The sequence below is a fragment of the Bacillus rossius genome, chromosome 3 (genome assembly GCF_032445375.1).
Source record: "Bacillus rossius redtenbacheri isolate Brsri chromosome 3, Brsri_v3, whole genome shotgun sequence".
Lineage (NCBI taxonomy): Eukaryota > Metazoa > Arthropoda > Insecta > Phasmatodea > Bacillidae > Bacillus > Bacillus rossius.
Genome location: NC_086332.1, coordinates 20,706,221 through 20,770,240, shown reverse-complemented (window position 1 = coordinate 20,770,240; position 64,020 = coordinate 20,706,221). Strand labels below are relative to the sequence as shown.

The 64,020-nt window shown below is 36.4% G+C and overlaps 3 protein-coding genes across 6 annotated transcripts in view; all 3 read right to left on the bottom strand.

The window, feature by feature from the left end:
• The window catches only part of LOC134530323 (UDP-glycosyltransferase UGT5-like), a 12,886-nt gene extending 629 nt beyond the window's left edge, over positions 1-12,257 (bottom strand). Inside the window, exons 1-5 of the mRNA XM_063365052.1 lie at positions 12,139-12,257; positions 9,741-10,014; positions 4,051-4,649; positions 3,169-3,391; positions 1,461-1,680 (exon numbers count right to left, since the gene is read on the bottom strand). Coding sequence (XP_063221122.1) covers positions 1,461-1,680; positions 3,169-3,391; positions 4,051-4,649; positions 9,741-10,002 — 1,304 coding nt within the window. The 5' untranslated portion in view covers positions 10,003-10,014; positions 12,139-12,257. The remainder of the gene's footprint in view (positions 1-1,460; positions 1,681-3,168; positions 3,392-4,050; positions 4,650-9,740; positions 10,015-12,138) is intronic.
• An 11,691-nt stretch (positions 12,258-23,948) lies between these two features.
• LOC134530030 (UDP-glycosyltransferase UGT5-like) lies at positions 23,949-40,791 on the bottom strand. The gene is made up of 7 exons (XM_063364557.1): positions 39,113-40,791; positions 36,174-36,450; positions 31,576-31,973; positions 31,376-31,543; positions 30,498-30,720; positions 26,845-27,064; positions 23,949-25,239 (listed from the first exon to the last, which is right to left on the bottom strand). The coding sequence occupies exons 2-7, from the start codon at positions 36,436-36,438 to the stop codon at positions 24,954-24,956; spliced, it is 1,560 nt and encodes a 519-aa protein (XP_063220627.1). The 5' UTR covers positions 36,439-36,450; positions 39,113-40,791; the 3' UTR covers positions 23,949-24,953.
• A 153-nt stretch (positions 40,792-40,944) lies between these two features.
• LOC134530322 (UDP-glycosyltransferase UGT5-like) lies at positions 40,945-62,936 on the bottom strand. Of its 4 annotated transcripts, none has more exons than XM_063365051.1 (6): positions 62,810-62,936; positions 47,239-47,523; positions 45,489-46,087; positions 44,603-44,825; positions 43,116-43,335; positions 40,945-41,539 (listed from the first exon to the last, which is right to left on the bottom strand). In XM_063365051.1, the coding sequence occupies exons 2-6, from the start codon at positions 47,498-47,500 to the stop codon at positions 41,248-41,250; spliced, it is 1,596 nt and encodes a 531-aa protein (XP_063221121.1). In that variant the 5' UTR covers positions 47,501-47,523; positions 62,810-62,936; the 3' UTR covers positions 40,945-41,247. The 4 variants fall into 4 exon arrangements, with proteins under 4 accessions (XP_063221121.1, XP_063221119.1, XP_063221118.1 ...); XM_063365049.1 differs by having other exon boundaries at positions 47,239-47,512; XM_063365048.1 differs by lacking the exon at positions 62,810-62,936 and adding an exon at positions 60,561-60,858.
• Between the last annotated feature and the right edge of the window lie 1,084 nt (positions 62,937-64,020).

The following is a 64,020-nucleotide window of genomic DNA, read 5'->3' as shown; positions in this document are numbered from 1 at the left end:
GGGGAAGATTTATTTAAATCAATATTTTTGACATGTGCCGTCGCTAGTTTGCACCGTGCGTCACAGAGAAACCCCGCAGAACAGACAAAGAAAGATGAATACACAAACGTGCAGAAAACCAGCCAAAAATCATATGATTTCAAATGTTAAATCCATAGACATCGCAGAGAATTCTGTGGAAGAAATTAGAACAATATCACAGCACAGACGAAAACAGTGGGCAGACAACGACAAGACAGTTATAACAATAACACTAAATGAGAACAACAACTTTGCAGATCACAGCGACAGACAGAGGAAAATAAGTATGGAACTAAATATATTAATTTAACATTTGACATTAACTATGTTAATTTAAAATTTGACACATTAACTATGTTAATTTAACATTTTACATCACCTGATTTTGGTTTGTTTTCTGTATGTTGTGTATGTATCTTTCTTTGTCTGCTCTTCAGGTTTTCTCTATGACATTGTTGCCAACTAGCTGGTGTTTGACTTATAAAATGTTACAGTCAAAGGACATGGAATTAATTCTGCTTCCATTACAAGTAGTATGGCAACAGACATCCTTTTCTATCGTTTTTTTCTCGCTCATTAATAATAATAATAAAATGGTGTATGCTATAATAATAATTTAAACAACGTATCTGCGAAAGGGGCTGGTTTGCGAAAGCAGGTGGAATATCAGGTGTGCAAGGATTGTGTCCTGTTGCTACATTTCTTTCTGTGCTCTCTCTCTCTCTCTTATCATTTCATAACACAGCACGTACCGCCCTCTACAACTTCACAGGTTGAGCTCCGTATATATATTGCAAGCACTATCAATTTTCTTTTTATAAATGGAACAGAAAGATTCATTGACAATTACAGATATTTGTGAATTTGTATATTTACATGAAACAGATGTAGGCTATCACTACTGTAAAGGTTTTCGTTTTAATACTGGGTTCGTATTATAACCCGGGAATTTTTGCTTTGTGTTGTCCCAGTACCTCCAATAGTTAAAGTTATTTGTAAACGTTTCCCTGAATAACTTTTAAATGTGAACTGCGAATATTAATAAGTATAATAAATCAAAATAAAGTCAAAATATTAAATTTTAGATTATCTTTTCCATTGCTTAAAATTATGATTGCATGAAATATTAACTAAAATATATAATTATGCGCCATATTTCTTACGAAATAATCTATATATATAAAGGTATTTTTTTTATTTAAAAATAACCATGACCGTTAATAACCATGACCATAACCATAACCGTGTTGTATAAAGTTACATTATATTTCGTATTGTATTACAAATTATTTCTTTGCAAATGGTTTCCAAAATATACTTTTGTAAAAGTACAAAAAAAAATTTATCTGCGTTAAAATACCCACTTATGTATTAACCACGAATTTTGACAAATATGTTACTTGTAGTGTAGTTTAAGAAGGAAAACTAAAGTTACTTACTTGGGATTGGTTATCGCCTCCTTCACTACACTTTCAAACGATGCGTCGTTTATGTCAGAATATTTCAGCTGTAAGCCACAATCAAGATTCTCAAGAGTTTTCATATTCTGTGCTTGGTCTCCATATATAGGTATTCCAATAACTGGCACGCCGTGATATAAAGCTTCCTGGGTGCTTAATATTCCACCGTGAGTGATGAAAAGTATCACATTTGGGTGGGCTAAAACATATAATTGTTATTTGGTATAGTTGACACAATTAATATCCGTGGGTTAATATCTCCCATCATAATGCAGGAACGCTTCATACAATTTACATCAGTCTCTATCAAAATTTCACAACGCATTTCAACTTTGAATCATGTTTTTTAAATTTAGGGTTTTAAATCTAGGTTTCGTGTAATACACAGGTGTGGAATTTGAAATATCTAAATTCGTCATATAAACTATTTACGAATCATTTAAACTGTCTAAGTGAACAAATTTCGGTCAAAAAAACTTTTTAAATTACTGATGGTTGTCTCGTTGGTTATGAAAATTAACAAAAAAAAAAAGATGTATTTTTATATATGCAAATAAATTTAATCTAACTTGACACTAGTTTGAGCACCACATAGGGTGTGTTTAATATTGTTTTTAAAAATAATATTAATTTTATTATAATAAAGTTCGCAGACTTTCAGAGCCATTGTCTGAATTTTGTTGGCTTCAGGTAGACTAAGTCTTGATGATAGCAGCTGCCATGACTGCCGAGACGTCGCAAGACAATCACCTGACAAGGCCTACACCCAGAAGCCAAGAAAATCCTCTATTATAAATCTCCGCATTATGTGGGATATAAATATAATATACAATAAAAAACGAACGGGAAATCGGTCCAGGGAGGTGGGGTGTAAGAGAGGTTTAAGACAACGGAATCTACAAAAAAATACATGTATACGAGGCTTCGAACTTTTTATATACAGACTCGACGCTCAAGAACAAAGCGAGTGAAATGCTCTGTCAAAAATTATATGACAAATTTTAATTTAATAGTGAACAAGGCTCGCAGAGTACTAATTTGAAATTTAATATAATATTCTTTTCTATTGCGGCATTGCATTCCAAAGGAACATGGTGTATAACAATAATTCATCACATTTAATAATTAATGTAACTATTAAAAAATTAATGGTTAGCAATAAGTAATATTTATTATTAATTCATGCTTCACAAAGGTCATTTTTTTTTCATTCATCCACCTATTGTCTTTGAGTTGACTTTGTCACCGTCCTACCTCCCCTGAGTCTAGACAAGAATAAATCCTGTCTACCACCTATCATTAATCTCATTCATTCCATAGATAAAAAACATACCATTCCATATAATTAAAGTTTAAGAGCGACATAATAAAGGTTAAATTACCATTTCATGTGTCTATTTTTATAAATTAACTTTTCTCAATAAACTACTCTTAAACATCTAACCAACGATAAAAAATAATTGAAATGTGATCATAGAAATATCATTAGTGAATTTAAGGTTTCAAACAATAATGCACTATTATTTTAAGTATAATATACTTTTGTGTACACTTTAAAAAATGTTTAGTCACCACGTCTTTGAATGTTTAGCCCGTACCTCAGTATATATAGCGTTTTTCTTTACTTTTGAGTTGTGACGAAGATGAGACAAAAAAATAAATTTGAAGGCAAGAAACAGAACGTTACCTAGAATATCGTTTTGTGGAAACCACTTGCTTATTTTGAGATTTTTTGGTTGTCCCGTTAGTTGGTCTTCTTCAAATTTCCACAAAATCTTTTGTTTCAATTTTGAGAACGTTTTGAAGAAAGCATCTCGCTGCTCTTCTGAGAAATCAGCACTGCGAAGATTTGAACCCATGCTGAAGTAAATCACACCTTCACTGGCGTCGTCCAAATATTTCTTTAAGTCCTGAAATTATAAACACATGACTTTGAGTACTTTTAATGCTACCAATATTCTTACTCACCCATCATTTATTTTATTGTATTTAAAATTCAGGGCTGATTTTCGCCTTTCGTATTCAACCACATGAAAAAAAAAAAAGCAAACGGGGCAAGTACCTAACACAACTAAGGGCTTGTTAACAAGTTGTTATGTACAGCGAGGCGATCTACGTGAAGTTACTGAACTGTCGCTCTCACGTTATCTCTTAGCTGTGCTAGTATTCAGTTACGTAAATGAAGACTGATAAAATTTTAAGAGAATATTATGTTAATATTTAACAAAATACATATTTTTTTGTTTTCTAGTGAAGATTTATTATTTATAAAACTAATTTTAAAGCTTTATTACCTATTACTAAATGTTAAAGTAAAGGTCTATAATAGATTTAACTGAAAGTTTACCTTAGTGAAAAAAAACGTTAAGTTTTTTAACAGCAATAAAAATCCTTTTCTAATAAAAATGCTAATAATTAAGATTTTTTCTTATATCCATATTAGCATAATATTCGCATGGATATTGCAATGTTAATGCGGATGTCGAGGAATATGCGAATATTCGCGAACGATAATTCCTATGCGAATATTCGTTTTATCAATATTCGGAATCCATCTAATGAAACTTACTTTTGGCAGTGGTTTCACCGGTTTCAGATGCATCCCTCCTATCTGGATCAAGTTGGGCAGTAGTGGTTGTGGATAGCTGACCCCTGGCATAGCATACGTGAAAACCAAAGCCGTTCTTTGGGTAATTATCTCAGATATGTGTGGTAGATTAGGAACGCCTTTGAAATACTGTCTCATCATGCTATTCTGCCGAGGTATGTAGTAGAGCTGACGAAACAGCCTGCCGAAGGTGTTTATAACGGTGTTGAACAGTCTTTCTCGGAAAGTCATGTGATCAGAGTATTGGGAGAAGATGCTCGGGACATACGAGTCAGGGGAAGGGTTGCCGATGAGGTCATTCGTCCACGGGTAGCCCGTAATGGGGCTCATGTAAATCAGCGGAGCGTCAAACTTGTGAGCGAATCCAGCGAATGCGTCGGCGTACAAATCTTCGATGATAACCAGGTCGAACTTCTCGTTCGCGGTAGCGATCAGGTCTTGAATGCTTGACTGCTGGAATGTTTGCTCTGTGAAAGTCGGTGCTAAGACGTGGGATATAACTATGGTGAAGAAGGGATTCTGTTCGCCAAACGAGAACAGGCCTTTGTTTTTCCGTATGTCTGTAGAGAAAAGAAGAAGAAAAAAAACAGTTAATCCAAAATAAAAATACAAACAGAGTGAGCAATACAATAAAATACAGAAGAAACATTAATTCCTTGTTCATTCGATACATTTGTGCATTGCAATCCCTACTAATATTATAAATGTGAATCTAAGATTGTTTGTTACGCTTTTACGCGGAAACTACTTAACCGATCATCATGAAACTATGTGCACATTTTCTTGGATGTATTGGAAGTAACATAGGATACTTTTTATTGAAAAAATATATATTTTTTCCAAAGACCAAAAAAGTTGATATTTGAATGTATGATCGTCTGACTGAGAGTTTGAGTAATTTGAATGACATTTAACGCCATCTGGTGTTTCAATAAGTAAATTAAATATTTCGCTAATTTAATAATATAATACCAGTGGTAAATTTACTATTCAATTTTATTTTTCTGTCACCGCCAAGCATTACTTAAACTTTTTAAATTTTTGAGGTTAGGTGTCTATTTTCTTCGGTGATTGTTGTTTGGACATTGAAGCTGAAGGTTATATTTTACTTTCAAGAGAATTTTGTAATTTAGTGAAAATGATGTGGATCTAATTACTCAAGTTTTCCCGGACTTGCAGCAAAATTTGAATAGTGATCGGTGGTTGTACGCAAGAGCAATATTGGCGCCAAAAAATTTAAATCGTTAATAAAATCTACACTTATATTTTAAAAGAGGTGCAAGGGGAAATTGAGTATTTGTCAATAGATAAAATCATGAATACATAACAAAGCAAATCATATCCTTCAGAGTTTTTAAATTCACTTAAACTTTCGGGTGTACCCTCACATAAACTTCAAATGAAACTAAATGTAGGCCTACAAGTTACGCTTATACGAAATCTAGATGCTCCTCGACTATGTAATGGAACGAGGCTTCGGATCACATAATTGGAGCAAAATATAAATTAATTAATTTTTAATTCTACGTTGATACTTTGAACTTTTTAAAATTTGCTAGGATTATTTTTTTTTGTAATAGTGAAACATATTTCAATAAAGCTAGTTTTCAGTTGTTTAAGCAATTTTGGACGTTAGAATTTTTAAATACTGATGATTACAATCACGCAATAAAAAAACAATTACCACATTATTTTATTTTCTTTGCAATGATCTTTGATACTTAAGGACCTAACGCGAGCGAAGCCGTGGTTAAAAGCTAGTAACAAATAACTTCTGTTTCCTCTCTGTTTTTGAACGTCAAACATTATTTCAAATTCCTGACCATTTTTGCAGTCTTTAGATCAATAAGTTTAATCTAACTGCTAGTAATTAACTAATTTAAAAATTTTTAAACAAGATGATATTAACAAAAGTAAAAATTTTTTTGGATGTAACGTTATCGTGAACAGATTTTAAGCATAAATCCTTACTAATTTTATAAATGCGAATGTGAGTTTGTTTGTCTTTTGGCTATGCTTTCACGCGGAAACTACTCAAACGATCATCATGACATTTTATGCGCATATTTTCAATGGTATATTAAAGAACATAGGACACTTTTAATAAAAAAATTTGTTTCGAAGGGAAAAATATTAATATTGGTTATGTATGATCGTACGACTGAGAGTTTGAGTAATTTGAATGAAATTTAACGCTATCTGGCGTTTCAATAAGTAAATTAAATAATTCACCAAACTAAATTGGCGGTCATTTACCTATTCAATTTATTACAGCATCTGCTTCCACATTAATATTAATTTTTGTCACCGTCAATCTATATTTAATTTTTTTTTGTAATTTTTGATGTTTGGTGGCTGTTTATTTTCTTCTCACTCTATTTTAATTATTTACTCTATTTTCTTTTTCGAAATAACTCGCAAATTGAAATCCAACCTGTCTAAGGATTCATCTCATGCCTAGGTGGCAAAAATTGCTCTAACTAAAAATCTTCCGTTCATTCAGAATTAAGAAGACAAGAATAAGTGAGGCAGCAATCTGCTTTAAGAGCTGGTGAAACAACTTCTCAGAGACAAGAAACGTTAGAGGATCAAGCTGACAATCAAGATTTTTGAGAGAATCTGAGACGCCTCTTTATACGGGGAGTCAATATTGGCGCCAAAAATTTATTATATTGTTAATAAAATTAACAATTAAATTTAAAAAAAATATGTAAGGGGAAATAGTGTATTTTTCATTAGATACAATCATGGATACAGAACAAAGCACTTCATATCCTGCAAGAGTTTTAAAATTAACTTGAACTTTCGGGTGTACCCTCACATAAACTGCAAATTAAACTAAATGTACAAGTTATTCTTAGGCGAAATCTAGATGCTCCTCGACTATGTAATGGAACGAGGCTTCGGATCACACAATTGAGGCAGAATATACTTGGTGCCACTATTTTAACCGGTGTCGGTTAAATTATCCCCACTCATATACCGTTCCAATTCAAAAGAGTTCAATTTCCCGTAAGGCTTAGTTTTTCTGTTACCATCAACAAAGTGCAAGGGCAAAAATTTCAGGTAGCAGGGGTGCATTTGGAAAAAGCCATGCTTTTCCCATGGCCAACTATATGTAGCCTGTTCGCGTGTGTCCAGTACCCAAAATCTACTCATATTTGCACCGGAGTATGCTAGAATAATACTCTGATTTAACCTTTTTTTAAAGAAAAATTAATTTTTTATACGTTAATACTTTGAACTTTTTAAAATTTCAGTATTTAAAATTATATTTTGTAATAGTGAAACATATTTTAATAAAATTTTTTCAGTATTTTAAGCAAAATTGTGTGTAAGAATTTTTAAATACTGATGATCCCAGTCACGCAATAAAGAAAACCAATGCAACTTATATTAAAAATGAGAAAGTTTGGATAGTAATATTATAAGTGTGAAAGTTTATATGGCTGGAAGTTTGTTACTCAATCACGCCAAAACGGCTGAACGGATCAGGATGTAATTTGGCCTACAGCGAGCTCATAACCTGGATTAACACATAGACCACATATTAATATGAAATTCCATCTATAAAGGAATGAAAAAGGGATAATTTCATTTTATACCAGAAAAAATCATAGGCCATAGACATACAAATAGTGTGTGAGTGTCATTTCTCTATGTCTGCCACACGATCATACACATAGTAATGTCTGGCAAATTCATATTTTTATCCTTGGTGAGACCATCCCGCTTAGTGGAGCTCGCAGTGGCTAGCTAAATAAAGGCGCTAATAACAGTTTTGTTCTTAACTTCGTCAATAGATAGAGTTGCCTTGAATTTTAAACGCACCATCGTTTGATGCGTTTGTAATGTCTTTAATTTTCGTTTGTTTGTGCCATATGCGTTCCTATACCATTCATCCGATTACGATGAAATCTTGGTGGGTTGTTATGCGCATGCCCGTGAAGATTTCTGAAAGAGTATATCTATTTTGCAATAGTCGGAGCACGAATCGTTTCAAAGTATGTGTTTATTTCATATTATATAGCTGCACTTCATCTGTTTTGTTGTATAAGTGCGCACGCATAACCCGATTTATTTAAATATAAAAGAGAGACAGAGATATAGTAATATATATATGTAGTGAGATAGAGAGAGACAGAGAGATAAGTTGAGATAGAGCGAGGTATAGAGAATGAAATGGGTTAGATAAAGAGATATATAGATGTATAGAGCTATATAGAGATTTATATATAGAAGAGATTGAGATAGTGGTTGGTATATGTGTATATATGTAATTATAGAGTGATAAATAGAGATAGTGAGATACATATTTATATATTTATTGATGTAGATAGAGATAAATATATATTTAGAGAGATGGATAGATGATTTGTATATGTGTAACTATTTTAAAAATATTACAAAACAAAACTTAATGAGGCATTGCAAGTAATACCGAGCATTAGCTAGATAACGGAATCTTTTCAAAATTAGTAATCTTTTATTGTTCAACTTTTCTATAGTGTTTTATAGAGTCTATATTACATACAGACCACCAATGTATACATGTATACAGGTAAATAACTATACACTGGCAGAAAAATGTCTGTCGGGATCTGAAAGTGATACAAAATATTTTGCACACTTGTAATTCAAATTAAGAAGACAATTACTAACTACATCTGATTTCGAAAACGTTCCCCTACTCCCTGTGTTTTGCCCGGGCAACATCGGGTAATGCAGCTAGTTACTTTATAATATTACTTTCTTTGTAGTGATCTTTGATACTTAATTAAGGACATAAACGTGAGCGAAGCCGCTGGTAAAAGTTAGTATAATGTATAAATAAATATAAACTTTTTTTTGTTAAAGCTGTGATTGTGTACAATTTAGATACAAGAGTGGAGAAGAACCCTGCTATAAGTCTGCTTACACTATTTTTTGGGCCAATAAGTTATCTATGTTGTTTCAAAAATAGTTTATAGGAAGGAGTGTGAATAGCTTGCTTCGTTATCGAGAAATTTCATCGCTGCGCTATGTTGAATCAAACGAAATTAATGACTGCCTGACTGGACGATTAGCGAGCAGGCTACATCTGGAGATTGTCAGTCATCTTGGCGGGAAGATGACTGCCGGTGACCAGTAGTGACTGTGCGGTTGGTTCGCAATACAGAGGTTCCAGGATAAAACACCCAATCCTGAGCAACGATATATAATATAAAAATATAAATGTTTGTGTGTGTGTGTGTGTTTGAATGTGTGTATTAAAAATGAGAACCAAATTTTTTCGAATCCGATTCTCGTATTCGAATCCTGGAGAGTATTTCTAGTAGACCCCTTATATTTTCTCATGAATCCTTATCATATTTGAGTATTATGTTACTGCATTGCTATATGTAATAGGACGTTTGTGAAATACAAATAAAATGTACCTAATATTTCAATCCTAAATGTACTAAAATTGTATTTGATAATTTAATCGGGCGATCCCCTGACCATTATCGTGTATCCGGCCTTGATGAGGGCTGTAATATGAAGGATATACACTAATGATGCTCACGAAGGATTAGAATAATATTTCCAAAATGATATCTTTGTAACCTTATGTAGGAAAATTGCTGTTATTTATAAATCTGTTTTCATTACACTCCCTGCGGCCTGCTCACCGGCCTGCGCGCTCAGGTCCAAGGCGAGCTTGACGGCGGTGTAGTTGGCGACGGGCTGGTCCAGCGAGTAGGCGCTGAAGACAGTCACGTTGTGGCCCCTGGCGGCCAGCCCGCGCAGCAGCGAAGAGTAAATGACCACGTGGCTGCGGCCGGGGAAGGGGAACACGCCCAGGATCCTGGCGGTGGACGCGACTCCGGCGAGGCCGCCAGCCAGCACCACCAGCAGCAGCAGCGGCAGCACGGCCGTCACGCGCGGCGCCATCAGGGTCCGCAGCTGCGCAACGACTAGCGCGAGTCAAGATGCAGATGTCCTCGGGGCAGTTGCATTAGTAAAATTGCTGTTGATAAATTGCCAACATAAAAAAAAAATAAATACAAAGAAAATAGAATTTTCTTAAATGTAATAAATAAAAAAAAAATAATTTTGTAATCATTTTTTAGTTCAGAATTTATGAAATGCTGAATTAATGGAGTGGCTTATTGAGTATAAATATTATACTTTGGAATTTTTTTTAACTATGTCTGTCGCAAAATAATAAGCACCTTTTTTTAAAAAAAATAGAATTGTATTTATATTTTTCAACACTATAAAGTATTTATTTTTTTGAAACAAGATAAAAGTATTTCAACATTGTGTTTTGGTTTTTGCTTATTACAGAATAATTAATCTAAAAGATATATTCCCAGCATCGAACTACCACAAAATACATAAAATCATGGTTTCCAACATTTACTTAGGAAAATTTAACGATTTTTAGGTTCGCTTATTACTAAAAAACTTAAGAGTGTTAGTTTTGCATTGAGTTGCGGATCTTTATCTTTCTTGCTGTGTGGTCCTGCAAGGTTCCATAATTTTTCTTCTTTGTAATGTTTTCTAATAAAAAATATGGACATTAATGGTAAAATGAATAAATACAATTTATTGGAATGTAAATTAAGATGTTTTCGATTTCATGTTAAGAAAACTTAAAATATTTCACTGACTCGAGTGATGACACAATTTCATCGTTCGTTTTCATAAAACTAGCCTGAGTACAGTTCGTCAGGAAAATATCGATATTTTTCAAAATAAATCTACAATACATTCATCGAAATTAAAGTTCCGGTTTCTCATAAAAACTTTTTCAATTTTTTTTTCCTGGTGGTTATTAAATATCCCAAGGCCCACCGATATAGCCCTTCTCCAAAATATGACCCAGGGTCCCGCAAATTCTAGTACCACCTCAAATTACCTTTCTTTGTTTATGGTGTAGTTATAGGTAAATTATTCAATGTTTTTAGACTGAAATTTTTATTTAAGTAACAATTAAGTTTTTTCTTTTGCAGGATAGTTCTAACTAAATAAATTATTGATGCCTCTGATGTTTAATCTGAAACAATTAAAATAGCTATACCACAATGAAACAAAAGAGTATTATAATCAGTGGCTTTGTTTAGGCTTCAAAATAAGCGCGCAGCGCAAAAGAAGAAGAAGTACTGTAAATATAATTGAGATCACGTGGTCTTAGATCAGATAGCACTTATCGTTCAACGTTACACAAACATACAGCTCCACCCAAAACGCTATCAACCTTGGGGGGGGGGGGGGAGGGGATATAAAAAAAACTTCCGTAATAGGTAGAGAAAGTAGCTAAGTTATTTTTGGTGATGCCAGTGGCGGATACAGAAAAAAACTCAGGGAGGTCGGAAGACGCCAAAAGACATCTTGAGCTATGGGTGTAGTAACAAATCATCAAGTCAATTTGAGCAAAATTTTTCGTTTTTATGTATAACAATGAAGTCGTTCTGGGTAAGCGTGTGAACGTATTGGAATGTACATTGTAGACCATGGGCGGTGTGGGCGCACCCCCAAACCCTTTTTTAGCCGATAAAGGCACTTGATGCTGGGCCGCCCGTGTCATGGTTGGGCGGTGGGGTGAAGGCGCCCAAAGCGTCAGCTCATATTTATCCGCCACTAGGCGATGTCAGATGAATTGTTGTAACACCAGGAATCACAAAACACTTTGGCAGTGATGCATGCTGAGAATGATAATGTGACTAAATAACTTGTTGGTGAAGTTAATCTCTTCGATTAAAAATTATTTATGTTTTCTTTCAAACCATTAAACCACGCAAAATTTCTTATAAAAACATTATATACGGCTTTCGGGGATATAAGACAAACAATAATTGAAGTGAAATGTCAACTAAATTAATAATAAGTATTTAATACATAAATAAATGTTATACACATTAGTCAATCTAAACTTTCACCTTACTTATTATGTCTTTATTTTACAGAAGCCTCAATTGTGCAGGAACGCCGTATTTTTGTACGCATTACATTACAGAATTAATGTGACTTAATTATCATATTGACCTTTGTCAGGTATTGTACCATTTTATCGTGACAACGTACCTTTTTCCTGAAAGTCCCGTAAAACGACAGGAAACGCCGAACTGCTGCGCGAGTATTCACGGTTGTAAGTTGCGCGAGGAGTGGTCCTACGTCCACCGGCGATCGAGGTCATCTGCCAGCGAGAATAACGACGCACTCTTTTATTCCTGCCACCTCATTCGTTATCACTCTCTTCGGCTCGCACCCGTGACTTGCGTAAGTTGCCTTCGACGAAGACGATGACGTTGATGACGATGTAGTTTTAGATGCTTGAGGACATGATTAGGACGGTTCTCATTTCTCTTGGTGAATGGACAATGCTAGTTCTATACCTATGCTATAACTGCATGAAATATTAAAACTTATATAATACATGCATTAGGAAAATTACGCTTTTACATAGCCGTTTCGTGGCCTGGCGGTAGAGGAAGAGTATTATAATTATGTCGGTCCTGATGCAAGGTTCCAGAGGTGGACCCTGTGAAACCGGCCGCCACTTGAAATTTTTGACAACTTGGTTACCATTTTGGATGATATCGCTATTTGACGTTGGCCTGCAAAATTTCCCTTTCAACCTTAAATTTCCCTATGTTAAACAATTTTTATTTTGAGGAAAATTTATCTTTGTTTTCTTAAAAAAAACTGGAGGGTCACTTACCATAGAGAGACCAATTTTTCACAATTTGAGTGTATTGTCCACAAAGGTCCCCATCTGAAGTCGTTTCTTGTAAGAAAGTACATACATAGTCGAGTTAGAAAAAATTGGTTCAAACTCACAGAGGGGAAGTTTAATAAAATATTTATAATTATATTATTATAAATTTATTTTTTTTCTGACAAAAATTGTTGACATCATAGAATTTAAAGACCTAGGTTCAATCCTGTCGAATGCAAAAACAATTTTTAATTTTAAAAATTTAATAAATATATTAAATAATAATATAGCACTTATGTCTCAGACTTAAGTACAGGGTTCGATCCTTGGTATATGATTTTGTTTAAAAAAATGGCGACACATATTTCATACCTCCACCATGTCCATAAGCATACCGACATAAATACACAAAGATATGTATAACTTATCTCACCCTTGTGAAGTTATGGCATCTGATTCGGCCGTCATATAGGATTCTCGTTTAGTATGCTAATGTATTCTAATGTCGATAGTCATTTTGATCCACTTGTTATCTGGAGCTCACTTAATCAAATCATCAGATCGTACGACACCTTTCCGGCCGCCAGATTATCGGCCATCTGGGCCATCATATTAAAAATCATAAAGAATCGTAAATTTTTTAGAAATAAATTTTTTTTAAAATATTAACAGTTTATATATTATTTTGATGTGATTGTTTATTTAATTGGTCCATTCTCTGTTCAGTATATAAAGTAATTTTTTCTAAAAAAAATTCATATTTTAAGAAATTTAATTAGTTATCACCACACATATACCATTTAAGTCAGAGTCCCAGGGTAAACTCTAAGCGAAATAAAGTAATTCGCTATGTTTGATCAAAAATTTGACATTTTACAACCATTATTCATTATCAAAATCCTACTTTCTTACAAGTAAACTTACTCATTACAAGTACTGATTTGCATTATAAATATGTCAAATAGTTTATAGTATATTCCTTATTTGAGCAGTACATTTATGTTCTCACTTGTAATTGATGCACATACACTACATTTTCCTTGGTATTCTTCCTTTTGTCAGAAAATTACTTTAATGCTATAGTCAACAGTCACTTCCACGTCGTGCGAAAGGTAAAGAGCAGCGATATTCATTGTCTTTAATATTGTTTTGCTAGTAATTATATGAAGTGTTTTAAGTTTATCATTAAAACATTCTAGCCCCAAGTAGTACTTAAAAGAAAAAAACAATTGTAAAATTTTTTTAAACTGATTGTTTACAAATTTCTCAGGACCATCCAGAAAAGTGCAAACTTTATTTTTGGCCATATATAGCCATTTAGGCAAGGAAAGGTTTATAATTTTTTATTTTCAGTTTGCTTAGGAAGTGTGATGTCACGTGGAAAGATGAATTATATATCGTTTAATTTTGTCCCAAATGGCAGACGTTACGACGATACTCTATATCACTGTTTTTTTCTCGCACTGGTGAAAATATTGTGGGATGACCAATGGCCTTTCTTTTCTTAGGTAATTGTGCATGGACAGGATCATTAATCAAATCTCTTTGAAGAATAGCTTCACTGCTACTTCTCTGCAGAATAGTGTAGGGAACATCGAGGTGCGATGCTGCACTGATGTGCGCAAAAGGCCATTAAGAACTCCAATTTTTGCTTTATTCATTTTTTCTTTAAACCATTGAAAATACGAATTTCATCTTATAATACCTCCATACTTAAAACAAAGAAGAAATAATATAAAACTAGCTCCATAAAATATCAAAATTTATTTCATCTGTATACCTACATTAGTAGTAATTATTGAAGATTTGATTTCCAAAATTTGAAAAACTGTAATTAACATTAACTAAAAACAATATTGCAATAAATCAAATCACCATATACAAGAAATCAAATCATTTTGTTTTATGTTTATTTTGTTAAAATTATATGATTTTTATTTTTAAATGTTTAAAAAAATGTTGATAGACGTTGTATTATTTTTTTAAAATTAATTTGATTTTTAACATACCTTAAAACAATAGTGATGTAACAAAAGCAAAGTAATAATTCAGTGTGATTCAAATAGCCCCACGTGAAACTAAGTTCTAAACTTATAACACTTCCGTGACCAAGCAACATTGCCTGATTATGGGGGGGGGGGGGGGGAGGAACCATATTTTCAGCTAAGTGTCCGAGTGGTCGCTGGGACTTACTCAGGTGCTTCCTGCTTCCCGTCACCGCCATCAAAGTCCGAGTTGAGTGATGAAGTAGTTTGGGAGAGTGCTACTCTGCAGAAGCAAGGAGGACGGTGGGAAGTCTCACCTTGGGGCTCTGGACTGGACGTTGTAACACGGCCCCACAGTTGTGGTAGCCAATTTTTCTTTGATGCGTACGTGTGCCTGTCTATGACTATTACAACTGCGTCTGACACAGCTAACACATCACAGTTACTTATATTTGAGTAATTACAGAGGTTATTACGGAGTAGTGTGTGTTAGGGAAATGTATGTTAACTGGCTGTCAAAGTATGGTGGTTAGCTGTACTCGTGTATGATTAGTACCAAAACTAATAACATTTAATAATTAAAACAATATCAAATTATTAATGTAATTGATATTAAAATTCAACACATAGATATGTACAACACTTGAACTGAAAATTATTGATCTGAATAAGTTGACTAGCAAGATTAGGTTAAGATTATCCTAACGTTGTACCAGCTTATAAATAACCTATGAAATACTGATAGCCAGACATGAATGGATTCGGGTCCAGTTTCGATACTACACCGTCATTACTGAATTCTCAAGGTTTGCAACTACCGGTACTAGCTCAATTTGTGGTAGGGCAGGTTCTTCGGCCATTCAGGACTTCTGGGTAGATCGGTGGATGGTCGCAGGAACTTGTAGAAAGGGACGCTGCAATAGAGTTCTAATCCACTACGACTGCCGTAGGCTACGACTCGTTGGCTGGATCGGCGACACCAAAATGGTACTGAAAAACGTGGTACAAGGAAAGTTCTCACCGCGAGATGACAGGAATCAGTTGTAGGAGTCGCGATGCTGGAAGCACTCGCGAAACGCCTCGTATGTCGTGTTAAGGCGTATACCCTGTATTCTGAGGTAGATGAACTCAGAATTCTCCTATCTGAATACTATGTTAGCACCGTAGTATCTAACTATCGTAGCTGACACGATCTTCTTGTTGCCTTTGCGGGCACCAAGTTTCTGGCAACACATCGCAAGGGAAACGTCTTCTCTCGAACATGGCGTCTTAGAATCCTCCCCATTCCTTCCTTTTCCACCTCAACTTCCCAGGATTTTTGTAGCAACCAGCGAGCTCGCAACTAGCAGGAAGAAATACTCAGCAGTTGTAGTAAAATCTAATGTACGGTAATTAAACCTGTGTTTAACTCATGTAAAGCTTGCAGAAAAAGGAATAGGCGGCCAAAGAATAATAAAATGAAGACAATAAATTATTAAACTGCTGCAATTTCCAAAGACTAAACATACTGGCTGGCCTTAGCTATCCCTATTAGTGTGATTGCTGGTACAACTTATAATACAAATACATATTTAAATATAATAATAAAATTAACAATAAACATGAGATAATGAAATCAACCTGTAAACGGGTGACTGTTTACAACGTCATATGCAAGAGTACGAGGCGAGTGTGTTCCTCGATAAGGCCCTGCTTTGCAAGCGGATTATAGTTGTCTTTAATACAAAAGAGTGAATGGACATTGCCCATACAGCACACAATGTTTCAGTAACATGTCTGTGATATTGCAGTAACATTACTATGTTTCGAATAGATTACATTTCATCTGTCATGTTTCTGGAATATTTCATAAACATTTCATTGGAAACATAGTACTCATGTCTATAAATGAAGTTTCAGATACATTTCAGCAAGATTCGTTTGGCAATATTACATTGTGGTTGATTCTGAAATGTATCTGAGACATTATATTGAAACTTCCCATCATGCTTGTTGGCACTGAAGTTTAGAAATCTTTGTCTTTGTGTATTATTTCTTGTTTTGGCGCAGTATTTTGGTACTTGGATTTTTATATGTGGTGAATAAATTGTAAGTTTTAACATTATTTATTTCATGTTAGTTTACTTTTTTTTTTGTTTTTACTTTCGCACTTAAGCAAGTACCGGTATAGAAACATTCTTTTATGCGTCTTCGAAATGTGTAAAGCTGTAGGTTAAGGAATGTCTTTTTTTGTCGGTATGCTTAACATTCCCGTGCCATATTTATATGTGCGCTGTTTTCAGTCTGATTTTTTAATTTATGTGATGCATTAACAGGATATTCGCGATTTAATAAAATTGCGAAAGCATCTAACAAGTTTTCTACTTACTGTAGCTATATATGGTCGTTGACTGTAGAACACGAATGCTAATGTATGGGTTATTTATTATCTTTAGTTAAAAATCACACAAATATAGGCTTATAGGTTCCTAAATATTTTGGTTTTAATAGCATTTGATTAAACCAATTTATTTTATTCAGTTATCACCTTCGGGCTTTTATAATATACTTAAGTAAATATATTTCATAACCTATAATATGTAGTTAAGGGTAATTAATGTTTATTTACTGTGCACAACACATAAATTAATTATGTTGTGTTTATTTTAATATAAATATTGAAGTGTTTCATTTTAAATAATTTACAATTCTGCTGGTTAAGTAATTATTTTTATTATTTTCTGCACTATGTAGTAGTACTTATTGTATGTTGTAGGCGTACGTATTACTATTAATGGAAATTTAATAAAGCCTTCTATTATATCTGGCTTGTCATAAATGTAATTTATTGTAAGTGAATGCACTAGGCCTACACATATAATTAGACAGCGGTTTCATTAATTGCCATTTCGTTTTAACAAAGTTATTTCTGCAATCTGGCCTGCATGTTATTGGTGGGCTGGGATTACAGCGCAAAATAATTGAAATAAATTTTATCCTTTCCCGCAGAGAAGGTACAAGTCTTCGAGTTGTGTTGTACTAAGCATAAGCATCATTGGTATTTCTATTTAAATTAGTTTTTCTTATGCTAAATTATAGTAGTAACAAATTATGTTTGATTTGGAGAATTTGACAAAACCTAATTCCATCCATTATATGACAATAAAGGAAACACATTAAATGATGATTTATTAGATTACATGTGTATAGTTATGTAGTGGTAGCAATTTAAATAATGAAAATAAACATTAAATGTGCACTACAAAGGATAATATTGAGAATCTGCTCAAAAAATTACTAGAAATTTTAGAGTATTATTGCACAAAAACATGGGCTGAATTGTAATGATGTAACATCACAGGCACTGTTCACACAGACACTTATTAGGAAATCATTAGGATTTAAATTTAAGTTTTCTTTTAAAACTTTGCTTAAAATGTGTTATTATACAATGTCATGGGCCTCTTTGCATTAACCAGACACCATTAAATTGATTATTAGGAATGTAAATAGCATGTTAAGAAATTCCCAGTGAAGAAGTATTCCTGCTTAATAAGTTTGAAAAAAAAAAAATGCATAGGTTGCAATACCAATTTGTCAATTTTAAGATGCTTTCAGTTTTGAAATTTATCATTGACATCAGAAACTTTTTTTTTTCTGTTTGCATGGTAATTTAAAAATAAATAATGTAACAACTTAGTGTCTACATGTTTAAAAATCTCACATACATGTCATAATTGACCTGAAACAAGTTAAAAATAATTGTTTTTTCTTCTTTTTTTTTCCAGCAAAAATCTCCAAGAACATCTGCATAGAGAGTCAGTTAAAAGTTTCATGTATTGTATATATTATTTATTTATATATATATATAGTTTTTTTTATTAAAGTCTACTTCTCAGACTACGTTGTTATTTGTTATTGAAAATACCCCTTTGCATCTTTGCCTCTATTGTTAAGTATTCAAATGGAAAGAACCTGGTTTGACCTGGTGTGGCTTTCTGATTATGGTTATACATGGTTCTTAACTTACTTCAGGTGCATTCTTGGCTGGTTTCATAACATAGATCATAGAAGTTACAATCCAAAACCCCATTGTCTGTTTGAATAAGTTTCTCTATCTCTAATGACTTCATTGTTGACGAGTTAGGCCAAACTAGCTACCTTCTATTTTGTACAAAGTATAACTCGCCATTCAGATTTTAAAATTTTGTACTGCATATTATAAAATTATTTATATTATTTGTTTACAATAAATTTGTGATCTCATTTGAATATAGTTTGTGTGGAAGTACTGTTGTGTTAATATTATTTTGTGTATTTACTTTGAAAATTTGGATTTTAGAGACCCTCCTATACTATTGCCATATTGTATTTGTTGTTTTATCCTTAGGCTATTTAGTCAATTTGGTAGTATTAAAATACAAATATAAAACCTAGCTTAATCCACGAACTTTAGGTAGATTAACATGCTATCTATAGAAAAAATTAAGGAAACCAGATTTTTTATGGACTGCCACTATTTATCTTCAGCAAGTCACTGGCCACTCAATGTTAGGGAAGCTGGATCAATTTGAGCTCTTGTCTGATACAATAAGTCTTTCAATTAGGGAAAGTGACATTGCAATGTTAAAGAGTATTTCTCATTGCACATTTGTTTCATTCCCATTTATATTCCACTACTACACCACCATCTCACTTCATTTAGGCTGGTCAGACAAATTTTTTGTTTAGTGAGGACAGCCGATTATAGTCCAGTCTCATTTATGTTGAGCTTGTGTGAAATGGAAAACAATATGTCGATTATAAAGCTATATGATGAAATTGTATTAAGACTGCATTGTTTCATATTTAGACCCTCTGTAAATTAGTATATGTGTGTTTAAGAAGAAAAAGACATTAATTATAACATAAAATTGTTACATGTCTTTTGAGGGTTTTCAAGCGCACATTTTTTTCTTGCAAATATCCAAAAAACAAGCACCAGCCATATATACTTACTATAGCATTAAATAAGGAGAAAAGTACATCACAATACGAGCACAGGTCAAGTCTCATGGCTGTTCATTATGTTAATACCGGTTTCCTGTGCAACATACAAGTAGGAATTTTCTATTATAATATGTTAGTGTATTGTATATAGGTATATTATTTTTTTATTTCTATAACATTTGTTTGAGGTTGAATGCGATTTTTTTTCTTGTGTGTATCAAGTATTTTAAGTTGATGTAATACCACATGATTATCTAGACCACTGATACCGTACACAATAACAGTGTCGTGATTTTTGAGAATGTCAACATCTGGAATGCAATAGAAAACCATACCCAAATTCTCAAGACATTGTTCAAATACAGATAAAGACATCGATGGACAAGTGCTCATTTATGATACTCAAAAACAAACTTGAAGTGGCCATAACACATTGGGTTGTGAAAATTATATTTTAAAATTCTCAGTAATCATGTCTCCTATGCAAGTGGGGTTTGGTTGTTATGGATTAAGTAAATATTAGCATACTTTCTGTGCTGAGCATAAGGAGATCACATCCAGATAGCTTGGGGAGCCTCAATTTAATTTATTCATTACAAGATGACATTGTCATTGTATTTAATAATGGAACCTTTGTGCATTAGCTTGTCCCTTTTTCCCCATGTACTGATGTAGATGCATGCCTGCCTGCCACTATATCACATTCAAATTCCCCATTAAAATAAAATGCAATGGACAGGAACCATGGACACCAATGCTGGGCTACCTATTACATTCATGTAAGTTTCATTCACTTTGCAAGCATACTGAAGACTTATTTAAATTTTACTTTTATAACCATAATTTGTTTTTAGAATAATAAAATAGTTTGTAAAATTAATGTTAGGCAAGTCTGGTACGCTGACCTGGGAAAACATCTGATGTCTTTATTAATTAAATTATTTCTTTAACTTGGTTCATATATATATATATATAATTATAAATTAAGCTCAGTAGGGTGGAGAATATGGTTTCATTAATTTACCTGAATTGTTGGATTTTGTCGGCAGGCCTTTTTAATCTTACATTAGAAATTATAAGTAAATTTTTAATTATTGTACAAGCCAAATTATTAAGTAATATAATCAATTATCATTACATTAAAAACGACAAAAATTTACATTCTATGCCCTACCAGAGCACATCTTTAAAATAATTTCAAACAAAATAATATTACAATATCTATTTTTTTATATAATCAAAAAATGACACATTACTATGGACAAGCAAAACTTGACGATAACAAGAAGATACGAACAAGATCATATCAATCCACCGATTAACACTTTCTAAGGGTGTGGTCAAGGGGCATTATGCAAAAAGTGATCAAGAGGAAGTGTACGAGGGAATGCTGTGATGAATTGGAACACAGTCACTGCACTTCACTGCAACTAGCTGACCAATGCAGCTGTAACATTATGGTATCTGTTAAAGTGCAATACTCTTTTAAATTATAAATATACCCTCAGTCATCCTAATTTCCAGAGGTATTTTGGGTCACATGATACATTTTATATGTATTTCAGAACATTTATGGAAATATTTCGGTTAAATGTTTCAGAAATATTGATGGGACATTAGTGGAAACATTTCAGAAACATTACCATTTGATGTTGCAGGGAGGTTTCATTGAAACATTTCAGAAACATTACCATTTGATGTTGCAGGGAGGTTTCATTGAAATATTTCATAGGGCGGACATTTGGACGTTTCTGAAATATATCCGAGATGTTTCAGGTAGGTTGCGAAATGTTTCAAACATGTTACAATGTTTCAAAAGTTATATTTCTGAAACATATCTGTAACATTTTGTGCTGTATGGGTGCGATCGTCGTTAGGTATGAATAATTTGAGGCCGGGCCCCATCAGAGTCCCAACTCCTACTGCAAGCACATACTCTTGTTTCCTTCCACAAGGTAACACTTGCCCAGATGGGGCCTAACCTGCATATTAAATTCAAAATCAAAACCAAAATCAAAACCTATGCTGAAAAATGTAAGGTGGCAAAAACATTGACCGAACACAAATATATTTTCCAAGTTTATTGTTAATCTTTATATCTCATAAATAGTACAAAAATAGTTAGATCTCATAAATAACAAATATTTTATAATTTACACACAATAAATATATCTAACTTTAATGCTTTCTTTGGTTTTTTTCAAACTCTAGGCTGGAAAAACCAACATTTATTATGCTTCATGTCTTTAGACCAAACATAAACAAACTATTACAACTCGTAAGGAAAAGGTCTTTGGAGAGCTAAAATAAATTATTGAAAGCAATATGGCCGCCAACAACAAGCAAAATGAACAGGAGGGCAGCAAATTTTACCAAGTGCCAATCCACATGAATGAACACCTAAAGCAACACTAAGTTTAAACAGGTGCATCATATTCGCACAAAACACAAGTCCAATGGTTACTACTCAAAGTTATTTTCATCATTATCAAAACTTTAAACACTACTGGCCATATCATAACAAATAATTACAACACTCATACTTAGCTCTCCAAAACACCTTACCTTCTGTCAATCCCTCTCTCTCTAATGCCTCATGATGATGTGGGTAATGGTCCTGCTGCTCCATGCCTAACTGGGCAAAATCCCGGGCTTATATACCCATTTCTCACCCCCCCCCCTTCCCTCCTATTGCCCCACCAATCACGGAATTAATAGAGATGATTTTCGAATGCTCTAAAAGGATCTTCATACCAGTTCACATAATCGATAAACCAATTTCCGGGATTTATTCTTCTTCTTGCTAAATCCGGAGTTGGTAACACTGAATTCGATGTTGTATAGGAATGAAGTATCCACTTTATCTATGGTATTTTGTTTGAAAGTGCACTTTCTTCTGCCGCACACAGCCGTAGCCTATCTATGAGTCGTGACATCACAAGATGTCAGTTTATTCGTACACGTCAACATGAAAGGTAAGATTCTTCATGTCCTTAAATGTTTTGTGTTAGATTGAAAATTAACGTCTCGTGACCACACACGGTCACAATTTTATTTATATATTGTAATTTGTATTACGAGATGTTACACGTGAGATTAACGTAAGGCGGTGTTTCGTGTCTCTTGTTGTAATGTTATTAGTTACATAGTAAAGGTGTTTTGCATAGTTGTTTAACACAGTAAATGTGAAGTTGTTTTAATTGCTCAAGTTACCGCACGAATATTGTAATATTTTTGGTTTCTTGGTCAAGTTTTACGAAAGATTATTGATATTCTTAAGTATTAATATTTTTAGGTTCTTTTTAGTAGAGCGATTTGCGGTATAGTATTTCAAGTCGACATTCTTTTTCATGTCTTCATAATATTTAAAATTTTGCCATAAAGATTTTTTGGTGGGTCCACTATCGTACAAATCATTTATTAGGACTGTCAAAGAAGTTTCCTTTTTATAAATCTATGTTGATGAGTATTTTGATATTTTCTGTTCTATGCTTATAGTTGTGTATGGAAACGTGTTGCTGTGCTGTGGGAACGACTTCGCACACAATCCAGGAAAAATGTTGTCGATTAATCGTTTCTTGTGAAATTTGCGTGTTAACATACTTTGTGAATAAACGCGGATCTCACAGCACAGTTTTTACGTTCACTAATTTTCAGCTCCTAGTTTACCTGGTTGGGAAGGAGGAAGGGGGTTCACACTATGCATTATGATATCAAAATTTCAGATGTACAGTTCTTTACATCACCCTCAACACACATGTTTTTTGATATTGATGGTGAATGTTTTAAGAAGATGGTAGGACTATCAGTAGGGGAAGGGCGGTGGAAGCTGTGGCAACGAGTGGCGAAGGGAAACCCTAGAAATAGGAGGGAAAGAGGGAGAACTGTAGAAAAGTTTTCAATGAGAGAAGGTAAAGGGTAAATGGGAAGGAGGGGGGAACTCGATGGTAGTGAGCACGACAGGGAAATGGGATGTCTTAGATGAAGAGTGTGTGATGGCAAAGTTCAGGAGAAGAGTGTGAGGAAAGTAGGGCGAATGCTTGCCGCAGGGCTTGTGCCCAATTGCAGTAGTTTTAAAATCAACATGAAAGAAAAAATAACTGGTGTCTAAGCCAAAGATTTTGTGTTGTTTTGTTAGATGATACGATATTTGATTATATGGGAAATTTGTACCCTAAATTTTGATATTAGCAGAATAGATAAAACAAATTTAAAAAGCCAATACATGTTTTAATATAGAAGATTAACCTTAAAATTGTTGTCAAACAGCACTATGCGGAAACATACACATATATTTCGATACTTTACAAAGAACTGTATATAGTACACACATATATATCTCAATCATTGCTTTTTGCGGGGGCGTGGCTCAGTCCAAAACGAAGATTGTTTGCAGTATTTATTCTCTCTACGGATCAAAATACTTTATGAAACAATAAAATTTAAGGAATCACGCAGAAATTCAAGCACATTTTTAGATTTTCCAAGGACATATAAAACTGAAAGGCAACTTTAGCTATCTTAAAAAGCCTTCGTAGCCTTTCAAGTTTGCGATTGGCCTTGGGTGTCATTTATCTCAATATTTATTTTCGGGTAAAAAATAACTGATACATTTAGTACTCATATTCGTATACAAAAAAAAAACTTTGCATGTACATATAATATACTGTAACCGGTAACCGGCTTCACTCAAGTAGATTAAGTAATTTCTAATATTCTAATAGGTTTTAATAAACAATTAAAAAAAACTATTCACTAGAAAATACAAACTGAATTCAAATTATAAAGGCCGATATGGGTCACAATAGCGATATCAATATGCAGTAGCCTCTGTCTGCGTTTGAAATTTCAACTAACATGTAGTTTGCATAATTGTAATAGTTAAAACGTTTTAAACACATTATATATATAAGCTTGCAGAAGGCAGTCAAATTAACCGTTTTATTGTAGTTTAAGTTAAGAATATTACTGTATCTTATGAAAATGTAGTATACAAAAGCTTATGTGCACCTGGAATAATGTAGATTTAAAGCAGTGAATAAGTTTTTTTTTAAATCGTTTGAGTAGTTTTCGAATTTACATCTTATACTTACAAACTCGCACACAGAGCGTGATTTTCTGACAATATTTAAGATGCAGCTTTCTTAACAATGATACACAAACTGATATTTTATGGTCTATAATAATGTGATGATAAGTGCTCGTTAAAAATTTTGGCGTATAGCGCATTATTGCTTTTTCTTTACATCTTTGATTATAATTTTCTTCGTCGCACAACACAGTCTCCTGCACAGCATCAGAACACAGTACACCAGCGCGGCTGGGACGAGCACCAACACCGCGACGACATCTAGCAGCAAGTACTGGTACCAACTGAGGTCCGTGGCCGCGGAACGCAAGTGCGCGGTTCCCTTGTGCCTCAGAACATACTCCGTCCAGAAGACCCCTTTTTCCAGAGGACTCTGAGGCTGGTCACGAAATATTCTCGACACCTCTTTTGCTCGTTTTAGGTACCTGTTAAACGAGTACTTAAATTAATACACGCATTCGCTGTACGCAGAGTGTTTTGAAACTCGTGGTACATACGTCACGTGGTGATTGTGAACGAAAATAGAGACAGGCACAATTCGCCTACAATGTATGCTCGGAACTCAAACCAGTGAAGCGCTGGAGGGCACACAGTCATCATTCGAGTTGTGGATACCCGAAAAAATGGATCCGTAGGCGAACCAAGAGAAGGCCACCATGCTTTACATGTGCGGTGCAAGTGAAGCACGAAGATTGTTTCGATAACAGTTTTCCAACAGGAAGTGTGATGGTTGCGAGAACCTTTGAATGATTCTTGCGTTGGGGAAGATTTATTTAAATCACTATTTATGACATGCGCCGTCGCTAGTTTGCACTGTGAGTCACAGAGAAACCCCATAGAACAGACAAGGAAAGATGAATACACAAACGTGCAGAAAACAAGGAAAAAATCATCTGATTTCAAATGTTAAATCCATAGACATCGCAGAGAATTCTAGGGAAGAAATTAGAACAATATCAAAGCACAGACGAAAACAGTGGGCAGACAACGACAAGGCAGTTATAACAATAACACTAAATATGAACAACAACTTTGGACATTACAGCGACTGACAGAGGAACATAAGTATGGAACTATATATATTAATTTAACATTTGACTTTAACTATGTTATTTTAACTTTTGACATAATCTGAATTTGTCTTTTTTTATGTATGTTGTGTATGCATCTTTATTTGTATTTTCTTCAGATTTTCTCTATGACATAATTTCATTCTAGCAATGGTGTATACTCAAAATAACGATTTAAACATCTCTGCGAAAGGGGCTGATTTGCGAAAGCAGGTGGAATGTCGGGTGTGCAAGGAGTGTGTCCTGTTGCTACATCTCTTTCTGTGCTCTCTCTCTCTTATCATTTCATAACACAGCACGTACTGGCCTCTACAACTTCACATGTTAAGCTCCGAGCATATATTGTAGGCACTATCCATTTTCTTTTTGTAAATGGAACAGAAAAATTCATGGACAATCACACATATTTGGAATTGTATATTTACATGCAAACAACTTTATCACTACAGAAAGTTGTTCGCAGTAATACTGAGTTAGTATTATTACCCCGCAATTTATGCTTTTGTTATCCCAGTACCTACAAAAGTTAAAGTTATTTGTAAACGGTTCCCTGAATAATTTTTCCAATATGAACTGCGCATATTAATAAGTATAATAAATCAAAATAAAGTCCAATTATTTAATTTTCGATTGTCTTGTCCATTGCTTAAAAATTATGCTCTAATGAATCATCAATTATAATAAAATATTTGTGCTATATTTCTTACGAAATAATGAGTATATATAAACAGTATTTATTGTATATTTTAATAACCATGGTTATGTGTTGTATTAAGTTACATTAAAAATTTCGTATGGTATTACAAAATTTTTCTTGGCAAATGGTTTCTAAAAGATACTTTTGAAAAAGTACAAAAAATATGTTATCTGCGTTGTAATACCCACTAATGTTTTAACCATGAATTTTGAAAAATTTACTACTTGTAGTGTAGTTTAAGCAGGAAAACTAAAGATACTTACTTGGGATTGGTTAACGCCTCCTTCACTACCCTTTCAAACGATGCGTCGTTTATGTCAGAATATTTCAGCTGTAAGCCACAATCAAGATTCTCAAGAGTTTTCATATTCTGTGCTTGGTCTCCATATATAGGTATTCCAATAAGTGGCACGCCGTGATATAAAGCTTCCTGGGTGCTTAATATTCCACCGTGAGTGATGAAGAGCATCACATTTGGGTGGCCTAAAACATATAATTGTTATTTGGTATAGTTGACACAATTAATATCCGTGGGTTAATGTCTCCCATCATAATGCAGGAACGCTTCATACAATTTACATTGAGCCCCTTGTGTAGTTAAAGAAACTTTATCTATGGTTTTGAAAATACTGGAAGCTGCATCAAGTGGGCGAAACAGTAACAACTGTATACTCAGAGGACACAAGGGAGCAACCAAAAATATTATATAGTTCTCACAAAGGGAACTAGGAAGGAGGATCGTATTTTAAGTAAAAAAATATATGTTTGCTTAAAATTTTACCCTTTTTATTGTTAATTAAAATCTGCATTATATTATTTTGATGTTCTTTGAAATTACAAATTTACCATTATTGGAATCAATAATTAATTATTTTAAAGGGGGCCCGGGCCATTTGAAGTCATCGGTTACAATTTTATGATACATTTCATAAATGAGACTATGAAAATAACAATAATAGTTTTAACATTAATAAATGTAATAGTTATAGAAAAAAACATTAATTGCTCTGATTGGTGCTGGAGTACATATTCAAAATGTTGCGTAGCGGACTGTTCACTGGCGGAGCATAATTAGGAGGTTCTGGGCTTCAATCTCCGAAGGATTGGCGTAAATTTGGCAGACTAAGTCTTAAAAGGAAACTTCACTCGAGTCTTGAAACATTTCTTGACTCAAGTCTTGAACCCCACTGGAACCAAAAGGGAATCCAGTGGTCAAGAATAGTAAACTAATTAAGATAGGGCAAAAGGATAACGGGGAGGCAACAATTGCCAAAAAGGACGTTGACTTTTCCACTTACCGATCTGGGGTTGAAGTGAAGTGAAGTTAAGTGAAGTCACTCCCCGAAGGGAGGCGGCGCGGGTAGTCGCGATGAACCGTCGCGAAACATTATGCGAAATTACTACTTGGCTAAACTAATGGCAAATAGCCAACCAGAAGACTAAAAAAAAATGTTAGGGAACACTCCCGAACCTAAGAGATCACATCTCTTGACTAGGTTGCGGCGGTGAATACGTAAACGGCGCGGGCGATGCAGCTCCGGCACGAGATGCTATCGCGGTGACCGCCGAAGGAAGAATCTCCCGCTCTTCCAGGTGACATGAAGTTAAGTTCGAGCGAGATGCCCGGAGTCTTAGGGAGTGGGAGAAGTGGCCTCTGATTGGCTAGAATAAGCCCGGCGGAGTACTTGCTCCGCCCTCCAAAAAAAGATATGAAGAGGAATCCTTGACTAACTTAAAGGGGCCTCAGAGGTGCAAAGCAGAGCGCTTTGTTGGGGACAACAGGAACTGACTCTGTATTGGTACGCAAGAGTCCCGCGGGGGGGGGGGGGGGACTAGCGAAAGGTAGTACCATATGGAGCCCTCTTGGTGCGAGCTCTGTCGGGGAGGAAAGGAACTTATATTAAGTATGGTCGCGGCCGCCAGAGCGCTCGCTCCGACGCCTAAGAGAAGGTAATTTAGTTCGCCGTGCCGTCGGGAGATGGTGCAAGCTGTCCATTCGCCGCCATGGGGGCCGTTATAGAGACCGGGAGGGGTTTTGTCCAGATGGAAAAATCTGGAATGGATAGAGGAGAAAAGAGAAGGGGGGGAGGGTAGTGCTGCGTAGTGGGAAAGGCCACCTACAGGACTCCCGAGGCGTGTCGGGACCGACTGTAACCTGTGGCGGCGAACCTGACCAAAGTTGCTTCGGTCAACTGTAGCTTGAGCTACGGGTGTGCCTAAAAGGGCTGACGGAAGCAAAGGTAGCGTGTTGCAGGACGTGCGCAGAGCACTGAAGGAGTGCGAAATTTCACTCGCGTACGTGCCAAGGAGCGGGGAGACGTGAGACGATGATTAATCAGGACTTGAGTGGTGTGGGAGCCCGTGGATGAAACGGCCGGAGACAAAATTAAGTAGGAGAGTACAATACTGGGATAAAATTTTGATAGGCTGTAACAGGCAACAGAAAAAATACTTAATAATTTATTTAAATTATACTAAGCCTAAAGTTGAGCCAGGAGAATATGACAATTTATGGCTCAACATCAGTCTCTATCAAAATTTAACAACGAATTTCAACTTTCAATCATGTTTTTTTATATCTAGGGTTCAGGTTTCGTGTAATACACGGGTGTGAAATTTGAAATATCAAAATTCGTCATATAAACTAAATAAAAGTCATTTAAAATGTCTAAGTGAACAAATTTCGGTCATCAAAACGTAATAAATTGACTCTGGTTGTCTCCTAGGTGATTGGAATTACCAAGTAACCAAAGAAGAAGTATTTTTACATATGTTAATAAATTTAACCTAACTTAACACTAGTTTGAGTACCACATAGGGTGTGTTTTAAATTGGTTTTTAAAATAATATTTTATTATAATATAGTACGCAGGCTTTCACAGTCATGGTCTGCATTTTCTTGGCTTCAGATCCATCTTGATGATGGCAGCTGCAATGACTGCCGAGACGTCGCAAGACATTCACCTGACAGGGCCTATACCCAGAAGCCAAGAAAATCCTCTATTATACCTTATCGCACTATGTGGGATATAATATCCTATACAATAAAAAACGAAAAGGAAATCAATCCAGGGAGGTGGGGTGTAAGAGAGGTTTAAGACAACGGAATCTACAAAAAAATACATGTATACAAGGCTTCGAACCTTTTACATACCGTCTCAACGCTCAAGAACAAAGCGAGTGAAATGCTCTGTCAAAAATTATATAACAAATTTAAATTTTTTAGTGAACTAGGCTCACAGAGCACTAATTTAAAATTGAATATATTATATAATATTCTTTTCTAGTGCGGCATTGCATTCCAATGGAACATGGCGTATAACAATAATTCATCCCATTTTATGAATAACGTCACTATTATTAATTAATGGTTAGTAATAAGTAATATTTATTATTAATTATTGCTTCACGAAGGTAAATCTTTTTTTTCATCCACCTATTGTCCTTGAGTTGACACTGCCACCGTCCTACCTCCCCTGAGTCTAGACAAGAATAACTCCGGTCTACCACCAATCATTAATCTCATTCATTCCATAGATAAAAGATATACCATTCCATATAATACAACAATTAAAGTTTAAGAGCATCATTATAAAAGGGTAAATTACCATTTTATGTGTTTATTTTTATATATAAACTTTTGTCAATAAATTACTCTGAAACGTCTAACCATCGATCAACAAAAACTTGAAATCTGATCATAGAAATATCATTAGTGAATTTAAGGTTCCAAACAATAATGCACTAAAATTTTAAGAATTATATACTTTTGTGTACACTTTTAAAAATGTTTAGTCACCACGTCTTTGAATGTTTAGCCCGTACCTCAGTATATATAGCGTTTTTCTTTACTTTTGAGTTGTACGAAGATGAGACAATAATAAAATAAAATTGAAGGTAAGAAATAGAACGTTACCTAGAATATCGTTTTGTGGAAACCACTTGCTTATTTTGAGATTTTGTGGTTGTCCCGGTAGTTGGTCATCTTCAAATTTCCACAAAATCTTTTGTTTCAACTTTGAGAACGTTTTGACAAAAGCGTCTCGTAGCTCTTCTGGGAACTCAGCACTGCGAAGATTTGAACCCATGCTGAAGTAAACCACACCTTCACTGGCGTCGTCCAGGTATTTCTTTAAGTCCTGAAATTAGAAACACATGACTTTGATTACTTTTAATGCTACCAATATTCTTATTCACCCATCATTTATTTATAGTTATATTTAAAATTCAAGTCTGATTTACGCCTTTGGTATTCAACCATATAAAAAAAAAAGCAAATGGTGCAAGTACCTAACGTAACTTAGGGCTTGTTAACAAGTTGTTATGTACAGCGAGGCAATCTAGGAAGTTACTGAACTGTCGCCCTTACGTTATCTCTTAGCTTGCTAGTATTCAGTTACATAAGTGAAGACTGATAAGATTTTAAATAAGATTATGTAATTTTTTGTTTTCAAAATATATTTTGTTTTCTAGTGAAAAGTTGATTATTTATGAAACTAATTACAAAGATTTATTACCTATTACCCAATGTTAAAGTAAAGTTGAATAAAAGATTTAACTGTAAGGTTACGTAAGTGAAAAAAAGTCCCTTAAATTTTTTAAAAGCAATAAAATAACTTTTATAATAAAAATGATAATAAGTTCAGATTTTTTCTGATATTCATATAAGCTAAATATTCCCATAAATTTTGCAATGTGAATGCGGATGTCAAGGAATATGCGAAATTTGCAGACGGTAATACCTATGCGAATATCCGTTACATCAATATTCGGAATCCATCTAATGAAACTTACACGTGGCAGTGGTTTCACTGGTTTCAGATGCATCCCTCCTATCTGGATCATGTTGGGCAGTAGTGGTTGTGGATAGCTGACTCCTGGCCTAGCATACGTGAATACCAAAGCCGTTCTTTGGATAATTATCTCAGATAAGTGTGGTAGATCAGGAAAGCCTTTGAAATACTGCCTCATCATGCTATTCTGCCGAGGTATGTAGTAGAGCTGACGAGCAGCCTGCTGAAGGTGTTTAGAACTGTGTTGAGCAGTCTCTCTCGGAAAGACATGTGATCAGAGTATTGGGAGAAGATGCTCGGGACATACGAGTCAGGGGAAGGGTTGCCGATGAGGTCATTCGTCCACGGGAAGCCCGTTATGGGGCTCATGTAAATCAGCGGAGCGTCAAACTTGTGAGCGAATCCAGCGAATGCATCGGCGTACAAATCTTCGAGGAAAACCAGGTCGAACTTCTCGTCCGTGGCAGAGATCAGGTCTTGAATGCTTGACTGCTGGAGTGCTTGTTCTGTGTAAGTAGGTCCAATGAAGTGTTGCATAACTACGGTGAAGAAGGGATTCTGTTCGCCAAGCGAGAACATGCTTTTGTTTTTCCGTAATTCTGTAGAGAAAAGAAGAAAAAAAAAACAGTTTGTACAAAATAAAAAAAAGTAAACAGAGTAAGCAATACAATAAAATACACAAGAAACATTAATTCCTTGTTCATTTGATACAATTGAAAATTGCAATAACAAATAACTTTTGTTTCCTCTCTGGTTTTGAACGTTAAACATTAGGCCTACTTCAAATTCCTAAGCATTTTTGCAGTCTTTAGATCATTAAGTTTAATATAACTGCTAGTAATTTACTATTTTAAAATTTTTCAAACAAGGGAATATTAATAAAAGTAAAATAATTTTTTGGATGTTAAGTAATCGTGAACAGATATTAAGCATAAATCCTTAATAATTTTATAAATGCGAATGTGAGTTTGCTTGTTTGTTGGTTACGCTTTCACGCGGAAACTGCGCAACCGATCATCATGAAATTTTATGCGCATATTTTCAAGGGTATAGTAAAGAACATAGGACACTTTTTATATAAAATACTATTTTATTACGAAGGACAAAATATTAATATTTTTTATGTATGATCGTACGACTTAGAGTTTGAGTAATTTGAAATAATTTAAATCCATCTGGCGTTTCAATAAGTAAATTTAATAATTCACTAATCTAATACTGTAATATTGGCGGTCATTTCCCTATTCAATTTATTATAGCATCTGATTCCACATTAATATTTATTTTTGTCACCGCCATGCTATATTTAACTTAACTTAACTTATACTTAAACTTTTTTCATTTTTGAGATTATGTTCTGTTTATTTTCTTCTCGCTCTATTTTCATTTTTTACTCTATTTTCTTTTTCGAAATGACTCGCAAATTAAAATACAACCTGTCTAAGAATTCATCTCAGGCCTAGGTGGAAAAATTGCTCGAACTCAAAAATCTTCCGTTCATGCAGAATTAAGAGGAGAAGAATAAGCAAGGCGGCGATCTGCTTTGAGAGCTGGTGAAAAAACGTCTTAGAGACAAGAAAGATTAGAGGATAAAGCAGATCGTCAAGATTTTTGACAGCAGCTGAGACGCCTCTTCCAGCGCGGATTCAATATTGGCGCCAAAAATTATATTGTTTAGAAATTTAACAATTAAATTTTAAAAAAGTTTTAAGGGGAAATAGTGTATTTTTCAATAGATAAAATCATGGATACAGAACAAAGCACTTTATATCTTGCGGAGTTTAAAAAATTTACTTGAACTTTGGGGTGTACCCTCACATAAACTGCAAATTAAACTAAATATACAAGTTATTCTTATGCGAAATCTAGATGCTCCTCGACTATTTAATGGAACAAGGCTTCGGATCACACAATTGGGGCAGAATATACTTGGTGCCACTATTTTAACCGGTGTCGGTAAAGGTGAATGTGTTATCATACCTCGAATTCCAATTACCCCCACTGATCTACCGTTCCATTTCAATAGAGTTTAATTTCCCGTCAGGCTTGGTTTTGCTGTTACCATCAACAAAGCGCAAGGGCAAACATTTCAGGTAGCAGGGATGGATTTGGAAAATCCATGCTTTTCCCATGGCCAACTATATGTAACCTGTTCGCGTGTGTCCAATGCCCGAAATATACTCATATTTGCACCGGAGCATCCTAGAATAATACTCTGATTTAAGCTTTTTTTAAAAGAAAAATTTATTTTTCATATATTAAAATTTTTATTTTTTTAATGTTAGTATTTATAAATTATGTTTTTTGTAACACTAAAAAAATATTTTAACACTTAAATAATTTTTTTTTCAGTTTATTACCTTAAATTGTAGTTAGAATTTTTAAATACTGATGATCCCAGTCCCGCAATAAATCAAATCATTCCCACTAATATTATAAATGAGAATGTTTTGATGGTAATATTATAAATGTGAAAGTTTGTATGGATGGATGTTCGTTACTTAGTCACGCCAGAACGGCTGAACGGATCTGGATGAAATTTAGCTTACAGCGAGCTCATAAGCTGGATTAACACATAGACTACATATAAATATGAAATTCCATCTATAAAGGAGTGAAAAAGTGATAATTTCCTTTTAAAACAGAAAAATCATAGGTCATAGACATACAAATAGTGTGTGAGTGTCATTTCTCTATGTCTGCCACACGATCATACACATAGTAAGGTCTGGCAAATTCAAATTTTTATCTTTGGTGAGACCAGCCCGCCTAGTGGAGCTCGCAGCGGCTAGCAAAATAAAGGCGCTAATATAAGTTTTGTTCTTAACTTCGTCAATAGAAAGAGTTGCCTTGAATTTTTAACGCACCATCGTTTGATGCGTTTGTAATGTCTTTAATTTTCGTTTGTTTGTGCCGTATGCGTTCCTATACCATTCATCCGATTGCGATGAAATTTTGGTGAGTTGTTATGAGCATGTCCGTGAAGGTTTCTGAGGTGGTTTATCTATTTTGCAATAGTCGGAGCACGAAAGTATGTGATTATTTCATATTATATAGCGGCACTTTGTCTGTTTTTGTTGTATAAGTGCGCACACAAGACACAATTTATTTAAATATAAAAGAGAGACAGAGATAGAGTTATATATATATATATATATATATATATATATATATATATATATATATATATAGTGAGATAGAGAAAGACATAGAGATAAGTTGAGTTGGAGAGAGGTATAGAGAATGAAATGGGTTAGATAAAATATATATAGATGTATAGAGCTATATAGATATTTATATATAGAAATGATAGAGATAGTGGGAGGTATATGTGTATATATGTAGATATAAGGAGATAAATAGAGTTAGAGAGATATATATAGATGTAGATAGAGATAAATATATATTTAGAGAAATGGATAGATGATTTGTATATATGTAACTACATCAAGCATATTACAAAACAAAAATGAATGAGGCATTGCAATGCACGCCGAGCATTAGCTAGATAATGGAATCTTTTCAAAATCAGTAATCTCTTATTGTCAACTTTTTTCCGTAGTGCTTTATAGAGTCTAGATTACATACAAACGTTTCAACTGTTGTGCGGAATTTTTTATGTTCGGTATTTTTGTGCTGTCATCATTTGTGTTTTTTTTTCCTTTTTGTTAGTAATTTTTCTTTGTTTTTTCTTTGTTTGTTGACCATATTCCTTTTGTGGAGTATTGTGTGGTGTTTATATCCTGACAACAGCAATTTTTTGCTTAATTTGTGTTTTTGTCATTTGTGTTTTTTGTAGTTTTCTTCTACAGACATAGTTGAGCACAGCAATGGCGTATGTCCAAAAGCTTATATCAAGTAGTTACTATATAATTTTACTTTCTTTGCAATGATCTTCGATACTTATTTAAGGATATAAACGCGAGCGAAGCCGCGGGTAAATGTTAGTATAACGTATTAATATGAATATTTTTTGTTAAAGCTGTGACATGTGTACTATTCAGATACAAGTATGGAGAAGAACCCTGCTATAAGTCTGCTTACACTATTTTTTGGGCCAAAAAGTTATCTAAGTTGTTTCAAAAATAGTTAATCGGAAGGAGTGTGAATACCTTGCTTCGCCATCGAGAAATTCCATCGCTGCGCTATGTTGAATCAAACGTAATTAATGACTGCCTGACTGGACGATTAGCGAGCAGGCTGGAGTGGGAGATTGTCAGTCATCTTTGAGGGGAGATGACTGCCGGTGATCAGACGAGGCTCCAAGTGACTTTGCGGTTGGTTCTCAATACGGAGGTTCGAGGATAAACACTCAATCCTGAGCTACGATATATATATATATATATATATATATATATATATATATATACTTGTGGTATTATACATAAGAACCCAATTTTTTCGAATGCGATTATCGTTTACGAATCCTGGAGAATATTTCGATTACACCCCTCATATTTTCTCCTAAATATCCTTATCATAGTTTATCGAACATATTTAAGTATAATGTTACTGCATTGCTATATATATAATAGGACTTTTTTGAAATACAAATAAAATGTACCTAATATTTCAATTCTAAATGTACTAAAATTGTATTTGATCAATTAAATTTGCCCTCCCCTGACCATTATTGTATATCCGGCCTTGATGAGGGCTGTTTTATAGACGAAATGACCTAATGTTGCTCACGAAGGATTACAATAATATTTACAAAATTATATCTTTGTAACCTTATGTAGCAAAATTGCTGTTATTTTATAATTCTATATTCGGTCCACCCCCTGCGGCCTGCTCACCGGCCTGCGCGCTCAGGTCCAAGGCGAGCTTGACGGCGGTGTAGTTGGCGACGGGCTGGTCCAGCGGGTAGGCGCTGAAGACAGTCACGTTGTGGCCCCTGGCGGCCAGCCCGCGCAGCAGCGAAGAGTAAATGACCACGTGGCTGCGGCCGGGGAAGGGGAACACGCCCAGGATCCTGGCGGCGGACGCGACTCCGGCGAGGCCGCCAGCCAGCACCACCAGCAGCAGCAGCGGCAGCAAGACGGCCGGCACGCGCGGCGCCATCAGGGTCCGCAGCTGCGCAACGACTAGCGCGAGTCAAGATGCAGATGTCCTCGGGGCAGTTGCATTAGTAAAAAAGCTGTTGATAAATTGCCAACATAAAAAAAATCAAATACAAAGAAAACAGAATTTTCTTAACCGTAATAACTAAAAAAAAATAGTAATTTTGCAATAATTTATTTAGTTCAGAATTTATGAAATGCTGAATTAATGGAGTGGTGTATTGAGTATAATTGCAAAATATTATACTTTGGAAATTTTTTAAATATGTCTGGCGCAAAATATTAAGCACATTTTTAAAAAAAAATAGAAACTGTAATTATTTTTTTCTACACTATAGAGTATTTTTTTTTGAAATATAAGATAAAAGCATTTTAACATTGTGTTTTGGTTTTTGCTTATTACAGAATCTTAAATATATATATATATATATTTATATATTAATATATATATATATATATATATATATATATATATAAATATATATTCCCAGCAAATAACTACCACAAAAAAAAAACCAAGTTTCCAACAATTTACTTTCGAAAATTTAACGTCTTTTAGGTTCGCTTATTACTAAAAAAAATAAGAGCGTTAGTTTTAGCATTGAGTTGCGGATCTTTACATTCCTTGCTGCGTGGTCTAGCAGGGTTCCATAATTTTTCTTCTTTGTAATGTTTTCTAATAAAAAATATGGTCATAATGGTAAAATGAATAAATAAAATTTTTTGGCATGTAAATGAAGATGTTTTCGATTTCATGTTAAGAAAACTTAAAATATTTCACTGCTTCGCGTGATGACACAATTTCATCGTTCGTTTTCATAAAAATAGCCTGAGTACAGTTCGTCAGGAAAATATCTATATATTTCAAAATAAATATACAATACATTTATCGAAATTAAAGTTCCAGTTTCTCATAAAAACGTTTTCAATTTTTTTTCCTTGTGGCTATTCAATATCCAAAATATGACTCAGGGTCCCGCAAATTCTAGTACCACCTCAAAACACATTTCTTTGTTTATGGTGTAGTTATAGGTAAATTATTCAATGTTTTTAGACTGAAATATTTATTTAAATAACAATTAAGTTTTTTCTTTTGCAGGATACTTCGAACTAAATAAATTATTGACGCCTCCTTGTTTAATCGGAAACATTTAAAATAGCTATACCACAATGAAACAAAAGAAAGTATTATAATCAGTCGCTTTTTGTAGGACTCAAAACAAGCGCGCAGCTTCTTATGTGTTGCAAAAGAAGAAGAAGAACTGCAAATGTCCTTGAGATCAAGTGGTCTCAGATCAGATAGCACTTATCGTTCAACGTTACACAAACATACAGCTCCACCCAAAACGCTATCACCCGGACAGGGGGGGAGGGGGGCGGGGTTACATAAATAAAACTTCCGAGTTAGGTGGAGACAGTAGATAAGTTATTTTTGGCGATGCAAGTGGCGGATACAGAAAAAAAAACTCAGGGAGGTGGGAAGACGCCAAAAGACATCTTGAGTAATGGGTGTAGTAACAAATCATCAAGTTATTTTGAGCAAAATATTTCGTTTTTATATATAACAATGAAGTCGTTCTGTGTAAGCGTTTGAACGTTTTCGAATGTACATTGTCGACCATGGGCGGTGTGCGCGCACCCCCCAACCCTTTTCTTGCCGATAACAGCACTTGGTGCTGCGCCGCCCATGTTTTGGTTGGGGGGTGGGGGGAAGGCGCCCCAAGCGCCAGCTCATATTTATCCGACACTAGGCGATGTCAGATGAATTGTTGTAACACCAGGAATCACAAAACAATTTGGCAGTGATGCATGCTGAGAATGATAATGTGACTGAATACCTTGTGGTGAAGAAAATGTCTTGGATTAAAAATTATTTATTTTTAAATCCCTTCCAACAGTGATTTATTCTATCTGCAACTTTCTAAACATTTACATGTATTTTTTTTATTTAAAAAATGAATGACATTACATAACTGAATTTTTGTTCAATTTGAAAGATGCCTAGTAGAGTATTGTTCCACCTTAAAGTACCACGCCCGTCCTCTTAACAGCATCACGAACATAAGTTTATATGATTTCCGATGGTTCCCTGCGAAGTTACAGCCCTAGTGTCATTCTGTGTTGGGAACTCGTACCGTCTTTATGTCTGTCCTTGCAGTAGAATTTGTTGAAGAAGGTAATTACCGGATTGTTATAAACGCACTATTACCACGTATACCATGAATTGCCTACTGTGTAAAAAAAACAGAGAAACAGTCAGGTTCAAAGTTTATTATTCTTATGAAAGAGTTTACTACATAGGAAATATTTTTTTTATTCATTCAGCCTATGTATATGAAGTGTTCCATAAGTTTTCTTTCAAACCATAAAACCACGCAACATTTCTAATAAAATAATTATATGCGGCTTCGGGGAAATAAGACAAACAATAATTAAGGTGAAACGTTCGTTAGATTACGTCAACTACATGAATAAGAAGTATTTAATACGTAAATAAATGTTATACACATTAATCAACCTAACTTTATACCTTACTTATTATGTCTTCATTTTACAGAAGCCTCAATTAGGCCGGAACGCCATATTTTTGTACACATATCATTACAGAATTAATGTAACTTAATTATCTAATTGACTTTTTTCAGGTAATGTACCATATTATCTTGACAACGTACCTTTTTTCCTGAAAGTCCCGTAAAACGACAAGACACGACGACCCGCTGCGCTAGTATTCACGGTTGTGAGTGGCGAGAGGAGCGGTCCTGCGTCCACCGGCGACCGAGGTCATCTGCCAGCTGAGAATAACGACGCACTCTTTTATTCCTGCCACCTCATTCGTTATCACTCTCTTCGGCTCGCATCCGTGACTTGCGTAAGTTGCCTTCGACGAAGACGATGACGATGATGACGATGTAGTTTTAGATGCTTGAGGACATGATTAGGACGGTTCTCATTTCTCTTGTTGAAGGACAATGCTAGTTCTATACCTACGCTATAACTGCATGAAATATTAAAACTTCTATAATACATACAATAGGAAAATTACGCTTTTACATAGCCGTTTCGTGGCCTGGTGGTAGAGGAATATTATTATATTTATGTCGGTCCTGATGTAAGTTTCCAGAGGTAGATCCTGTGTAACCGGCCACCACTTGAAATTATTGACGACTCTGTTACCATTTTGGATGATATCGATATTTGAAGTTGGCCTGCAAAATTTCCCTTTCAACCATAACTTTTCCTATGTTAAGCAATTTTTATTTTTAGGAAAATTTATATTTGTTTTCTTAAAAAAAAACTGGAGGGTCACTTACCATAGAGAGACCATTTTTTCACAACGTGAGGGTAATGTCCAAAAAGGACCCTATCTGAAGTCGTTACTTTGACTTTAAACCTACAAACCGATAAATATATAAATATATTTTAAAAATTGAGAAAGTAAATTAATAAGAAATTACATATATAGTTGAGTTAGAAAAAATTGGTTCAAACTCTTCCAGGGGAAGTTTAATAAAATATCCACAATTAAATTATTATAAATTTATTTTTTCTAATTTAAATGTTTACATTATAGAATTTAAAGACCTAGGTTCAATCCCCTCGAGAGCAAAAACAATTTTTAATTTAAAAATTTTAATAAATATATGAAATAATAATATAGCACTCATGTCACAGACTTCTGTTCAGGGTTCTATCCTTGATACACGATTTAGTTTAAAAAAAATGGCGACAATAACTTCATACCTCCACGATGTCCATAAGCAGACCGAGATCAATACACACAGTGATTTAAGAGTTATCTCACCCTTGTTATCTCATCCGTTTAGGTCGTCATATAGGATTCTCGTTTAGTTTGCTTATGTATTCTAATGTAGATAGTCATTTTGCTCCACTTGTTATCTAGAGCCAGGGATTCGGAACGTTTTCATGAGTGGAAAATATGTATCACACTTATCTCAGTCCTAGAGCGGGTGGTCCGGGGGCCCTCCCCCGGAAAAATTTGGAATTTTAGATGCAAAATTGTGCTATTTAATGAGTATCCGAACCAAAATATTAAATATACCATTCCAAGATTTTATGACGTAGTATGTATAAAATACTACTCTGACAGTAGATGTAGTAGAATTTAAATAAAATACCATCTAGGAATTTGCAATCATTTTACAGTACATTGACAATCATAAATTTGATTTTCTAATCAATGTGATCATCAATGCAACGTTTGTAACTACTGGTTGAGAAAAATACTACTAGGACCAAAAATTTATTCTGGGAAAATGAGGGGGGTGAAATGCTACTCTCGGCCCCCCCCCCCCCCCTCCCATGCATAACAGCACGGAGGCGACTCGCCCCTGCTGCCCCCCCTGTTCCGACGTTTCTGTCTAGAGCTCACTAAATCAAATCATCAGGTCGTACGACACCTTTCCGACCACCAGCTTATCGGCCATCTGGGCCACCATATTGAAAATCATAAAGAATCGTAAAATTTTTAGAAATAAATAAAACATTTTTTTAAACATTAACAGTTTATAAATTTATTGAAGTGATTGTTTATATAACTTGGTCCATTCTCTGTTCAGTGTAAAAAGTAATTAAGTTTTGAAAATACATATTAGGAAGGATTTAATTAATCATCACCTCAATTATACTATTAAAGTCAGAGTCCCTGGTTCAACTACTCGCACGCAAAGCTTGATTTTCTGACAATATTGAAGATGCAGCTTTCTTAACAATAATACACAAACTGATATTTTATGGTCTTTAATAATGTGATGATAAATGCTCGTTAAACATTTTGGCGTAAAGCATATTATTGCTTTTTCTTTTTCTTTACATCTTTGATTATAATTTTCTTCGTCGCACAACACAGTCTCCTGCACAGCATCAGAACACAGTACACCAGCGCGGCTGGGACGAGCACCAACACCGCGACGACATCTAGCAGCAAGTACTGGTACCAACTGAGGTGCGTGGCCGCGGAACGCAAGTGCGCGGCTCCCTTGTGCCTCAGAACATACTCCGTCCAGAAGACCCCTTTTTCCAGAGGACTCTGAGGCTGGTCACGAAATATTCTCGACACTTCTTTTGCTCGTTTTAGGTACCTGTTAAACGAGTACTTAAATTAATACACGCGTTGGCTGTACGCAGAGTGTTTTGAAACTCGTGGTACATACGTCACGTGGTGATTGTGAACGAAAATAGAGAACAACATTTTGTAGGCACAACTTGTAGGCACAAGTCGCCTACAATGTATGCTCGGAACTCAAACCAGTGAAGCGCTGGAGGGCACACAGTCGTCATTAGTGTTGTGGATCCCCGACGAAAAGGATCCGTACGCGAACCAAGAGAAGGCCACCACCATGCATCAAATGTGCGGTGCAAGTGAAGCACAAAGATTGTTTCGATAACCGTTTTCCAACAGGAAGTGTGTCGGATGCGTGAAAATTTGAATGATTCTTGCGTTGGGGAAGATTTATTTAAATCAATATTTTTGACATGCACCGTCGCTAGTTTGCACCGTGCGTCACAGAGAAACCCCGCAGAACAGACAAAGAAAGATGAATACACAAGCGTGCAGAAAACAAGCCAAAAATCATCTGATTTCAAATGTTAAATCCATAGACATCGCAGAGAATTCTGTGGAAGAAATTAGAACAATATCACAGCACAGACGAACACAGTGGGCAGACAACGACGAGACAGTTATATCAATAACACTAAATATGAACAACAACTTTGGACATCACAGCGACAGACAGAGGAACATAAATATGGAACTAAATATCTTATTTTAATATTTGACATTAACTATGTTAATTTAACATTTGACATCATCTGACTTTGGCTTGTTTTCTGTATGTTGTGTATGCATCTTTATTGTATGCTCTTCAGGTTTTCTCTATGACATTATTGCAAACTAGCAATGGTGTATGCTCAAAATAATGATTTAAACAACATCTCTGCGGAAGGGGCTGGTTTTTGAAAGCAGGTGGAATGTCGGGTGTGCAATGAGTGTGTCCTGTTGCTACATCTCTTTCTGTGCTCTCTCTCTCTCTCATCATTTCATAACACAGCACGTACCGCGCTCTAAAACTGCACTGGTTGAGCTCCGAGCATATATTGTAGGCACTATCAATTTCGTTTTTGTAAATGGAACAGAAAACTTCATGGAAAATTAAGATATTTGTAAATTTGCGCATTTACATAAAAACAACTGTGTCACTACAGAAAAGCGTTCGCAATAATATTGGGTCCGTATTATTACCCGGGAATTTATTCATTGTGTTGTTTCAGTACCTTCAATAGTTAAAGTTGTTTGTAAATGGTTTCCTGAATAACTTTCCAATAAATAAAAAAAGTCCAATTATTTAATTTTTGACTATCTTTTACAATGCTTCAAAAATTAGTATTAAATGATATATCAATTAAAATATATAATATTACAAATTAATAATAAGTATATGCAAAAAGTATTTATGTATGCAAAAAGAACCATGGTCATGTGTTGTATAAAGTTACAATATATTTCGTATGGTATTTCAAATTATTTCTTGGTGACTGGTTTTCAAAAGATACTTTTGTAAATGTACAAAAAAAAAGAATTTGCGTATTTACTACAAATTTTGAAAACTTTCTTACTTGTAGAGCAGTATAAGCAGTACAACTAACCAAACTTACTTGGGATTGGTTATCGCCTCCTTCACTACCCTTTCAAACGATGCGTCGTTTATGTCAGAATATTTCAGCTGCAAGCCACAATCAAGATTCTCAAGAGTTTTCATATTCAGTGCTTGGTCTCCAAATATGGGTATTCCAATAACTGGCACGCCGTGATATAAAGCTTCCTGGGTGCTTAATATTCCACCGTGAGTGATGAAGAGCACCACATTTGGGTGGGCTAAAACAGAAAATTTTTATGTGGTATAGTTGACTTAATTAATATCTGGTATCATAATGATACTTTTTACATCAGTATCTATCAAAATTTCACAATGCATTTCCACTTTGAATCATGTGTTTTAAACCTAGGGTTAAAGTTCCGTGTAATAAGTGTAATGTCCAAATTCGTCTTATAATTTATTTCAAAGTTACTAAAACTGTATAAGTGAAGACATTTAGGTCAATAAAACGTTATATATGGACGATGGTTGTCCCTTTAGTGATTCAAAATACCAATAAGCAAAATATAATATAATATATATGTAAATAAAGTTAATCTAACTTTCATCACTTTGACCACTAATTTGAGTACCACATCGGGTTTTTTAAATTTGGTTTTTAAAACCATCCTCAATATACCTCACCGCATTTGGTTGATGTAAATACATTATAAAATAAAAATGAATGTCTTAATGGGTTAATGTAACAGATCAGGAAGACATGTTTTTAGGACCAGGGAGGTGGGGGTGTAAGAGAGGTTTAAGACAACGTTGTCTACAAAAAAAACAGAGCTTCGAACCTTTTACACACAGACTCAACTCTCATGAACAAAGCGAGTGAAATGCTCTGTCACGTATTACATGACAAATTGCAATTTTATAGTGACCTAGGCTCACAGAGTACTAATTTTAAAATAAATATATTATTATTATTTTCTATTACTTCACCCACCGATGGTCCTCGAGTTAACGCCGCCACCTTCCTACATCCCCCGAGCCTTAACAGGAATAACTCCTGTCTACCACTAATCATTTATCTCATTCATTCCACAGATAAAAGACATACCATTCAATAAAATGCGACTATAAAAGTTAAGCGCAACATTATAAAATGGTAAAATCCATTTTTATGTCAATTATTTTTTGTCAATAAACTACTATGAAACAACTATTCATCGAACAACAAAAACCTGAAATATAATTATAAAAATGCCAGTAGCGAATTTAAGGTTTCATGGATTATAAGATTACATGAAACAATAATTCACTATTATTTTAAGAATTATATACTGTTGTGTACACTTTAGAAAATGTTAAGTCATCCCGTATTGGAAGGTTTAGCCCGTACTTCAGTGCGTGCGTGTGTGTGTGTGTATATATATATATATATATATATATATATATATATATAAATATATATATATATTCTCTTTCACGTTACTTTTGAGTCGTGACGAAGATGAGACAATAATAAAATAAAATTGAAGGTAAGAAACAAAACGTTACCCAGAATATCGTTTTGTGGAAACCACTTGCTTATTTTGAGATTTTGTGGTTGTCCCGGTAGTTGGTCTTCTTCAAATTTCCACAAAATCTTTTGTTTCAACTTTGAGAACGTTTTGATGAAAGCATCTCGCTGCTCTTCTGAGAACTCAGCACTGCGAAGATTTGAACCCATGCTGAAGTAAATCACACCTTCACTGGCATCGTCCATGTATTTCTTTAAGTCCTGAAATTATAAACACATGACCTGAGTACTTTTAATGCTACCAATATTCTTACTCACCCATCATTTATTTATAAATGTATTTAAAATTCAGGGCTGATTTTCGCCTTTGGTATTCAACCACATGAAAAAATAAAAAAGCAAACGGGGCAAGTACCTAACGCAACTAAGGGCTTGTCAACAAGTTGTTATGTACAGCGAGGCGATCTACGTGAAGTTACTGAACTGTCGCTCTCACGTTATCTCTTAGCTGTGCTAGTATTCAGTTACGTAAATGAAGACTGATAAAATTTTAAGAGAATATTATGTTAATATTTAACAAAATACATATTTTTTTGTTTTCTAGTGAAAAGTTTATTATTTATGAAACTAATTTCAAAGCTTTATTAACTATAACTCAATGTTAAAGTAAGAGAGGATAAAAGATTTAACTGAAAGGTTAACTTAGTGAAAAAAAAAAACCTTAAGTTTTTTAAGAGCAAGAAATTCTTTTCTAATAAAAATTCTAATAAATTCGAATTTTTTTTGATAGTCATATTAGCAAAATATTCGCATGAATTTTGCAATGTGAATGCGGATGTCGAGGAATATGCGAAATTTGCAGACGGTAATACCTATGCGAATATTCGTTACATCAATATTCGGAATCCATCTAATGAAACTTACTTTTGGCAGTGGTTTCACTGGTTTCACATGTATTCCTCCAATCTGGATCAAGTTGGGCAGTAGTGGTTGTGGATAGCTGACCCCTGGCATAGCATACGTGAATACCAAAGCTGTTCTTTGGATTATTATCTCAGATACGTGTGGTAGATCAGGAACGACTTTGAAATACTGCCTCATCATGCTATTCTGCTTAGGTAAGTAGTAGAGCTGATGAAACAGCCTGCCGAAGGTGTTTATAACGGTGTTGAACAGTCTCTCTCGGAAAGACATGTGATCAGAGTATTGGGAGAAGATGCTCGGGACATACGAGTCAGGGGAAGGGTTGCCGATGAGGTCATTCGTCCATGGGAAGCCCGTAATGGGGCTCATGTAAATCAGCGGAGCGTCAAACTTGTGAGCGAATCCAGCAAATGCGTCGACGAAGAAATCCGCGAGGATAACCAGGTCGAACTTTTCGTTCGTGGTAGCTATAAGGTCTTGAATGCTTGAATGCTGGAATGCTTGCTCTGCGAATGTCGGTCCAATGAAGTGGGATATAACTACACTGAAGAAGGCATTCTGTTCGCCAAGCGAGAACATGCTTTTGTTTTTCCGTACAGCTGTAAAACAAAAAATAATAATAAAATTAATGTTGTACAAAATAAAAATATAAACAGAGTAAGAAACACAATAAAATACATAAGAAACATTAAGTCCTTGTGTATTTGATACAAATATGCAGTGCAAAAACCAATAACTTTTGTTCCCTCTTTCTGTTTGAATGTCAAACATTTACTTTAAATTCCTGAGCATTTTTACAGTCTTTACATCACCAAGTTTTATTAACTGCTAGTAATTTACTAATTTTAAATTTTCAAACAAGAGGATACTTATAAAAGGAAAACCATTGTTTGGAACCTATTTTGTCGTGAACAGAGTTAAAGCTTAAATATAATGTATAAATGTAAACTTTTTTTTTGTTAAAGCTGCGACCTGTGGGAGTAGGACCCTAGTATTAGCCTGTGTACACTATATTTTGGGTCAAAAAGTCATCTAAGTTGTTTCTAAAAGAGCTTATCTGAAGGAGATACCCTGCTTTAACGTTTGCATTCGTGTTAATAGCTTGCTTCATAATCGAGAAATTTCAATGAAGCACTATGTTAAATCAAACTGAATTAATGACTGTTTGACTGGACGATTAGCGAGGAGGCTACAGTTGGAGATTGTCAGTCATCTTGGCGGGAAGATGATTGCCGGTGACCAGACGAGGCTACAAGCGACTGTGGGGTTGTTTAGTAATACAGAGGTGCCAGTACAAACAACCTATCCTGAGCAACGATATATGTGTGTGTGAGAATGTGTATTAATGATGAAAACTAAATTTCTCGAATCCGATTATCGAATTCGAATTTTCGAGCGTATTAAGAATACACCCCTCATATTTTCTCCTAACTCCTTATCGTAGTTTACCAAACTTAATTAGGTATTATTTTACTGCAGTGCTATATATATCATGATTTTTTGAACCACAAATAAAATTTACCAAATATATCAAATTTGATGATGAACTAAAATTGTATTAGACAGTTTAATTTGGCCCTCCCTCTTTTGTATCCACCCTTGATATGGGCTGTAATATGGAGGACATGCACTATGTTGCTCACGAAGGAGTAGAATAATATTTCCAAAATGATATCTTTGTAGCCTTATGTAGGAAAATTGCTGTTATTTTATAATTCTGTTTTCCGGACACCCCCTGCGGCCTGCTCACCGGCCAGCGCGCTCATGTCGAAGGTGAGCTTGACGTCTGTGTAGTTGGCGACGGGCGGGTCCAGCGGGTAGCCGCTGAAGACCGTCACGTGGTGGCCCCTGGCGGCCAGCCCACGCATCAGCGTCGAGTAAATGACCACGTGGCTGCGGCTGGGGAACGGGAACACGCCCAGGATCCTGGCGGCGGACGCGACTCCAGCGAGGCCGCCAGCCAGCACCACCAGCAGCAGCGGCAGCAAGACGGCCGTCACGCGCGGCGCCATCAGGGTCCGCAGCTGCGCAACGACTATTACGAGTCAAGATGCAGATGTCCTCGGGGCAGTTGCGTCCTGCTGTATATAGCCACTAAAAATGCGGTTGAGAAATTACAAACAATAAAAAAAATTTAAATATAAACAAAACAGAGAGTTTTCTGAAAAATAAATGCTTATTTAAAAAAAGGATTTTATAAACATTTTTATTTCAGAATTTATGGAATGCTGTGAAGCAGTTCAGCACCCTGCAGCATTCCTTCCCCTTCTTTCTCCTCCCCTATCCTCCTTTTCCCTCCCTCTCCTACTTCCCCTTCCTACCCCCTCTCTTCGTACCTTCCCCGCCGCCTCACCAGCGCTCTCTGACGAGTGTTCTATCGGGCCTATATATACTCGGCTCCTAGCTTATTCGTCGCAGTCTCTCGGTCTTCCTATTCGAAGGCTGTCACTGTGGGGGTGGCGCTGCATTCTGGTATGTACTCGGCTGTGAAACTTAGCGTTTATATTTAAGTATGAAGTATTATTCCTGCCTGCGCGTTGTGGCCACTCCTTCATTTTTGTATTTCTGCCATGTACTGTAACGTTTCCTGTTTGCTATCACGGTTGGACCCTTCAGGTCAATTTGAATTGAGTTTCTTTTTCTCACGCCGAGTACTGCCTGTAGCTTTACGTAATATTTCTGCTGTTGTATATGGGCATGCCACGATGGCATTGGACACTTATTGTCAAGCCGCATTATAATTCTTTTCTTGATTTTGCCCTCAGTTTTGCTTTCAGCCTAGCAGCCCATATTACTTGTTTGCTACTTCTAACGCTTCGCCACCACTCCCGCTTTACCTTCACATTGTTTTAAACTGTTTTAAGTTGTATGAATGATTGTATTTATTCGTTGTGGCTTCCCGCGGGAGTGCACGAGCAGCGCATAATTATTATAAATAATTAATATAACCTTTTGTTAATATGTTTTCGCTCGAGAGGCAATTTTCTATGAATAAATAATTTTTTTTGTAAACCCTTTTTATATTTTTTCCATAGCACCTGCTGTCCACTGTCGATGGGGTTTACCTGTAAACCCCCCCCCCCCCCCCCACCGTATCTCTGCTTTCGGTCTTAGACGTAGTTTAAGGCTATAACTTCTGCGCAACTCTGCTTCGGCAGTGGTTTTGCTGTGTGTTCTGTTTGTATTGTTTTATGACCATGAGCGGCTCGGGAGTCAGTTGGATCTACCAGCTTCACCGCGACGAGCTGATTCGTTATCTCGAGGAGAACCAGCTGCCTGCCGCAGCGAGCGATACCATGGCCGACATGCGTGCCCGGCTCGTTCAGTTCATACGCGAGGTCAGTGACGTCTTGTCTGTTGTTCCTATGTGGGCAGGCTACACTGGAAGTAAGTCCGGCTCCCGATAATTCCTTTTCCCAAAAATTGTTTTTCTCTGTTCTCAAATCCCTTCCTGTATTGAGTGATAGTGAGCCCAGCCCTATTTTAGATTTTTTCTACAGGCTGAGCGCCTCGCTAAATTTAATCTCGTGTCAGCTTGCGCCTTTATGAAGGCTCTGCTTAGTAAGTGTACTGGCGTGTATGTGTCTAGGTTAACAGAGGCAATCGTACAGAAGGTAGATATCCATACATTTAAGATATCGGTACTTCGTGCTGTGTGTCCGCCGCACGTCATGGACGCGTGTAAGCTCGATTTGATTTTCAGGTTTCAGCGTCCTAATGAGTCAGTCAGTCATTACATTGATGAGGTTGTCACCTATGCCGATGTTTTGGAAATTGACATCGTTGAGCCTGAATTAGTACAGCTTATTTTAGGCAACTTTGCGCCTCATGTGCTCACCCATTGTGGTATGTTAGCTCCTCCTACCACCTTTGATGCCTTGCGTGCTTGGAGTAGTTAGGTAGAGGCCCGATTATTAGCGGTGTCTAAATACGAGGCTGAGTTCTCGCCTTCCCCCAGGTCTATGTCCGCATCACATGTTCGTGACAGGGGATTTCACAGCTTACAGGTTACCTCAGATTTTCGTGGCAGTGACGCACACGATGCTGACTCTAGTGTTTTATGCATGTATGAAGACAATAGTCATCAGCATTCTTCTTTTTCGCCTCGCTTTCATGACAGCTCATGTGCGCGGTGTTCGCCACCACGTAGGCTTGACAGCGGCTTGCGTCTGCGCTTTCCCGTGGGCGGCGCGGCTAGTGTAATTCCTCCCGGTGGCCGTCAGTCTGCCTTGCCTCATAAAACTACCCAGCCGCATCGGCGTTTGACCGGCGGTGCTGTTGTCAGTTCCGCGCAACAATTACAGGGTGTTCCAACATACACTCGCGCTCGTTGCGCAAACTGTTGTGTGTTTGGACATGTGACTGAGAACTGTGATCAGGCACGCGTTGATGTTAATGCCCGTAGATGTTTTTCTTGTAAGGGACTGGGTCATTACTGAAGTAATTGTCCGGGAAACTGCCATTGACAGGACGGAAAAGAGGTCGTTTCTGTCGCTTCTATAGAAAAGCCTTTAGGTCTGTTTTTCTGAATTGTTTGCCCGTGTGTATTCACGATCGTTTCTTTTTCGGCCCTAGTTGATACCGGTGCTACGTGCTCGGCTATCAGTGAGACATTTCTTCAGAATTTAATAGAAATATTTCCTAAGGTTTTTTTTCGTGTATTTTCTGAAAACCAGATTATTATTTGTGTGGCGAATGGCGAGTGCCTTCGCGCAAATAAGTTCGTAGTTATTCACTTTAAGATTAAGCATTTTTCTTGGAATTGGAAGTTTCTTGTTGTTCCTGGTCTTTCTCCTAATTTTATTTTGGGTTTAGATTTTTTGAGCAGGACTCGCTGTGTCCTGGATGTGATCCAGCATGAGCTCCGTTTTGACTTCGCTCCTTCTGTAAAGATTCCCTTAAGATCGCAGCCTAGTAACTCCGTTATTTTTGAGTGTCGCGATGCTGATAGCATTGCTCAAAGGCAGGCTATCGCCGACTTAGTTCACTCCTTTTCGGATGTTATTTCCTCTAAATTAGGAAACTGTGATATTTTGCCCTATAAGTTCTTTTTAAAGGATGAAGTTCCCGTCCGCGCTAAATATCTCAAGGTTCCTCCCCCTAAACTTCAGGCCATGCGTGACATCGTGGATAAGCTCTTAGCCGCTGGTGTGATTTCTCCTTCTACATCTGATTTTTGCACTCCTACTTTTTTAGTACGTAAAAAGGATGGTGTGAGCTAGCATATGGTACACAACTATATTCCTTTGAACCATAAAATTGCTAAAGACGATGTTTATCCGCTCCCCAATGTTGAGTCTGCCCTTCAACATCTAGGTAAGGCCAGATATTTTTCGGTTATTGACTTGAATCAAAGTTTTCACCAGTGCCTTTTAGATCCTAGTTGCCGCAAATATACCGCATTTTCAACTCCTTTTGGCCATTTTGAATTTAATCGTGTGCCTATGGGTGTTAGTTTTGGCAGTCAGGCTATGAGCCGAAGCCTCCCATCATGTCTTATCTGATCTCAAGTATGATTATGTGTTTAATTATGTAGATGACATCATTGTTTATAGTAACACCTTTGAGGATCATATTACTCACTTGACTGAAGTCCTTTCTCGTTTACGAGGGGCTAATCTCACTGTTAACCCCAAGAAGGTTACATTAGGAAAAACGTCTGTTAAATTCTTGGGTTATATTATTTCACAGGGTACAGTCCTTATGGATCCTGACAAGATTGCCCCTATCATCCAGTTTCCTAGGCCTGTAAACTTAAAGGGAGTCCAACGTTTTTTGGGCATGATAGGTTATTTCTCCAGGTTCATTAATAGTTTTACCTCTTTATCTGCGCCTTTAAACGTTTTACGTAAGAAGGATTTAGTTTTTGAGTGGGGCCCCGAACAAGAGAAATCTTTTCAGGCACTGAAGTCTTGTATGGCTTCACCCCCAGTTCTCATTCTCCCCGATTTTAGTAAACGGCTTGCCGTTCAGGTTGATGCCTCGCACATTGCGCTTGGAGCCGTCCTAGGACACCTAGAGGAAGGCCAGATTAGGCCCATTGCCTATGCTAGTCGCTCGCTATTGGAGTCTGAGCAGCGATTAGGTGTCTACGAGAAGGAGGCCTTGGCTTGCCTATTCGGTATAGAAAAATTCGAAAGTTATCTCGATGCTCGGGAGTTTGATTTATTTACCGATAACCGAGCCCTTAGTCGGCTTTTAACCATCCTCATCAGCTGGGTAAGCTGGGTCGTTGGATTTTGAGGTTATCACGATTTCAGTTTGTCATCCATCATATTCCAGGTAAAGATAATGTTATTGCCGACTCTCTTTCGCGCATGTTTTGCACCGATGAATTCGAGCCTTTGGAACCCTGCTCATCTGATACTATTAAATTTATCACTGCTTTTAATTTTTTCCCTGAATCCTACTTTAGTATCAAGGAATGTCAGTTTCAGGACCCCCTCTGCCAGCAGGTACTTAGAGATATTCATGGTAAGAAGGCTGTTCCCTATGTTGAGGACAGTGGTTTGTTGTATTTTACAGGAACTTCTGGCAGAGCCTGAAAGGCTGTTCTTCCAGCTGTCTTGAGGCCTATGGTGTTAACCTATTTCTATGCATCTCTCTTAGGTGGTCATCTAGGAATAGATAAAACTTTTCGCAGAATTTCAGCGCACCTGTTTTGGCCCGAGCTTCATGCTGATGTTCGGAAGTTTGTTCGATCTTGTCTCGATTGCCAGATTTCTAAGCCGCCTCATAATTCTAAGGTGGGTCTGTATGCCGCTGATCCTCCTGTAGCCCCCTGCCATGTCTTACACATTGATATTTTTGGTCCTCTTACACGTTCTAAGAAGGTTAATGTATGTTTGCTTGTTGTTTTGGATATTTTTACAAAATTTGTCATTTTATTACCTCTTAGAAACATGAAGGCTGCTACTATCGTAAAGGTGCTTAAGGAACAGGTTTTTAAATTGTTTGGTCCTCCGTGTATGATTGTTTCTGACAATGCCCCGTATTTTCAGTCTACTATCTATAAGAATTTTCTTTTTGAATGGGCCGTTACACCTATTTATAGTTCAGCTTATTTTCCGCAGGGCAACATTGTAGAGCGGCAACCGGTCTGATCAGACTCTTTGGTATTCAGATATTGCGTATATCAATGTCGGACTTAATTCTGCTCTTCATTCAGCTACTGGGTTTCCATCCTCGATCCTGTTCCTAGGTCGTGAGCCTACTGTTCCTTTACTGAACCAGTGGGGTTTTCCGTCCCTCGACACCAGCCTGGACGCCCAGGCATTGGAACGTGTACTCGACATGGTTTCCTGTAATATTCATAAGGCCCGTAAGGCAGTTTCTGACAATTTTAATAAGGCTAGAGCCCCTCATGGTTTTAAGATTGGGGATTTAGTCCTTTGCAGGGCGTTTAAATTGCCTAAGATAGCTGATCATTTTAATGTGAAGTTACTTCCTTCTTATGAGGGACCCTATTGTGTCGACAAGTTATTGGGTGCCAACACACTTTTGTTAAGGTGCTGTAGGCGCAAGTTTAAATTTCGAAAGGCTCATGTAACCCAGGTGAAACCTTTCGTTAAATAGATTTTTATGGGTTTGTTGTAAGCTTTTTTTCAGTATTGTACATTTCATATGATATTAGCCTATTTGCCTGTTGTTAAGTGTTTGTGTTCCTAGGAACTTGTGTTTGAAACTTGTGTTTGCAGTTTGTCTTTTGTTGAATTTGTGCGTGGTGTTGCGGCTCCCTTTCTTTTTTTTTTTTTTAGCTAAGCGCGCCATCCTTTTTCCCTGTTACCCTTGCTTGCTCTGCCCGACTTCCGCCAGCGATCTTCAGCTTCACCTCGAGAGACGTCTCCGTGGGGCCTTCTGTTCGTCGCCTCCTCCCTACTAGTAGTACCTGCCTATGAGAGCCCATCGTGCTACTGCCCATCATGCTACCATGAGCTTGCCTGGCGGCTTCCTGTTTGTGTGGAGGCTCGATGCTGTTTCGCCGCTTCTGGGCTTGGGGAGCAGCTATGTTGATTCCGGCTGAGTGCTTCCCGCACCGCCGTGAGTCCATGGCTGCCCCTAGCCCTTGCCTGGCGGGTCTTGGACATCATGCTGACCCCTTCGTCAGCCGGCTAAGGCACTGCGACTTGGTGCTCCCTGCTGGAGTCTCCTCCCACGCCTGAGTGGTTGTGACTCGCGGGACCGCCCTGCTCTGAGCCCTTGTTCTGGGCTGAACACCGACTTCATCTCTGGACTTCTTACTCCATATCAGCCGCTGGCTGTCGTCTACCGCTGTTCTGAAGACCTGTTCTTCAGCGTCCTTCGACCTGCGTAGCATCTGACTACGTTCGAAGCCATCTCGTTGATCGCCGCGGCGATTCTGAAGCTTGCTGTTTGATGCTGTCACCAGTCTCCGATTTCAACGTCATGAACTTTTTTCATTGTGTGGATCTTCTGGCTCTCTGGGCAGGGACTCTTTAGGGAGGGGGGTTGAAGCAGTTCAGCACTGTACAGAATTCCTTCCCCTCCTTTCCCCTCCCCTCTCTTCCTTTTCCCTCCCTCTCCTACTTCCCCTTCCTACTCCCTCTCTTACTCCCTTCCCCGCCGCCTCACCAGTGCTCTCTGACGACTGTTCTACCGGGCCTATATATACTCGGCTCCTAGCTTATTCGTCGCAGTTTCTCGGTCATCCGATTCGAAGGCTGTCACTGTGGGGGTGCCGCTGCGTTCTGGTATGTACTCGGCTGTGAAACTTAGCGTTTATATTTAAGTATGAAGTATTATTCCTGCCTGCGAATTGTGGCCGCGCCTTCATTTTTGTATTTCTGCCATGTACTGTAACATTTCCTGTTTGCTATCAAAATATTTTCTATGAAAATATTTAATAATAAAAATAAAAAAAATTTAAAATGAAAAAAATTACATAAATACATAAATAGATTCTGCTAGCTTGTGAACTTCTCATTGTGTAACAAAGAAAGAGTTCTAGTACAAGCCAGAATTTTATGTATTTATGTAATTTTTTTATTTTAAATTTTTTTTTATTTTTTTTATTAAATATTTTTTTTCCCTGTAATTTTATATCAAAGAAAACGTGTGGTGGTTTTCTCCGAGTGCATCTGATTATCCATGTCAATATTATGATGGTTTTCTCCGTGTGCTCCTGATTATTCATAGCTTTCAAATTAATTTTTTTCAATTTAAATTTTTTTATTAATTTATTTTTTTATTAAATATTTTTTCTGTATTTATATGATATCAAAGAAACGTGAGATGGTTTTCTCCGCTTGCTCCCTATTATTTTTGACAATATTATGATGGATTTCTCCGTGTACTCCTGATTATTCCTGTGGTTTCTTCAAGTGCTTCTGTCTATTATGAGAAACCGCTCTCTGCATGATGGATTTTTTTACCTAATGAGCCATGACGTGTTATTTAGAGTTACATTTAATTTAAGAATATCTGTTACTAAATCAGCACTTGCAATTTTTTTTTACCAGGTGGAAATAAAAATTATTAAACATCCATTACTCAGTCAAATAATATATCATGAGACATCCGTGGAGCACTAACATGTAAGACGAACTTCCTTCTCCTTGATGTCTAGCGAAGCCATCCTTGTTTTGCGATCGTTAGTGAGCTTCCCGCATACCACATAAAACAACTAAATAAATTATGACTCAACACAACACGTGGTGACATCTCATGCTAATAATCGAGACCACATGTAACAATTTCTTTTGTATGAGGTAACTTAATTCTTGCTGATGAAATACTAAAAATTATATTTAAGTAATGTATCTAATTTAATTAATTCAGTTTGCATCTGACAATAGTCTCAGTAACTAATATGAATCCTGATTCGGTGTCTGTTGCTGTATCGAAAGGACACAGGTGTAAGTTTTGCAGCAAAGAATTTATCTTGAGAAAGAATGGAAGACAACACGAGAAGAATGACTGTGGTAAAAATCCACTACGTAATATGATAAGTTGTGTTCGATGTAGCAAGTCGTTTACGCGGAGAGAGAGCTTAAAAAGACATTACAACTTGTAACGCCAAGCCTGCGTACAAGATAGAGGACAACGATGGCTCTACTAGACTAAGGAAGGGTGATCTGCATTACGACAATAATTTTCCTTGTCTTGGGAGAGATTATGTTCGCGGCTCTTCCGATCTCGACAAAGAACTTAAATTGAAGGACGATTATGATTTATGGAGGAATAAAGACAATGGAAGAATCTTTAACGTGAAAAGTGAGAATACATTCCAGCCGAATTCAAGTAGATCTTTCCTACTTTGTAAAAATGATGGACTCCTAAAAAGGAAGCATGAAGACGATAAAGACGCTTCGACATCATCGACATCGAATTCTTAGGGTAATCTGGGTGAAGATGATGCCTTCTACGGTGATTGCTACAGCGACTCTGAGGCTGTTGACAAAGGTATAGACTGTGATGAAGCAACTAAATCAGGCAAGATCGAAGACTGTGGTGGTGTCCTGAGACCGAAACGATGGAAACATCGTGATATATTAAATAAATCAGATCAAGCTTGTGATGATCATTGTCTCGATAATGAAAGTTACCCTGAGGATGGTGTTAAAACGGAAGACACCAGAGAAAATAATATTTATAATAAACAAACAAGTAAGATGGTGGTAGAAGAGACTGATTACACATCATGGAAAGATCCAAACATATTGGTTGACCGGCTAAGACTTCTACATGACTTGCTTTAAGCAGGAAACTATTCGTGCATCAAATAAATATCATTCATACTCAAAGAACTGAGGAAAGCTGGCTATATACAATAATGGCTTGTTTTACTTGCATTTGTATAATGTAAAGAAATAAGTAATTGCAATTATAAAAATTTAATGTTTTGTTTTCTTGTATTCAGATTTCTAACTAAGACTAAGTTCTCGTAACTTGTGCTTCCAAATGTGCTTCCTTTTCGTTGATGGTGCGGCCTTTTCGTTGATGGTGCTGCCTTTTCGTTGCCGGTGCTTCCAAATGTGCTGCCTTTTCGTTGGCGGTGCTGCCTTTTCGTTGACGGTGCTTCCAAATGTGCTGCCTTTTTGTTGGCGGTGCTTCCAAAATGTGCTGCCTTTTCGTTGACGGTGCTTCCAAATGTGCAGCCTTTTCGTTGACGGTGCTTCCAAATGAGCTGTCTTTTCGTTGGCGATGCTTCCAAATGAGCTGCCGTTTCGTTGGCGGTGCTTCCAAATGTGCTGTCTTTTCGTTGACGGTGCTGCCTTTTCGTTGTCGGTGCTTCCAAATGTGCTGCCTTTTCTTTGGCGGTGCTGCCTTTTCGTTGTCGGTGCTACCAAATGTGCTGCCTTTTCATTGATGGTGCTGCCTTTTCGTTGTCGGTGCTGCCTTTTCGTTGTCGGTGCTTCCTTGTGTGCTGCCTTTTCGATGACGGTGCTTCCAAAATGTGCTGCCTTTTCGTTGACGGTGCTTCCAAATGTGGAGCCTTTTCGTTGACGGTGCTTCCAAATGAGCTGTCTTTTCGTTGGCTGTGCTTCCAAATGTGCTGCCTTTTCGTTGGTGGTGCTGTCTTTTCGTTGTCAGTGCTTCCCTTTTGTTGATTGCACGTAGTACAAAATGTAGTGATTGAATATTTACTAATTTAAAACCTCTTGGTGTTACTAAAATATTTTTTCAAGGACACTTGGTCCTTTAGTATGTATAAAAAATGTCACGATGGATTAATAGATAATAATTAGATAACGACGAAGTTCATGCGGTCCTGAAATGACTAGCCTATACGTCTGATAATGTCATGTCTCGGTCTCATGGACTGAAGACAATTGATCTATATGTGTGGCTTTGTACATGAACGACTTATAGGTTATTCAGATTATTGAAAAATTAGACTTTCATAATAGGCTAATCGGCACTGTATTAATTCGATGGTCAGGTATATTGACTTGAGTTGTTTTTCGTAGAGCGAATGATTAATAAACTCCGCAAAAGGTAATGGAAAACAGAATCTAAAATTTATTTAATAATTAGTTACAACTGTCACTGTTCAGGAATCGAACCGTGGACAGGAATCCATCGATTCAATTTGAAAATTTATAATTGATTCTTTCGGAGACTTTTGGAATTTTCCCCGCATTTCTAGCTAAATAATTACATGATTTCAAGATGGCGGCCAAATTTCCAGATGGTGGGCACCTCAGTAATAATAAATGATTACTGCACTGTAGCAGGTTATAATAAAACTAGCATGAAGGTAAGACGAGTACACACAAGATGGTGTCCACCAGCAGACGAGAACATGATGGTGCCAATGACTGCTAGCATGTGGTAGCTCCTGGTAGCATGTACTGAACATACAATGACGGATCCATGATGGACGTCAAGATCAAAGTGAAAGAGCAAGGTCAAGGTCAAATTTCAAGGCCAAGGTCAAAGTTCAAGGTCAAGGTCAAAGGTCAAGGTCAAAGTTCAAGGTCAAGGTCAAAGTTCAATGTAAATAGACAAGGTTAAAGTTATGATGAACTGAACATTATACTAACATGTCGTCAGCACACTCTAGCAGTAAAAAACAAGATGGCGGCCTTCAGTGGACGAAGACAAGATGGCGGACATGACATCATACCAGCTGATGGTAAATATCTTGTTATTGGTGGTAGGTCAGTCTGTAGGTGGCTTCTGTGGAGGAAGGATCTGATGTTTTTTTATTTTTTGCCCTCACCGGTTTCGAACCAAGGACGGGAATCGATATAATTAATCAGAATTCTATTAAGTTAATTTTTTGATGAATTTTGGAATTTTTCCCGATTTTCTAACATAAAAATTAAGGATTTCCAAGATGGCGTCTAAATTTCAAGATGGCGCCCATAACGATAATTGCAACATTAATAGGATCCAATATGTCGGTGTAACGTAAAGTGTAACGATGACATAGTACTCAACCAATTTGGCGGGTGTAACGAAATATGCAACATTTATATAATCCAAGATGTCGACCGTAACGATAACTGTAACAGTGGTTTTTAAGATTTTTATTATTTATTCGATTAAATAATTTTTTTAATGATTTTTTAAATTTTTCTCGATTTTCTAACATAAAAATTGCGGATTTTCAAGATGGCGGGCGTAACGGAAACTGCAACGGTGACGTCCTAAAAGAGGCTTATCGGAGGCTGTAGCTAAGGATGCTTAAGCCTATTTTAGGAATTTGTGTTCTTTCTAAGGCAAAAGACATTTGTGGTTTTTCGAAATCCTAATTTTTCCTCGAAACGGGATTTTTTCCCTCGAAAACGGGAAATTTTGAGTCATTTTGAGTCAATTTTGAGGAATTTTGAGGAATTTTTGAGTCCAAGATGGCCGCCGTGACGTCACAATCCAAGATGGCGGACACTGACACCACAACCACAGCCTGACGCCTGGCGCAGGATGCCCATTCACATACTACTGAAATTGAAGTTCAGTTTCTTTTAAAAACATTTTTAAATTGTTTTTTCTGGAGGCAATAGGCCCACCGATATGGCCCTTCTCCAAAATATGACTCAGGATCCCGAAAATTTTAGGACCATCACTAATTACCTTTATTACGTATTTGGTGTGGTTATAGGTGAATTATTCAATGTATTTTTAGATGGAACGATTTATTTAATAATCTTTCTATTCAAAATTTGATAACCAATTTTTTTTTGTTTGCAGAAAATTCTAACTCAATTATTTATGCCTCTGATGTTTAATCTGAAACATATAATTAGCTATAGCACAATGAAACAAAAAATTATTAACATCAGTGGCTTTGTGTTGGCCACAAAACAAGCGCGCAGCTTCTTATCTGTTAAAAAAAAACCTGCAAATATCCTTGACATCACGTGGTATCAGATCAGAAAGCACTTATCGTTCAACGTTACAAATGTACACTTCCACCCAAAACGCTATCACACGGCCATATTTATTTTATTCTTTGCCAAAAGCCAAGCAACTGTCACTAGATGATGCATCATCTCTGGCGTTTTCTGGGAGGGGGTGGGGGGAGGTTTCGGGATGGGTGTGTAGATGATGGTTGGTCAGCTAGGGTTGGGGGGGGGGGGGTATATAAAAATACTTCCGAGATCTAGGTGGAGACAGTAGTTATGTTATTTTGGGTGAAGTCGGTGGCGGATACAGAAAAAAACTCAGAGAGGGGGGAGGACCCTAAAAGACATCTTGAGCTATGGATGTAGTAACAAATCATAAAGTCATTTGAGCAAAATATTTAGTTTTTATCTATAATAATGAAGTCGTTCTGGATAAGTTTATGAGTACGTTTGAATGTGCATTGTATAACATGGTCGGCGGGGGCGCGCCCTCTCCTTGCCTTGAATCGCACTTGGTGCTGGGCCACACGTGTCAAGTTTATTTTTTGGGTGGAGGGGGGGGGGGGGGCCGCCCTCCGCGCCAAACAAAATGTATCCGCCGATGTATGATGCAAGATTAATTGTTGTAACACCATGAATCACAAAACACATTGGCAGTGATGCATGTTGAGAATGATAATGTAAGTGACTAAACAACTTGTTGGTGAAGTAAATATATTGAATTCAAACATTCTTTTTTTGTCAATCCCCTCCCATAGTAAATTCCTCTATTTGCCAATGTCTAAACCTTTACGTGATTTTTTTTAATTAAAAAAAATAATGACGTTCAGTGGCGTGTGTTGGAGTTATTATGTGGGTAAGCTGTCTTACCCATTCCCGACCTTAAGGCGAAGGGTCCGGGGGCCCTCCCCCGGAAAAATTGGGATTTCTAGGTGCAAAATGGGGATATTTTTGCAGTTTTCCTGGTAGAAGTATAAAATGCACTTGGCCAGCAAAAAAGTTTTCCAAGTAATGGGCACTAATTTTTCGAATATAAATTAAAATTAAAATGTCTAAAAAAAGATTTTTCTGTTGTTTTTATGTCATAATCAGGAGTCGGTCTCCCCACTGCCAAACACTTTTTTTATCTTCAAAAGAAAAAGAATTAAAATCAGTACTCAAAAAAATTGCAAACAACGCAGTGGCTGTGTTCTCAGCTGGAGCCGGGTTGAGAGTCCTGCTCCATCCTGGACAGCATACACTGCATTAACTCACAGCTTACCTTGTTGGCACATGGACGGCAGTCGTAGATGAAGTTTACATTCTCACTGGCTAGCACTTAAAACGAAAACAGTAAACACCAAAACAGAATAAAATGTTCTTAAAACGGATACTGTTGCGCAATGAAAACTTGCCTTATAAGTTGTAAAAATAAAATTTGTACCGGTATGTGTTTGTTGCACGACACAAATCAACTTCTGCCTGCCGACGCGCGCACACACAGCTAAGGCCAGCTGCTCTGGCTATAGCGGACCTTGAGCGAACATTACCGAAGTAGTCTCACGAAGCTACGCGAACCCTTTCCCCCCTCCGCTCGACATCCTCACCCACCCGGCTTTCACGTTACCATGACAACTGGGTGACACGCTAACCGACGCGCCCGCTACGGTGATCGCATCGCATTGGCACACGAGATGAAATTACCAGATAGCAAAAATTATTACATTAAGCCAAGCAACATAACAACAGGGTAAGCACTGCTTACCTAGTATCTATTGAATACACGCCACTGAGTTGACGTTACATAACTGATTTGTTGTTCGATTTGATAGATGGCTAGTAGAGCGTTGTTCCACCACAAAGTGCCACGCCCGAAATGAAACCCTACGACCTCTTACAGCATCACAAACGTAAGATTATATGATTTCCGATGGTTCCCTGGGAAGTTACAGCCCTAGTGCCATTCTGTGTTGGGACCTTGTACGGTCTTTATGTCTGTTCCTGTAGCAGAAAGTGCTGAAGAAGGGAACTACGGGGTTGTTATAAACGCACTATTGCCACGTATACCATTAATTGCCTGCAGAGTTAACAAACAGAGAAACAGTCTGGTTAAAATATGTATTATTCTTACAAAAGAGTGTGCTAAATACTATTGCCATTCATTTTTTTATTCGGCCTATGTCATAGGCGTGCGCAGGACTTCAGTATTGGTGGTGCCAGATTACACAACAGCCCTGTCATTCACGGACCCCGAGCCTAAAGCGGGGGGTCCGGGGGTCCTCCCCCGGAAAAATTTGGATTTGAAAGCGCAAAATGGTGCTATTTAAGGTGTTTCCGAAAAAAAACACATTAAATACACAGATGTAAACATTTTAACATTTTTTATGACAAATTATGGCTTTGAACGTTATAATCACCAGGAAAACTACTAAACTATTTACAGTTTTAAGCTTTGTTGAGCCATAAAGTAAATTGCACAAATTGTTTCACGGAATTCATGCTGGTGGTTTTGAAAAACCGTACTTACATGTTTTCTGAAGACGCCAAATAAATGCTAGAAAAAACATTCTCAAATGTTAAGTTTTAAAATCAACAAATCAAGGGAGTTTTTGTAACATACCTTAAATATGTAAAATATTAAAATAATAAAAATACACAAATAAGAGTGGGCAAAAGTTTTAACTTTTGGAATACAACAAAAATGTTTTGTCGGCGACTGCATATAAGTCATCGAGTAAGCCTATCCTTTTAATTAACTAATTTCTCTCTCTTTTTATAAAAACAACCCTGGCGGACGGCGGCTATTATTCCGTGCGCCTGCCGAGTGGAGTGAACAGTGGACACCGAGCGCGCATTCTATGTAATTCGAGGAGAACTATGAGAAGTATTTACATTTCAGAAGTTTCGTAGCCGCGGCCCGCGTGTACAACACAAGTAATTGCACCTGGCTTGTTTCCGTGTGTATAGTTGGTTCGATTGATAATTGATATACTGATAGTGTTATGAGCACATATCTGTAACTCGACACGATTGGAAAACATATTTTTTTGAAATAATACGGATTTTTGTAAGTATGTATTATTTCTGCTTGTAAAAAACAAAATTACGTTAACCCTAATGGTGGTGCCAAGGCACCTGTGGCACCTACCGTGCGCACGCCTATGGGCCCTATGTGAATGAAGTGTTTTATAAGTTTTCTTTTAACCAATAGCACGCAATAAGTCTAATAAAAAAAATTTTATTTGCGGCTTTCGGGGAAATAAGACAAACAATAATTAAAGTGAACCGTTGGTTGGATTACGTAAGTTACATTAATAAGAAGTATTTAATACGTAAATAAAAGTCATATGTATTTAGTAGAGTCAACCTAACCTAACTTTCACTTTACTTATTATTATGTCTTTATTTCCTAGAAGCCTCAATTGTGCAGGAACGCCGTATTTTTGTACATATATCATTTCAGAATTAATATAAGTTAAATATCATATTGAGTTATGTTAGGATTGTACCATATTTTTCGAAGCAGCGTACCTTTTTTTTCCCTGAACGTCCCGTAAAACGACAAGACACGACGACCTGCTGCGCGAGTATTCACGGTTGTGTGTGGCGCGAGGAGCGGTGCTGCCTCCACCGGCGACCGAGGTCAACTGCCAGTTGAGAATAAAGACGCACTCTTTTATTCCTCACTTCCCGCCGTGTCTTTCGTTATCTCTCTCTTCGGCTCGCACCCGCGACTTATGTAAGTTGCCGTCGACGAAGACGATGACGACGCAGTTTTATTTGCTCTTGTTGCATGGTCAATACTAGTTCATACCTACGCTATAACTGCTTGAAATAATACAACTACGATAATACAATACGAAAATTACGCTTTGACATAACCGTTTCCTGGCCTAGTGGTAGAGTAAGAGTAGTATAATTATGTCGGTTTTGGTGCACGTTTCCTAAGGTGGACCCTGTGTAACCGGCCGCCACTTGAAATTTTTGACGACTTGGTTACCATTTTGGATGATATCGATATTTGACGTTGGCTTGCAAAATTTCCTTTTCAACATTAAATTTCCCTATGTTAAACAATTTTTATTTTGAGGAAAATGTATCTTTGTTTAAAAAAAAAAAACTGGAGGGTCACTTACCATAGAGAGACTAATTTTTCACAACGTGAGGGTATTGTCCACAAAGGTCCCCATCTGAAGTCGTTACCTTGACCTTAAACCTACAAACCAAAAATATATTTATTAAAAAAATTTGAGAAATTAAATTAATAAGAAAGAACATATATAGTCGCGTTAGAAAAAAATTGGTTCAAAATCACCGAGAAGTTTAATAAAATATTCATAATTCAATTATTATAATTTTTGTAATAAATGTATTTACATCATAGAATTTAAAGACCAAGGTTCAATCCCGTCGAGTGCAAAAACATTGTTTAATTGACACTACTCTAAACAGTTTGTTTGCATGAGATAAATTAACTCTCACCTGACTGGTGCTATTGTAATCAGTGAGTCATGTAGTCTCGTAGCCACGTAGCCTCGTGTCATGGAAGCTTCATAGTCCTGTAGCCTCGCAGTCTCGTAACCTTGTGTTCTGGAGGCTTCGTAGTCATGATGCCTTGGAGCCTCATAGACTTGTAGCTACGTAACCAAGTAGCTTTGAAATCACGTAACCTTGTGTTCGGGAAGCTTTGTAGTCCTGCAGCTTCGTAATCACGTAACCTTGTACTCTGGATGCTTCGTAAT

Excerpts from the sequence above, each read along its gene's own strand:
- LOC134530322 (XM_063365048.1), bottom strand. Across the intron at positions 46,088-47,238 it reads CGACATGAGCGCGCTGGCCG|CTGTACGGAAAAACAAAAGC; the intron begins GTGAGCAGGCCG and ends TTTGTTTTACAG. Across the intron at positions 41,540-43,115 it reads GAGGCGATAACCAATCCCAA|GTACCTAAAACGAGCAAAAG; the intron begins GTAAGTTTGGTT and ends CTCGTTTAACAG.
- LOC134530030 (XM_063364557.1), bottom strand. The coding sequence starts at position 36,438 with ATGGCGCCGCGCGTGCCGGCCGTCTTGCTGCCGCTGCTGCTGCTGGTG. Across the intron at positions 31,974-36,173 it reads GGACCTGAGCGCGCAGGCCG|AATTACGGAAAAACAAAAGC; the intron begins GTGAGCAGGCCG and ends TTTTCTCTACAG. Across the intron at positions 27,065-30,497 it reads TCCACAAAACGATATTCTAG|GCCACCCAAATGTGATGCTC; the intron begins GTAACGTTCTAT and ends TATATGTTTTAG.